At 34.2% G+C, this 72,089-nt stretch overlaps 1 protein-coding gene across 1 annotated transcript; it reads right to left on the bottom strand.

Annotated features, from left to right (window-relative positions):
* Positions 1-34,970: 34,970 nt before the first annotated feature.
* Positions 34,971-55,996, bottom strand: LOC149568526 (uncharacterized). Its single transcript, XM_089817571.1, has 2 exons — positions 55,658-55,996; positions 34,971-37,367 (listed from the first exon to the last, which is right to left on the bottom strand). The coding sequence occupies exons 1-2, from the start codon at positions 55,994-55,996 to the stop codon at positions 35,022-35,024; spliced, it is 2,685 nt and encodes an 894-aa protein (XP_089673697.1). The 3' UTR covers positions 34,971-35,021.
* Between the last annotated feature and the right edge of the window lie 16,093 nt (positions 55,997-72,089).

The following is a 72,089-nucleotide window of genomic DNA, read 5'->3' as shown; positions in this document are numbered from 1 at the left end:
TTCATCTTCATTGTTGATATGATGGGTTAGAATCTCAAAAGTTGAATATTGCTGACTTGTGTTTTTATCTTCTTATATGTGTGTGACATTTGTATAATCCTTTTTATTTTCATCTATGGATCATCTTCCTCAAAATGTAAACTCTCTTATTATTAAATGAGCTCTTTTCCTTGTATCTCTTTTCAATATTGTAGATTTAATTAGTATTGCAATGAGCTAGACATGTCTTATGTATGGAATCTTCTCATAACTTACATATTTCCTACAAAACCATGTGTAAGAGTTTTAGAATGTATCCTCTTTGTTTTTCTTTAAAAAATTAAGGAAAAGCAATCATGATCAAGTATTTGATTTACATAAGTTTTTTAATCCCTGGGATAGTGTTATATCTATTAAGGCATATACAAAACTAGTAACATGACCATAATGGTATAACTATTTCTTATGGTGATTTGACTTGTGGATTTTGTATATATACAAGTATTATGTATTATGGGGCAAGATTGAAGGTTGGTTCCACTTTACTCTCTCCTTACAATGCTCCTCTGAGTCAATTTGTAACAAATTTTAAATAACTAAGAAAAGCTTTTGGCTATGGCCTATTTCTTATAAAAAAACATGCATAATTTTAAAACGATGAAGGGTTTCTTCTTTAGAATCAATTATTTGGGATTTTTTTGTGCATATTTGAAAGTCTTGATTAATATATATTTAATTTATGGAAATTTGAATAGTGGGGAGAAGATTAGGGGTCCTCCTCTCAATATATTTTCTAATGTATTTGTTGTTTCAAAACTTAATTTGTATATGTTATTTTCATTGATGTCTCTTAATTTTTTCCTCAAATTTTGGAAATCTTTTACCATCTGAGACATTTTTCATCTTGCTCACATTATCTTATGTTTAATAATATAAGTTATCATTTCATTGTAGATGATTGAATATGAATCATAACATATATGATTGAAAAATTAAATTAAAAAACCCCTTGTTTGAATTCTGTGACAGTAAAAATAAATTGAATTCACTATCACATGTTTCTTAGGATATGTTTATCTATTATAATCTTGGAAACATTATAAAGGTTTCATTTTAGATCACAATTAGCTCATACTTTCACATCTTATTATTTTTAATTTCTATGTTTTCTTTAACTCAAATATTTACTATGGAAACATAGTGTGGGATCTTGCCTAGTTGGCCCCTAGGGGTGTTTCTCTAGTCGGCCCCTAGGGGTTTTTCCCTAGTCGGCTAATAAGGAGGTTTTTTTTTAAGAAACTTTTTTTTATATAAATATGAGTTTCATTGTTTTTAATTTACATTTATGTGAAATCCAGTTATTGGCTTTTGAATTGGGAAGAAAGAAATATTTGACAAACTTCAACCTATTTTTGAATTTTGGAGGAAGAATTTATGACATGGGCAATAAAGATAAAAGAGCAAGTAAATATGCATGAAGAAGAACTAAGGAACAAGAAGATGAAAATTGTCAAAAAATGCTAGCAAGATACTATCTTAGATCAGGTACACATGCACAATCTTTTTTCCAATGTATTTAATTAGTTTATTTAGTTGGGATTAGGGTTTAAATCCAATTAGGAATATGATATTTATCTTAAATTAGCATACTATTAACTTAATATTAAGAGTTTATTTGAAATTATGTTCATATTTAGCCCATTAGGGTTTATTCAATTATGTCCATATTTAGTCCTTAGGGTAAATATTACATTATGAATAAATTTAAATTATGAATTTATTTAGCATAGGAATTACCTTGTTTATTCAATTATGTTAATAATTTATAGTCCATTAAGGTTTATTAGATTATGATTAAATTTAAGTAAATGAATTTATTTAGGACATAGTCAACTAGTACAACCTACTGACATTGGAGAAGGTTCATCCCAAGTTCAAATAGGTACATGTGCATCTCTTGCAAGTATACAATATAGATCTCTCTAGATTTCTAGGTCTCTATCAAACTTTATATCTTTAATTTTTAAATTTAGTGAGCGATATTTCCCCTTATAAACTTATTTGATTTTATTTGTTATATCATGCATGTGCAACTCTAGTAGATGATGAAAATGTTGGACATGAGGAAATTGAAGATGAAGCAATGGATATTGAAGAAGGGCCATCTGAAGGTTAGATAATTTAATCAAGTACATAATATTTCACTCAAGTTAAACATGTATATATGTATACATATATGTCCCCTAAAGAGATTGTGTCTTAATACTTTGTTTCATTTTTTCTTGTACAGCCCAAGATCAAACAAAAAATGAGAATGTTAATCTAGCTCAAAGATTGAAGAGAAAAATTAATTATAGAAACATAGATCATTTAATTGAAATGGATGTGGAAAAATTGAGAGAATATGCTAATCAACCTACACATACTACAAAGAGGAAATTGAATAAAAAGTCTAAAGACATAATTGCACAATTTGAGAATCTATCAACAGTGGAGAAAACTCAACTATTATCAATTTCAGTTCTTAAAGATGAATTAAAAGAGCCATTGAGACTATTGGGTATAAATACAAGTATAAAAAAGAGGAGGACTTCTAAACTAGAAAAATATATTGTTGAAAGTGTTAAGGAAGGGTTACATTCCATTGGGAAAAAAACTAGATCTACAGATAAATCCATTGCACGAAGAGTGATACTGACATCTATTTTAAATAAGAAAACATCCCAAAATAGACAGATCTCTTCATTGTCATCTCATTTCAGGTATAGTCAAAAGACAGTACTATATTATCTGAAAAGGAGAAACAATTTGAATGATAGTACATTAGAAGGAAATTGGGCACTAATGTGTAGAGCTCCTTGATCTAACAGGATTGGGGAAATAGTTAAGAATTTAGTTATTCAATTTTGGATTGATAATATTTGTCCTTCACCAAATAGAAGAGATATCATCAAGCAGAGGATTGGGCCTAAGAAATATATTCAACACGCAAAACATTGGTTGGATGTCACTCATCATGAATTGTATCTCTCATTTTGTAATTTAAATCCTAACATAAAGATTGGACAAACAATGTTTGAAATATTGAAGCCCTATTTTGTGAAGATAAATAAATCTTTTAAAACATGTTCTTGTTGATATCATGTTGAATTTGATCTATACTATGAAGGGTTTTGAAAGATGATAGAAGAAAGCGGTGGAACTTCTCAAAATACTTTTCCTAAACGATCGAGTCAATTCATAACATCATTCTTATGTGAAAAACCAAATGATTGTGTAATGGGTGAAATAGATTGCATAAGAGAAACTTGTAAAACATGTGGTAACTTGACTAAATTTCCTTTGAGAGAAGAAGACACTAATATAACAAGGATGGTAAAATGTAAGAGATATAAGTACATAAAATCAAAAACAACACTTGGAAAAGAATCAACAAGGTTAGAATATGTAGAGGATGAGATATCAGTTGGAGAATTTATGTCAAATTTTCATAAATTGATTCAACCATATATATGCCATGCATTTTTTGTTAAGTGGCAAGCAGAACAATTTCAAACACTAAGAGAAAATTTCCCACTTGGAACAATTCTATTTGTTGTTGACTTTGCAAAGAATTACTCTTTCGTATCTCAAAAACAACTTCAAGCATAATACTACTATAAAGAGTAGGTTACTATTATGGTTCAAGTGTCTTATTGACATGCACAAATTGATCTGGATGGTGTGGAAAGTACAGATCAAGCACGAGTCATTAAAAAAGAGTATCACTTTTACATTAATGATGACAAAGAACATGACACACATTTTGTGGAACATTGTTTTAAGACATTTTTTGAATATTTGAAAAATAAAAACATTAAAATAGAAAAACACTTTGTATGGTCGGATGGATGTCCAACACAATTTAAATCAGCTAGACCATTTTATGCATTATGTAGATATCATTGATACTTTAATATACCACACATTTGGAGTTTTTTTGAGAGTGGACATGGAAAGGGTGAGCATGATGGTGCAAGAGCTTGTATCAAACATGCTTTAAGAAAGTATCAAATGGACTATAAAGAATATCACATTAATAATGGTCATGATGTGGTTGAGTGGTGCAAAACACATTTTTCGGTGCCAACAAATATAGATAACACATCATCACAAGCGGATCGACTCATACCATTTAGAGTGTTTTGGGAGGTATCAGGTATATATAAATTAATTTGTTCATATTTTCAAATTGAATCTTAAATTTATATTTAATATGTTACCTTAGATGATCTCTAACTAAATTATGGACCTTGTGTATGTTCAGGTGTTGATAGAAGATCAATGCATGCATGCAAGAGGGTAGAGAAGACACAATCTTTGCATTCAGTTATGAGTACAAATAGTAATGTGTGGTCATTGTACACAAGAGAATACTCATGTTTTTATCCTGATTGTATTGATGAAGACTGTGATGGTTGCATTAATCAAGAACGTGGATATGTGGGTGAATGGACTTTGGTGCCACTAGATGTTATTAATACGAATGAATTTGAGGACAAAAACTATGATGATATTCCATTGATTTCTAGTGATTATAACCATAATTCAGGATTGATCAGAGTTGGTATGTATGAACTATATATATACCTGGATCATGTACATGTATAAATTTTTCATAATTTTGGTTAATTTTTATTATATATATGTACTTATGTACATGACATGTATCCAGAATTTTGACATATATAAGTTTGTGTAGGAAATGTTTTTGTAGTCATGGCAGAATTGGAAAATGTAGAAGGTGTTAGCTATTATTTATTACATTGCACCATGGAAAGAGAGAAGCTAACAAAGACTAAAATAAGTGATGAAATTATTTTTCTCATAGGTTAGTATATACTTGAATTATGTACATGTATGTCAAGTATCTATGTTTTTTATGAATTCAAATTATTTGACTTAAATTCAAGATTGATGTATTTTTTAAATGTGTACATGTGCAAGTTCTATTGTTGTAAAGGGAACATATATGAATCAAAGAAAAGTACTTAAAAATGGGATTCATTTCACTGATTATCAACCTAACAATAAGGTATATCAATATAGTAACCATGTTATTGCCATTGGTCTAACTCTTCATCTAGTCAAAGGACCTGGAATACGTAAGTGGAGGCTCCATATTGATGATCATGAGAAAATATTAAATGTTATCCAAGAACGAGCTGATCCACTTGATATGAGATAGAAACAACTCCTAATTTGAAATGTAATTCAAGAAAAATTTGAAATTTGGTTCAAACAATTTGAAATTTGGTTGAACAATCATTTGATCAATTTGAAATTTGGTTCAAACTATTTGAAATTTGGTTGAACAATCATTTGATCAATTTGAAATTTGGTGGAATAACTAATTTTCTAAATTGAACTTTTACTCTTTCATTTTTAACTCAATGTCTTGAATTCAAATTGTCATAAAGTAACTAATTATAGAAATTATGAACTTATATGTATGTGTGTACACTAATTACCTAACATGTGCACCTTGAGGAAAATAAATTCGAACACCACTTGTCTTAAGGGGATGAAATTAGGAGTTTGTAAAATTAATTATATTGAACTTTCTATTTCACTTAAGTTGTCAATTTTAGGACACATGTATGCTTTCAATTTAACTAATTAGGACGCGTGCTTTCAAGTTTAGGACATGTGAGCTTTCGAGTTAACTAATTACCTGACATGTGAGCTTTCAAGTTCAATTTGTGATTTGTTTAACTAAATTTTGAACATGTACATGTTTTAAGTTGGACTTGAATTAGAACATTGGGCTTAAGGGGATAAAATTCTAGGATATGTGTACAAATTAAAATTTCACTATGATTAAAATTTGAAATGTAACTCAAGAACAATTTGAAATTTGGTTGAACAATCATTTGATCAATTTGAAATTTGGTGGAATAACTAATTTTCTAAATTGAACTTTTACTCTTTCATTTTTAACTCGATGTCTTGAATTCATTTAACTTTCTATTATATTGAACTTTCTATTTTAGTTAACTTGCCAATTTTAGAACACATGTACACTTTCAATTTAACTAATTAGGACACATGCTTTCAATTTTAGGACATGTGAGCTTTCAATTTAACTAATTACTTGACATGTGAGCTTTCAAGTTCAAATTGTGATTTATTTAACTAAATTTTGAACATGTACATGTTTTAAGTTGGACTTGAATTAGAACATTGGGCTTAAGGGGATAGAATTCTAGGATATGTGTACAAATAAAAGGGATGAGTTCTATAGATTTACTCAAGCTAGGAATTATGTATAACTAATTACCTGATACTTGAACATTTAATATATATATATATATATACACACACATACATACATATATATATATACATACATATATATATGTATATATGTATATGTGTATATATATGTGTATATATATATGTATATATGTATATATATATGTATGTATATATGTATATGTATATATGTATATATATGTATATTTAATCAATATATTACATGTGTACATATCTAAATAAATTACTTACATATCTTAGATAGAAGCAATTTATAATATACTAGATCTAGATCTATAATGTATTAGATTCCACAACATAATGTAAAATGTATCAATTATCTCAAGAACAAATAACAAAAATGTGTATCTATCTAGAGATCTATCATAAGATAATATCAAATAGAAATAGTGTGCACACATGTAGACATGTAGATCTAGGTACATCTATATCAAATCAAATATAAATATAACATGCATCATGTGTGTGTATAAAATGTCTATCTAATATATGAATGTCTCTCTAGATGAAAGTCTAGAACAAATCATCTAGATAAAAAAAACTATAGATCATCAGGTGCAAGACTATCATCACCATGCCTCCTCACAACACGGTCTGAAGATTGACTATCAATGTGCTCACTAGGATGTGCTAACCCCTACATATAAATTCAAGAGAAAGTGATATCAATATATACATACATTTAATCAAGAGAAAGTGATATTGAAATACATGTACACATAATCAAAACATAAATAAACATTACATATCCACTACTGACATCATCCAATGAGTCTCGACAAGGTACACGATCTAGCATCAAAGCTGGAGTAAAAAGAGACATGTCCCCCTACATTGTACGTGTGCACGTGCAACACATCAAATTAAAATTTCTTTATGATTACAAATCTACGTGCATGATATACATACATGTGCACGCATGCACATGTGCAAATTAAATTAGTTTCAAATGATTAAAATTTTAACATGAACAAAATTTTTTTTACCTATGTAGATGGTGGCATTTGATAATACTCAGACTGCCTAGCATCAATCGTGTCCACTAATGCATCCAAATTTTGTTGCATTGCATCAAGGTCCATCTCTACATCTACGTGAGCCCCATGACTAGTGACTGGCACACGTCCTAATAATGACAAGCGAAGTAGACTATGTAGATGAGATGGCATAGAAGTAGAATCATCACGTGTCAACAAGTCCATCCATCCTGTGGTTGAAAAGCTAAAATCAACATCATGAAGGCCCACATCTGAACTCTGAGCCTACCCTGTAACATTGGCTGAAGGGTCTATTTTATGTATATGTCTCTCTAAAGAAAAAGAGTGGTTAGTAGGTGGATCATCATGAGCACTACCACCATGACCACTACCTAATCGATGAGACGAATATGGTTGAGGATGTGTCCTAGTACTACCATGGACACGATCTCAAACATTTGATATGGGTATGCCAAGATGCTCTGATATAAATCTATATGTATCTAATAGATCCTAAGCCAGACCAATCATAGTATCTTGTGCCAACACTTCAGTGAGACCCTCTAAGTTAGCCACTGAAAGGATGCCTGCTGCACTATACAAGTCTCCTAAAGATGAAGCATAGGATGATGATTTCGAACACTGATGAGACATCAAATACTAACCAACCTCATCACTCAAAATAGATCTGACAACTACTGCAATCTCTCCAACTCCCTGAATGACCCCACGTAACTAAGTGCTATGCATGGCCTCATTAGTCGATGGACCTAACATAGGGGAAATAGTAGGTACCCTCTCTCTAACAATCAATCTATGTGCTAGTGGGGGACGACATGACTACCTATCAGCTAGTCTACCATGCCCTTGTCCTAAATGTCCTAATAAATCTATGTAGTTCATTGCCCTGTGTAAGAAAACCTCTACATAAAGCTGCCGAGAAATATAGAGTGGAATTTGGTTGTTATTTGGATAATGACCATGGGCAACAAGGAAGCATTGGTATATCAATGCAGCCATCTATGGATCTATACACTTAAGGGGAGAATGCCCCTTTACATACTTTTGTGAAAGATAATGAGGGAAACATTCCCTCTTCAGGACATCTTTGGGCACCAAGCCCTACACCTTCTAGAGTGAAAGACCAGAGGAGAGCTGTCATCTCTTACTGTCATGGATAGTTTGTATAGTCTGTGCAGAATATGGGGTAGTGCTATGAATCTCATCTCAAATAAATGTCAAGCTATGTAAGATACTCTAGCATGTACCACTATAGATACTAGAGCATGTGCCACTAGTCAAGGATTCCTGAAGTCTACGAATCTCCTGGTTAGTGTGATCATAGAGCTCCTAAGGTGGGATAGGTAGCTGATCACGAGGGACATGATGCTACTCAAGGGGGATAGGCTACTACTCAAGGCTCAGGATAAGCTGCCCGGGCCCAAGTATAGGCTATTGCTCAGGGCTTGGGATAGGCTGCTCAAGGAGGATAGAAGGTTGTTGATCAACCATGTGTCAATGTATGTAGGTGCATGTATAATGTCTAAACCTAAAAATTTAAATTTAAATGTATGACATTTAATAAACTTGAAATTTATATTAACTTATGTATGTACAATTTGACAAAATTAAAAAACTTGTACCTAAATTATTTTAATAAAATTAAACATGTGTACATGTGTACTTATATATAGAAGTCCCAAAACATAAATGAACATGTACCTTTAAAAAACTAAATTTTAAAACACACATGTTGTTATATATAATGTTTGTAACTCAAGGACCTTTTAAGAACTATGTGTGCAAGTTATATTTCTATCTAAGTTAGATTGAATGTTCAAAGGTTTTAGACATACGTGTGCACATAAACTTGTCAAGTGTAATTTAGGTCCATGAAGTAAATATGCATATATATGTATATATAGATATATGCATATACAAATGATATGTATATTTGCACATATAGATCATGTGTGTGTGTGTGTGTGTGTGTGTGTGTGTGTGTGTGTGTGTGTGCGCATATGCATATATATATACACACACGTGCATGATATGTGAAATACACATATCATGTGTATATGCATATAGATCTACATACATACATACATAAATACATACATACATATACACACACACACACACACATACATACATACATACATATGTATGTATGTATGTATGTATATGCATACTAGGATAAAGTTTAGGTTTAGGGTTTTGCATTGAGGTTATGGTGTGGTTGTTTAAATCATGGTTAGAAAATTAGAATTAAAAGTTGGAATAAAAATATAGTTAGGTTTGGGGTTTGGGGATGGCTAGCATAAGTGTTACTACAAATATTAAGCTTTAGGGTCAAGGTCAGGTTTAACATCATGATTAAGGTTTGGGTTAGGTTAAATTGTATTAGTGATATAGTTAGGTTTAGAATTATTCTTAGGTTAGAGAAATAATTTTCTTAGGATTATTGTTAGAATAACTTTGGTTATGATTAAGATTGTAGTTAAGGTCAAGTTTTATGGTTAAGGCTGTAATAAAGGCTAGTGTTAGGATTCATATAATGCACCATGTAGTGTTAGAGTTATGGCTTTGATTAGGGATAGGGTTATGATTAGTGTTTATATTATCTCTTAGTTAGGGAGAGAATTAGAGTTTGGTTGGGTTGAGGTTTAGATATAGTTTGAAAATATTATTTGAGGTTAAGGTTAGGGTTTACATCATGGTTGGTTATGAATAGGGTTTGGGTTAAAATGACATACCTAGGTTTTATGTTTGGGTTATGGCTAGGGTCAATGATAGGCTTTATGGTTGAGGTTTTACACCACATGGTAAGGGTTTGGATTAGTGATATATAGTTAATTTTAGCATCATCTTAGGTTAGAGAAATAATTAGATTGAGGTTTTAAAAAATTAGGGTTAGTATTTCAATTATTATTAAAATTGGAGTCAAGCTTATAGTTGAAGTTAGAATTAGTGTTAGAGATTTTTTTAAAGGTCATGGTTATGGCTAGTTTTAGAGTTTAGATTAGGTAAAATAGTTAGAGTGTACTTAAATAAACTTTATTAAAAGATAATATTATATATTTAGATAATACGGATTAAAAAATATCTTTAAAATCTAAATAGATCTAAGGATTTAGAAAAATATGAAGAGACAAAAGGTTAAAACTACAACAAGAATACTAGTTGAAGGAGGAGGGAGTCATGTTGCCCAACTTGCCTGAGATTTATCAACAAGACAAAAAATAACATCAAGATCAAGTGAGAATAATAATGAGAGGAGATTATCATATCACTCACTTACTTCATACACCATGGAGTCTAGAGTGAAATTATGGGCCTAAGAAATAACTATAATTGGAGGAGGTGCTTGTATCATCTACTTGCTTTATGCATTAAGAGATCCACAATGACATTAGAGGCCTAAGCAAGAATAGTAATTGAAGGAGGAGAGTTTGGTCATCTACTTTCTCTATACATCATGGAATCTAGAGTGATATAGTGGGCCTTGGAAAGAACAATAATAGAAAGAAGAGGGGATCCTAGATCATCTACTTACTCCATGCATCATTGGACTCATTGTGAGATCAAAGGTCTAAGCAAGAACTATAAGAAAAGTGACAAGTAGTCATCCACCTATCTCACATATAAGTAGAGTGACATAAAAGACTTGAGCAAGGATGGTACTTGGAGGCAAGACCCAATCATTTACTTGTCCCACTATAAGATCTAACATGACACAAGATTTAAAATTCCAACACAAACACAAGTTGCATACAAAGTTGCAAGTCAACAATAAATAAGCACAATTAAGTAAAATCAATAATATACTACATATTCAAATAAGATATGATACATCAATAATAAATAAATAAATCAACCAAGCTATTGAATACAATAGTTAAAAATTTGTTAGAAGATTTTGACTATCTTATTGAATAAATCAATTTTTACAAGTGAAAAATAGACCAAACAAGAGATAAATCGAATCACATTCTACATAAAGAATACTACAAGAGCCTTCAACTAGGCTAACATAAGTATGCATATATACATATTTATAATAGATCAATGGGTTGAATACATTGAAATCAAAATTTATCAAAGAAGACCATCTAGATAGGACCTCTATACACTTGGTTCACTCAACACAATAAGAATGAGAATATTGCCAGACTACATTTACACCCTACCACAAAGAAACTTTATGCTTGAACCCAAAATCTTTCATGATGTAAAAGATCATAGATCATCCAATCTAGTGTGAGGAAGACTGATAAGATAATACATGAAAAGAGTAATGAAATTGGTGTAAAGTGGTATATATACTCTCAAACATTAATTTAATGATATCATTTCATAAATTTGAACTCCTTAATCAATAAGTATCCAAAGAGGCAAGCACATCATTGGCTCATCTAATAAGACATACAAAATGAACAAGATACATATTAAAGAAATAAAAGAAAGTAATATTAATATATTATCTATTATTTCATAGAATTTTATTTCATATCAAATATATTAAAAATATAGTGGTGATGACTGAATCAAGAGGACATCTTAATGTAATCATATTTATTAATGAAGCCAAGGTTCGTAGTACATGCAATGTTTATCATGAAAATGTCTATAGCTATCTATAAATATTTGATAAGTTGAGAAAAGATCAAACATCATGGTAATAAGCTCAAAACTCTCAATCTAACACATCTAAAATTCACAATGTATATGGGCTTATTTATGGTTAAGGTTAGCCTAAGGGTTAGGATAAATATTATAGTGAGGGTCTAGAGTTGAGGTTAGGATTTGTTTCATACTTAATGTTAACATTAGATTTTTGGTTGAAGATATAGTTATATATAGGGTCATCTTTAGGTTAGAGATATAGTTATAGTTACCTAGGTTAGGTTTAGGTTTTAGGATATGGTTAAAATTAATGTTACGAATAGGAAAATGATTTAGTGTTATGGTTGAAATTATGGTGAGTGATAGCATTAGAATACATACATACATACATACATACATACACACACACACACACACACACACACACACACACACACACACACACATATATATATATATATATATGCACATTTATATACACATGATACATGTGTACACACACACACACACACACACACACATATATATATATAAAGTGCATACATCAAAAATAATAAAATATACAAAGAAAAATATATTTAAATACTAAAAACACATAAATTTTAATTGAAACAACATAAGAAGGGAAAAAATAAGTATTTCATACCTTTTCCAGATAGTTGATGGGGCAGATGCCAGTCACTCTCTTTGTTTCGATTAAAATAATGAGTAGACAATAGCCTACACCCCCTTTTATCTTGCACAGCTTAGGGTTTCGATCGAAACTTTATTTTAGTTTCAATCAAAACTAAGAAACCTACACACAGTTCCTTAACCACCTGCAGGTTTTTTATTTTTGATCGAAACCTTTTCCTTACTTTCAATTGAAACTAACAAATTAAGTTAGTTTTGATCGAAACTAAGGTTCGATAGAAATTTTTAATTTTTGTTTCTATCAAAACTCTTCGAACAATTTTTCCCATGTGCACTTTTTTGGAGGAATTTCTTCCTCCAAAAAAGTGTAACCCACTATTGTGGGTTCACCCACACACATATTTGTAATTATCTAAGTTAAAAATTGTCAATTCTTTCTCTCAAAATTTTTTTGATCTCAGATTGTTTTTGAGAAGTGAGTCTCAACACACTTAAACCATTTACTTAGTTCATGCCAAACTAGTAATACATGCCAAGTACAAAATATAAATATTAGACCATGCTGAGTTGGAATGAGTGTCGAGTCACTCATGTGCCGAGTCACTCAAGTTTCAAGTAGATAGACTATGTTGAGTGATTTAGGAGGTGAGTAAATAGTGGGTGCCAAGTAATGTAGGTGCCAAGTTATAGTATAAAGAATAGTGCATGTCAAGCATCAGAGACTTCATATGCTAAGTGACACAATTTTGACATATTTGTTTGTAATGGCACAAACAACTATGTAAACTATTTTTGAGCAGACTTAAGATTAAATTGTGATATTTTTGAGATAAGGACAAATCTTTATTTGGATTCCCTATGCAATTACATGAAGCCAATTAGAAAATGGGAAGAATTAAGTAAAAAAATGGATAAATCTCAAACATAGATTCATACCTAACCTTAAGCCACCAAAGTCTTCTTAACAAGGAAAAATGCCTAAACTCTTTATGATATGGATGAGAATTGAATGAGAAAAGAAGATAGTTCACATGTAGAGCATTGATGGTGACTTAGAAGTTATGAAGAAAGAGTGATTTGTAGAATTAGTTAGAGAAGAAAAAAGGATACAACATTGAGACATCTAATCATGAAGGATAAAGAAGACATTATTTAAAGGTGATTTGTCATTAGCCAAGCAAGTGCCAACTACAAGATCTATATTGAGACATTTTAATAGGTGATCTCAATCAAATCTCTTAACAGATTAGTACTAACATGCTGTATGAAATCCCTTAATAGGGTGCTTACTTAGTTGTAAGTTAAAGTCATCTAACAAGACATACTTCTAACAGGGTGTTGAAATCCTTTAACAAGGTGAGACCTAATAGTCTTTGTAAGCCTTTAACAAGGTAGACCTTTCACAGGGTAGATCATGTTTCATGGTCAAAATATCGTAACCTTCATTAGATACACTTTATTATTGTAGTAGTAAAGATTTGTAGATGTCATCCCCACTCTAGTTTTACCCTCTCACTTGGAGGGTTTTTGGGTAATCATATCTGGTGTTAGGTGTGGGAATGCTTACAAGGTTATATGCTTTAGATATATTTATTTTCCATGTTATTTTAGTTTATTCATTGAATGCATGTGATGGATGTGTGGTGAAATTTTTATGGATCCAAGTTCAAACTACTAATTCACCCCCCTCCTCTCAGAAGTCTACCTTTCCTATTGTAATTTCAATAATTGGTATCAGAGCTTTGTTCTCTAAATGAGAAGCTTTGTAGCTTTGAGGAAAGATCCTGAAATGGAAGTCTACAAGTTGGAAAAGACTATTGAGAACTAGGAGATTGAAATACATCTCATACTACATCAACTGAATGAGGCAAGAGAGGAACTAAAGAAATCCTTGAAGAGAAGGAAGGAAATTGCTATTGTAGAGAATGACACTCAATACAAAGAGATAGACACTACTAAGTTATTTATAGATGGAGATTCCAATGAGTTTGATGTAGCAATTACAAATATAATGGAAAAGAATAGAGTCCAAGCTAAGGAAATTAGAAATCTAAAGTTAGAGCAAGAATCACAAGCTTAACTACTATGTGAGGTAACTAAACAAAAGAAGAAAGCTATGGAAGATAAAGCCATGATTGAAGAAGACAAAACAATTCTGGCCAATAGATTGGAAGAGAAGTCAACAAAGCTAACCAAGATTTCCAACATGCAATTGGATACTCTAAGTCAAATGATGAATGCCAACTATGAATTGAATGTCAAGGACATTGAGATAACCACATTGAAGTTGCAGAATGAACAATTATGGAGTGATCCAAAGAGAGAAAAAGATTTTTTTGAAACTTTCAACAAACCAAATGAAGCCATCAAATATTTTGAGCAATTATTTAGATCCCCTAGATCCAACAATGATAGATTAGGATTGGGCTACACAAGTACTGAAGAAGGAGAATTATTGAAAGATGTAGAAGAAAGGAACAACAAAGTTAAGAAATCCAAACATACTTGTCATAATTGTGGTAAGAAAGGACATATTGCTAATGCATGTAGGAGGAAGTCTAAAAATTAGAATGTCAAGCCTAAAAGCATGACTTATTTTCATAAGTGAAATAAGAAAGGTCATCAGGTACATGAATGCAGAACCACGACTATGGATACACAAAGATTTGAAGGATATTGCTACAATTGTTAGAAGTATGGACACAAAGCTTTTGAATGCAGATCCAAATCCGTGTGGTCATCAAATAGGCAAACAAAGGTAAGAAATGATGGCAACTCTTATAATTGGGATTATAATACAAGATATAGCTGTCACTATTGTCAAGAATATGGACATGTTCCTGAGAATTGTATTAGGAAACACTTCAGAGGTAACTACCAAAGATGGTTAAGTCAAACTACATATTTTAGTTGTTTGAAGACTAGTCACATTAGTAAATATTGTCCAACTAGGTCAAAGGCACCAAGTTGTGAATTTGATAAAGGTAAAGGCAAGGTAGATATTGAACACATCAGAGATGAGATGAACAAGACATGGAAAAAGAAAGATGTGTGCAACACATCAAATGGAGATGGGATCACTTCACCCAATGGGTCAGGTGATCACACCTCAAAAAAGAGGTATGTGGGACTAATATTTAAAGGCTCTATCATACATTAGTTCCAAAAGCAGATAGTACTAAAGAGACTACATTAGCATGAATAAAGATGCAAGATGTTGCTGAGTATGAAAAGTTTCCTATATGTGCCAAGTGGAATGCTAGAAGATGTTGAGCTATCAAACTAGGTAGTTGATGCCAAGATCATAGTAACTGCTGAGTGATGGAAATATCAATGGATGTTAAGTGAGCCCAAAATTGGTTATTACCAAGCTTATAGTTGTGTAAGAACTCAACATTAAATGCAAGATTTTCAAAGGGTATATGATCATTTTTAGCTCATTTTTCATCATTTGAAAATTGTGAAAAAGTAACAAGAGTTGGAGGCAATCTGGAAATTCTTTAGAAGTGATTGCAAAAAATTTGTGTAGTGATTCATCACCATTTTGTTTGATCTCACAAGGTATTTATCAAGAGCTGAGCTACACAGTTTAAATTTTCATAAACACTAGTTTGACACAATGGCATTGAGTTCAAAATTTTTTGAAGGGAAGTAAGTTTTAAATATTCAATTAGTGAGTAATGAAGTTAAACAACCCATATTTAAAGCCATTTCAGACATTACTTATAAACAAGACCCTTCTAGCACATTGTCTATAATCTCGTGAAATGTGATAACTGTACAAGATGTGAGAAAATGTTACAATTTTATGATAGGAAGCATTGGTGACATGGAAATAAGAGGTACATACAACATGTTACGTGAAAATGGTGTTTTGAAAGAGGAATTCAAAATTGTTGAGAAAAAGGGTTTAACATAAGCCCTAGATCTTCCTAATGTATTCAAAATAGAGTGGATAAGAGTTGTACTAAGAAAAATTCATGATGGTTCCTTGTGGCTAGAGAGTGGACCAATCAAGATTAATAAGAGAACAATTCATAGGGTTACTGGCTATCCAACACTAGATTGGCCTAAGACACTCAAAAGTGATTGTAAAGAAATGATTTAAAAGAATATTGGAGTAGTCTAGAATAAAAGAGGTATGACTATAGATACAATCATAGATCCTCTTATCAACTTTTCTATAAGGGTAATCTCACACAAATTCTATCAATCCAATAGATTGAATAGTGTACCCTACATAGTTGTGGATGTTGGCTATAAGATTGTTAAGAAAGATCATACATATGATCTAGCAGAACTTCAATTGCAACAACTAATGGAGAACCTTGGAGAAATTAGGAAAACCAAGAGTGCAAAATACAATTTTGGTTCAATATTAATCTGCATATTTTTTTTATGTACAAAATACTTACCCCTCATTTGGAACAATAAGATAGAAGACTAATAGATTAGTTGTAGTACAGATTGGTGAATACATTGAGCAGCTAGGAGAAAATTTTGAATCCATAATGACTAGCTACTTTGAAGACTTCAAGAAGTCAATGAAGTAGAGACTAAGGATACCACTTTCTTTAGTTGAGAAGCATTATAATGGTGTATATTTTCTTATTGATGTTGATTACATATTTGTGCAAGCTGCTACACCTAGGGTAAGATGGTTGAGACCCTTAGCATATGAGGTAAATGTACCTCAAGCCTCAGCAACCATAACATCTTTACTAGTAGAAGAGGTAGAAAAAACTACAAAAGCTTTTGGAAACTATGAGATGGTAAAATCTAAGATTACCATGGATTTGAAGGTTGCTTTTTCCATGAAGAAAAAGGAAAAGATAATAAGGAAATTGAAAGAAAAATTTGGAGAAGGTGCCAACGAGAAAGAGGACAAAGTAAAAGAGGATGAGGAAGAAGAAACTCAAGCTCAAGAACCTCTAGCATTAACATAGGGTATGGGAGAAGATAAAGAAGAGGATGAGACTGAAGGTGCCAAGGGAGAAGAAGTCGAGGAAGCAACTACTTCTGTCAAGCAAAAGAAAAGGAAGGCCAAGGCACAACCTATAGAAAGGATAAAGAAACTTATTAAACCAAGTTAGCCAAAGCACATTGCACCTAAAACTAGAGCTAGCATGTGCTACAACACAAAAGGCCAAAGAAAAGACAAAGAAAATAGAGCAAGGAGGTCGGGAGCGAAAAAGATAGAGAAGGAAGTATATGGCTCAACTAGATTCTAATGAAGAGAAGAAATAATTAGATGAAAACAACCAATTCAAGGTGGTGAGTCACAAGCCTTTCTCAGATCTCAAGAATCTATGTGGAAATGTTAAGAACAATGTAGATCTTTCAGGTTTTAGTCATGTTGATTTTGACAAATTGGATAAAGTGGAGAAAAACCAAGTGGAAGAGGCGTTATATCCCATGATTTCAAATTTCAAGATAACACCACTAGAATTTTCCAATTTAGTACCTAAAAGTCTATATGACATTGTTGAGCCAAAATGACATTATTGTCTAAATTTGGAAAGAAAAATCAGGGAGACAACACTAGCCCATGTAATGCCTAAGTTACCTAAGGGACAAATTGCTAAGGTAGTAAAGAAATATGTAGTTAGGTTCACACCTAAATATAGAGCCTTTAGCATTCTCCAAAATAATATTGAAGATGTTGTTAAGAAATCAACACAAGTATGGAAACTCATTTATGGGTTGACCATAGTGAAGAAAGGAAAAGCTAACCCTTCAGAGGTTAAAGATGATGATAAAGAAGAAGATAAAATAGTTGAAGGAGAGATAGAAGTGCAAGAAGGTGGCAAGACAACAACTGAGCTTGAGCAACAAGAAGAACAAAGTGTGCATGACACACAATTGCCGAGTATTAGTCCTCCCCATGACACAACCAAGATAACTGAAACTATAACTATCAAATATGTCTCTGATCCATCAACTTGTAACATCAATCCTCTTATTGTAGAAGAATTAAAGAATATATTTGATCAATCTAAAATTTTAGGCCAAACTATGTGGCAATCCAGTTTTGGTTAGTGTAGAAGAACTACAAAAGGCGGTAAATTATATCACAATGGAAAAGGTGAATCCACAAGAACTACCTTCCATTATCCCTTTAGTTACTAATATACAATCTTTGATCCAAATGATAGTAGATACATCTACAATGATTGATACATTTGAGAAGAAAACAACAAAAGAAAAAGACACCACTACAAGACAACAAAATAAAATAGGACAAATAGATTCATTTGTATCTACAACACAAAAACAAGGTGCAAGCCAACTCATAGTGATAGACCCAGGCAAGACTAAAGAGATAGAACCATAGGTGAGGGAACAAGTGGCCATCGAAGCAATGGTAGCCTTACTAACATCTGGCACTCCTTCCACACAAACTCTTCTGAAGCTAAGTGCAAGTGCTACTCTGTTGCAGATCTTAGTGCCAAGCCCAAGCTCATCAAAAGTTGAAAATGCAATACATTATGGAGATATAAGCCTTGATGAAGAAATTGTTATACCAATGTATGATTATGATACTATGATATTGGAACAAATAACCATACTACAACAAGCCTTAGAAAGGAAAATGCATCAAGAAATGCATATGAGAGAACATAGGTAGAAGCAAGCACTTCAAGATATTAAGGACATCTTTCTAGATACATTTAGTCTACCAATCCTGAAGAGACCAAGCCACTAATAGAACAACTGACAAACATAGTGGAGAAGGTCAGTAATGAAGACCTTGATACAAATGCAAAACTATTAGAATGGTTAGAAAAGAAGTTTCAAAATAAAGTAAATGAGAAAATATCTGGTGATATAACACTTACTCAAGTCGCATTGGCAACTAAGGTTGAGGATGTGAAGAAGGTACTTGAGAATATATTGTAAAAAAAAACTATGCAATCCTACACTCTTCACCCGAGAGACCAGAAGTCACATTCTGAGTCTGGAAAGAAAAATATCTACAATAGGTGCAAGATTACCATCAAATCTAGCTCAGAGTGAGAAGCATTTTAGGACATTGCTTCAAACACAAAGTCAGCTAGCTATCTTAATAGTAGACAAGGCTAACATTAGAGCCAAACTAACAAGTATAGAAGCTACCCTCACCCCACACGTGGAGATATTACACAAGGAGCTAGGCTATGCTAAAACTCTATTGAAGAAATACCCCAGTCTTTCTACTCTAGATGGTCTAGTCCACCTTGTTTTTGAGCTTGCAATCAAAATCAAGTCATTGGATGTTGCATGTGACAATTGGGATGCAACCCTCAAGATCATAATGGATGTCCATAAATCTTTTCTTGATAGACATACACTAAGTGTATAGCCCATTTGAAATAAGTGTCAAAAGGGGGGAGAATAAAAGAAAGGGGGAGAAATAAAGCAAAAAATAGTGCATTCAAGTCAAAGTATATCAACAGAGACACATTTACTCATAAAGGAGTAAAAAAAATTGGATACAAAAAAAACATATTAGCTCAAGGGGAGTTATCAAATTTTGAGGTATCTAAGTTATTGCAAAATTTTGAAAATTTGAAGTTTTAATATAAGCTGAGTTATGGATATGCTACATATGCTCAAGAGATTAAGGATGATAATGTATATTCAAGTGTTTTTGGCATTCATGTCAAAGGGGGAGATTGTTGATCTTGGATTGGTTTTGGCAAGTGAGTATCAACACACTTAATCCATTTACTTAGTTCATGTCGAACTAGTAATACATGTCAAGCACAACATGTAAATATTAGACCATGCCAAGTTGCAATGAGTGCAAAGTCTGTCATGTGCTGAGTCACTCAAGTTCCAAGTAGATAGAACATGCCAAGTGATTTAGGAGCTGAGTAAATAGTGGATGTTGAGTAATGTAGGTGTCGAGTTATAGTATAGAGAACAATGCATGTTGAGCATCAGAGACTTCATATGAAGAGTGACACAATTTTAACATATTTGTTTGTAATGGCACAAACAACTATGTAAACTATTTTTGAGCCAACTTAAGATTAAATTGTGATATTTTTGAGATAAAGATGAATCTCTATTTGGATTCCTGATGAAATTACATGTAGCCAATCAAAAAATGGGAAGGATTAAGTGGTAAAATGGATGAATCTCAGCTATAGATTCATACCTGACCCTAAGCCACCAAAGTCTTCTGAAGGAGGACAAAGTCCTAAACTATTTATAGTATGGATGAGAATTGAATGGGCAAAGAATATAGTTCACATGTAGAGCATTCATGGTGACATAGAAGTTATGAAGAAAGAGTGAATTACAGAATTAGTTAGAGAAGAAACAATGATAGAGAAAAGGATACAAAATTGAGACATATGATCGTGAAGGATAAAGAAGACATTGTTTAGAGGTGATCTATCATCAAGTAAGCAAGTGTCAACCGTAGGATCTATGCTGAGAGATTGTAGTAGGTGATTTCAATCAAATCTATTAATAGAGTAGTCCTAATAGGCTGTATGAAATCCTTTTTAATAGGGTGCTTACTTAGTTGTAAGTTGAAGTCCTCTAACAAGGCACACTTCTAAGAGGGTTTTGAAATCCTCTAACAAGGTGAGACCTAATAGTCTTTATAAGCCTTTAACAGGGAAGACCTTTCATAGGGTAGATCATGTTTCATGGTCAAAAAATTGTAACCGTCATTGGATACAATTTATTACTATAGTAATGAAGATTTGTGGGTGTCATCCTCATCCCAGTTTTACCTTCTCACTTGGAGGGTCTTTGGGTAATCATATTTGGTGTTATGTGTGTGAATGCTTACATGGTTATATGATCTAGATGTATATGTTTTACATGTTATTTCAATTTATTCATTGAATTCATGTGATGGATGTGTGGTGAAATTTTTATGGGTCCAAGTTTAAACTATTCATTCACCCCCCACTAAGAAGTTTACCTTTCCTATTGTAATTCCAACAAAAATATCATCCAATTAGCTAATGGCGGAAACTAATTATTTGAATTCTTTTAAACCTTTTTGACAACTATTTAAGTTTAGATTGGTATTTTTTTAAAAAATAAACTTTTCCTTACATCCATTTTTGTATAAATTATACTTAATTAAGGACATTTCAAAAGCCACCCTGAATATCGTCCTTTTGAAGCTATTGATATTTTTTACCTCTCCTTTCCACTATTTTGTTCAAAACATATTAATACTCTCATATCTACTATTTTTTAAGTTGTATTAGAACATTTATTTACTTCACTATAAATGATGAGGGGTTCCACACTAATATTTCTCACTACCATTCAAATCAACTCAATTCATGAGTTATGCTTTTCCAAATTTATTGAAATATATATATATATATATATATATATATATATATATATATATATATATATATATATATATATATATATATATATATATATATATATATATATATATATATATTATTGTAATGAATTACACTACGAATGTGGAATTAAATACACAAATTTTTAATTTATATTTTTTATAAATCCATACACTCTATTATTATTATTGTTGTTGTTGTTAAATATGATATTTTCTCATCATCTTATGATTTAAAAAAATAAGTATTCGATTATGTTGAGAAATATTAGAATGGATTATAAAAACAAAACAATATGAATTTTGGAAACTAAACACTTTGTTTATGTAAAAATATAATTTAAATTAAAAAATGTTAAGAAAAAGAGATAATTCAATTGCTTCAATCGCCTATATAAGAGGAAGGCACCCCAAAAATAATAGCCATTTGTAAATTTTGTAAAATACTTGTTTAGATGTATAGATCAATTGAATACAATTTTAGTTATCTTGCAAGAATATTAGATATGAACTTCACTTAATTTTATAAATAATAAAAAATTATGCCTCTTTAAAATATTAACTTAAGTATTTATCTATCGGCTATCCTCTAGAAAAATTGTACCATGAAAACACAACAAATTTTTATAAAATAATTGGCATGTATTCATATTGATTTCAATGATTAAAAGAAGATAACAATGCCAAATATAAAAAAATTAGTGTGTTTTGTAGAAGTGAAATTTTTTTACGAAATATTTTACTTTTGAGGTGCAGTGAGGAGAATTGTGAAGTTCGCTAAAAGTGCAAATTGAGAAAGAATATAACAACAAGAAAGAGGAAAAACACAAATAGATGATTTGATCGTGGTTCACCACAAATTATGATTATGTCCACACTACAGGGAAGATCTCTTATTAATGTTCTAAAAAGTTTGAACTTTACATCACAACTATAGCTTCAGCTCTTTGAATAGAATATGAAATAATGAACCACCAATACATATATATAGAGTCTCAAGAGAAATGAAGAGACAAGCAATTGGAGGGAAACAATAATAAATGTAAATAATAAATGAAAGAATGTTGGGTTTCACATATACACCCAACAAACCTCCACTTGAAGTCCAAATGCTATAATGTATGGGTCTCCTCTGAATCCCTTACTGTTATTTATTTATAATGTTGAGAGAAGCTCTATAGAACTCGAACTTCTCTCATGGAACAACCTTTGTGAGTGCATCATCCAGATTCTCCTTGGTGTTAATCTTCAAGACCTAAATTTTTCCCTCCTCAAGTTTACTTCGAATTAAATGATAATGTACTTCAATATCCTTAGTCCTACTATGAAAAACTACATTTTTGGCTAAGTCAATGACACTTTTACTATCACAATACAAGGTTGATCCTTGTTGAGGATAATCAAAATCACTAAACAGACGTTGAAACCAAATTAAATCTTTTGCTCCTTCAATGAGAGCAATGTATTTAGCCTCAGTAGTAGAAAGTGAGACCACTTGTTGCAACTTTGATGCCCAAGTGATCAATGCTCCAACAAAGGTAAATACATAATCAGTAGTAGATATTCTATTATCTAAATTTTTAGCCATAGTTGAATCAGTATGACCTCTCAGTAAAGTATCTTTGCCACCAAAACATAATAAAAAATTAGGAGTGCCCTTAAGATATCTTAAGATCCACTTAACCGCATCCTAATGTTGTTTACCCAGTTTAACCATATATCTATTGATGACCCCCATAGCTTGGGCAATATCCAGACAAGTGCAAATCATTGCATACATAAGAATACCCACTACTAAAGAATATGGGATGTTCTCCATGTAGTTTTGTTCTTCTTATGTATTGGGACACATGGCTAAAGATAATCTAAAATGATTAGCAAGAGGAGTGTTGACCGATTTGGCATCTTCCATGCCAAATATTTCTAATACTTTGAGAACAAAGTGTTCTCGAGAAAGCTTTATTTCCCTCTTGCATCCATCACAAATAATATCCATGCCAAGTATCCATTTTTTTCCCCCTAACTCCTTCATGACAAACCTTTGTGATAACTATTCTTTCAATTCTAAAATCAACTTCACAAATGAATGGGTAACAAGCATGTCATCAACATAGAGCAACAAAAGAACAAATGAACCATCAAGTAACTTCTTGTAGTAGGTACATGGATCAGATGCACATTGAATGAAGTTATTTTCAGTCATGAATTGATTGAACTTGAGGTACCACTATCTCAGAGCTTGCTTGAGACCATACAAGCTCTTCCTCAATTTGCAATATAATTTTTCTTTACTACGTTTAATGAATCCCTCAAGCTGCATCATGTAGATTTCTTCATTTGGATCACCATGGAGAAATTTCATTTTGACATCCATCTGTTCAAGTTCAAGATCATAAGAAACAACTAAACCAAGAATAACCTAGATTGTTGTCATCTTGATCATGTGTGAGAAGATTTCATTGAAATCTATGCCCTTTTGCTGATCAAAACCTTTAACAACTAGCCTAGCTTTGTAATGCTTTTGATTTTTGCCTTCATCTTTTAACTAATAAATCCGTCAATTTTTTAATGATTTCCAATTTGGTGACAAAGGAGCCAAATCCCAAGTTTTATTTTGTAATAGAGATTCCATCTCTTCCTGCATCGTTGCCTCACATTTGTGAGAATCTGATACTTTGCAAGCTTCTTTGAAGCTTGCTAGTTCAACTTGATCTGAAAGAAAACATTATGGCTCTGCTTCTTCAGAATATAATAGTTCTAATCAGAGAATTTGATAGGAAGCCTTTGCTTTCTAGTGGATTTCCTCTATCCCAAGCATTCTCATTATGATCAGAATGTCCCTTTTCTTTATCTAGGGAGTTTTGTATTTGGAGTTCAAAGTCACTGCCTTTAGAAGATGTGAAATGACTCTTCTTAGAATCAGAGTGATTAATATTGGTTTGCATCATTCCCATACTTGAATGACTATTGTGTGATTGACTTTTCTCATATGTAGATTGAGCCCTTCCTTCAACATAACCTATCAGAGGTAAATCAGATGTATAAGTGGTTATATAATGCATGGAATATGTTTTTGGGCAATTTAAATGAATTCCATTAGTCACCAAATGTGACATGCTCTAGTGATCCTATGGTAGAGGTTGCAAAACATCCTTGTGATTATGCCAATGTTTTCCAACTTATTGTTTATTACGAAAATCTATTATACCTATATAGGGACCATGCTAATAGTGGTGACAATGAACCTATGGTTGGGTAGATTCAGGTTATTCATATAAATCATCCAGGTGTCATTAATTTCCTCCCTATCAATATGGTAGGTCTTTTTACAATGGCTAAGCCATGTGTCTCCATCTGTAGGAAGGCTCAACTCAATTCTTTGAACATGTTGATGACCAAATTCAATGATATGTTGTTGTCCTACATGACTAGTTTGATGACTAGATTTAATGTGTTGAGTGGTGTCCTCAATTGTAAACTCCTCATGGGATGGTCTAACAGAATGTGAAGGTGGAGATAGTTCAACATTGTGTGCACCATGGTGAAAGATGGAACCATGCCCACGGTCCTCTACAGTCTCTTGATGCTAAGTGGGTTGAGTCTATCATGGTCTTTGGAGTATTGACAAGATGTTCTCATAGTGCTTGTGTAGGGATCCTTGGAAATAATATTCCTGTGACCAAGTGCATCGGTAGGGGATGTGCCTTTCTCAACATATTTTTCAATTTCTATGTATCCAAATAGAGGATTATCATCTATGTTTTAATTAAAATTGGAAACTAGAGTTTCATCATTTTGACTTCTTGATTCATCAATAATCTGATCACTAGTAGTATCAAAATGACTCCACATGCTAGTGGATGAAGTGGAGAGGGGCAAGAGCTAGAACCAAATTGGGAGATAGAATACTTGAAGAAACATTGTTTTGATTTCTATTAGCAGTAGTGTTATTATAAAAAATAGAGAAAGGGGCATATTCACATACTATATTTTCTTCCTTATGTAATGTTGGAAATACCTTCTCATTGAAGACAACATCTCTACTTCTAATAATTTTCTTCCCAACTAGATCCCAAATTCTAAAACTGAACTAGTCTTCACCATAGCCCATAAATATACTAGTATGTGATTTTGGATCAAGCTTCCTTATTTTCTCCTTTGGAACATGTACATTAGCTTTGCATCCAAACACCCAGATGTGAGAATATGAGATTTTCTTTTCCAGCCACTCTTCCTCTGGTATGCCAAAATCCAATTGAGAAGAGGGACTTTGGTTGATTAAGTAGACTAACGTATTACATGCCTCTACCCAAAACTCCTTGCCTAAACTAACATTAGAAAGCATATAGTGAGCTTTCTTAAGGATTTTATATTCATCCTATCCACTGCTCCATTTTCTTGCGAGGTGAATGAAATAATCTCAATTGAAAGGATGTCATTATCCACACAAAATGAATCAAACTCCTATGAGCAAAATTCTATGTCATTATCCATTTGCAAACACTTTATTTTGTGTCCAATCTTATTCTGAACTAAAGCTTTAAAAACTTTAAACTTGCTAAAAACATCAAATTTCTTATGCAATATGTAAATCCATACCTTTCTCAAATACAATCATCAAGGAAAGTGAGGAATAAATTTTCTCCTCCAATATAGCTTTCCTTGATGGGTCCAAACACATTAGAATAAACAAGTGCCAAAGGAGTGCCTTTCTTTTCATGTTCGGTCCTTAAGAAGCTGACCCACTTCTATTTTCCATAGAGATAATGTTCAAAAATTGTAAGTCAACTGTTTTTAGCCCTGGTAATTGCTCCCTTTAATGCATAACAACAAGGCCCTTTTTACTCATGTGATTGAGCCTTTGATGCCACAATTCTAAATTGCTATCTTAAATTGTGTAGCCCCCACTTCACTGATATTTTCTATAATATATAAACTCCCAATCTTGTCTCCCTTTGTAACTAACATGGATCCTTTTGTGACATTCCATGTATTAGTTAAAGAAAACCAAAACCTTGTGTATATAGCTAACTTAAGGAAATTAAATTTCTCTTTAATTTTGGAACATGACTCACATCTTTTAAAGCCATTTAACACCTCCTTTCAAAGATAATAAAATATCTCCTTTGCCTACTATTTCACATGTTTTATTATCACCCAAGTATACTTCATTGAACTTACCTTCTTGATGATTTCAGAAGTATTATGTAAATGAAGAGGTGTGAAATGATGCATCAAAATCCAAAACCCATGAGGCCAAAGTAGTCTCAGTTGTAGATAAAATTAGTACACTATCATCTTTGTCATAGATGGTGTTCACTTGACTTTCCTGCACTCATTCTTGTGCTCTTTTATAACCTCCATAATCCTTTTTCACATGACCACTTTTTCCACAAAACCAATAGTCTCCTCCTTTCCTTTCCTTTGACTTCAAGTGTCTAGATGATTTTGATCTTCTATGATGATTGTTTCTACCCTATTTTGGCTTCTTCCTCTATTTTAGATGTTTATTGTCGTCAAGGCTTCACTGGATGAGGATTCCTTGTTGCTTATCTACATATCCTCACTAAGTAGAGTGGAAGTTATTTTATCATAGACCATCTTGTTCTTTGAGGAGTTAGAAGTACTAATTGGTGTAACAACAGGATCCCAACTATTAGGTAAGGGACACAACAAGATGATTATTTTAGATTCATCATCTTTTGTCATGCCAACTGAGGTTGCTTGACATAATAAAGTGTTCAAATCTTTTATATGATTTGGCATCACAGTCCCATCCATAATTTTCAGCTTGTAGAGCTTCTTCATAATGAATATTTTATCTGCAATTGAGGTTGTTTTGTACATACTTTGAATTTTATCCCAAACTTCCTTGGTCATAGATTCATTATGTACATTGAATAAAACATTCTATAATAAAGAAAGAAATATTGCCACCTTTGCCTTCTCATCAATTTTATCCCAATCTTCATCCTTCATTGTAGCCGGTTTCTTTTCATTTCCATAAATTGCTACTGCCAAGTCTTGCTTGACTAGCAATGAATGCATCTGAACTTTTCACAAATTGAAATTCTATCCTGACAATTTTCGCACTCGCAAATCTTCCATGACTCAAGATTTTCAAACACCAAAATTGATTCTAGCAACTATGTCAAGCTCTAATACCAATTGTGAAGTTTGTTGAAAGTGCAAACTAAGAAAGAACATAACAACAAGAAAGCAAAAAAATACAAACACACAATTTTATCATGGTCAATCAAAAATTGTGGCTACATCCACACTGCAGGGAAGATCTCTTATTAATATTAAAGTTTGAGCTTTACATCACAATTGTGCTTTAGCTCTTCAAATATAATTTGAAATAATGAACCTCCAATACATATATATAGAGTCTCAAAAGAAATGAAGAGACAAGAAATTGGAGGGAAACAATAATAAATGAAAGACTATTGGGCTTCACATATACACCCAACAAGAATAGCTAGCATCATATCTGTTACTATAGCGATTTGGGCATAGACATAGCCAGGAGATTCTTCAAGTCGATAGAGGGTGTTGGCCCCATTTCACCCAACAAAAGAAACCATTCTAACATAGGAGCTCATGAACAAACTGGTGTTAGTAGATATATAGGCCAAAAAGTTAGGGGGTGAAATGCTTGATATGTAGCATGCCACTGCTTTTCTCCCTTGCACGAAGATCGTGGCCGACATTGACTACACCATTTTCACTAGATTAGACCTTTGTATAATCATAGTGGGGGCTTGCTAGAGCAATGGGAGTCTAGGCTAGCACTTGTTGAGCGCAATCTCCACATTGTAAACTAGGGTAGTGGCTTTGTAGCCAATTATTTAGTAAATGATCATAGAAGTAGACAACTTTTTGAAATAAAAAACTAAGTGTCTCCTAGGTAAGATTTATTAAATAACTGGTTTCATAGCTATTGTCGTAAAACATAGCCCCAATTTCATACTCCTGGTGGTGTTAAATCAGGTGGATTTTTTGAGGTGCATTACATGGAAGCTTTCCGAAAGAGTAATATGTCACACCACATTTTACTTTGTCATTAGTCAAATTAATAATAATAGAATACTAACTCATAAAATTTTGATTCATTTTGTCCTTACAACATTATCTTTTAAAAGAATTAAAAGTAATAAAAACTAAATAATGAAACAAAGAATTTTTAAAAATAAAAACTAAATAATTATAAAATGGTAGTTATTGTATGTACAATTATGTTTATGTATTTAAAATTTAAAATATCTAATATCATTTTTAGGTGTCAAGTTGTTGGTTAAATATTTTTTATAAATAAAAATAGTGTATAAAGATGATAATTAATTACATAATTTTTTAAAAAAAAGACTTATTTAATGTTAAATATTTGTAAAAATTTATTTTTGTGTAAAAATTTTCAATTTCTCTAGTTTTTTAATCATATAATTCTTTCTTTTAAGATAAACAATTGGTTTCTAATTTCTTAATTGTAAAGATGCTGAAAATAAAATAAAATATATTGTACTGGAGACTTTGAGATACAAAAGAATAATCAATTTAAATTGTGGATATCTTTTCCATATGTAGAATTTGGTTATAATATGCTTATGCTTTTGTTAGGGTTTTGGTTGGTATTGTTTAACCTTGCACAAGATCTCAATGATCCATTTGTTCGTGCAACACATTACAAAACATTTATGATAACTTTACAAACATTGTGATTGCATTGAAACTAATATTGTAGCATTTTTATTTATTATCTCAAGACTACTCATGGAAAAACCAATGATGCAAAAAGTGTGTTGCCTTGTAATGTATGCTTGATTTTTTTAGTGAAATTGAACAACATTTCTTAAGGGCTTATGAAGATGCTTTCTAGTCTCAAAACTCTTCAAGTCAAAGAATTCCATTTTGTTTTAAAATTCTTATACACTTTTGAGTTTTCTACAATAGAGTTTGGATTTACCTATTTTTAAAATTAAATCGTGTCATTAGACATTTATAATGCTCTAAATTTCTTCTCTTCATATATGTATAGAGTATAGTAGCTTATTTTTAGAAACCACTATTGGTTGTGATGAATTTCAAAGTAGACCAAAAGTATGACCCATTTTTCTTATTTTATAATATTAAAAAATTTTTTTTGTTGTTTAGTTAATCTACAAAGCATTCCTAACACCAAAATCATTAAAATATGAAAACTAAACCTTTTATTATGTTGAGCACTCTGTTCATGGGGAAAGTAAAAGAGGAATTTCTTATTTTAGAGTTGGTCTTACTAGAGCCCACTACTCCTTACATGGTATTATTTTCTTATAATGGGTTTTTCCTTCATATGTATAATTATACAATATCATTTATTATCTACTCCTCTTAACCAATTTAGAGATTGTTGTAACTTTTTTGTAAAGGCATTGATATTAAAATTCTAATGACACAAAGAAGCAAAGGAATTACAATTTTGCACTTGGTAAGAGCTATAAGTTATCTACTAGGGTTCAACTACAAACATTAATACAAAATGTAATTGTCTCTATTTCTCCATTGTCTTTAGTTCTTTAGTTCCATGCATAATTACAATTAATTTAAATATGGTTTAAAGATAGTTCAACCTCAAAAGGGATCAAAGGATATTAAGAATGTTGTTCTAATGCATTTTGCATTCCCTCAAATTAAAAAGTTTATTCCTCCATCTTAATTTTTATTACCACACTTTACAATACAACAATCATGACACATATGGCAAGAACTACAACGCTTTACATCTCTTTTTCTTTTGAGTATTTGACAATGAAATGATTAATAATAATAAAAAATTGGGTCTTGTTTAAAATCTATATATGTCAACTATATGGAATACCAATTTTTTCCTCCTATCTAAATTTATTTTTACTTTGGTAGAAGATGATCTTGGTAGAATGAATACTAAATTTTGTAGATTTGTGTAATGCATAATTTTATTAGGATTTATAGTATGATTTAAATGAACTCTTCACTCAATTTTAAACTTTAATGCTTCTAAGAAATATCTACCATTATTACCATACTAAATGATCATATCTCAATGGATTGTTTTCCATTACCATACTAAATAATCATATCTCAATGGATTATCTATTCTATCAAGATGGATGATCTTGGACATATCAACTTGCCTATTATAGAGCACTATGAGGGCTCATACAATTTTACGGACCTATGCAGAGTGGGTGGGAACATGAAAGTATTTTGTGGCTTAATTTCTTTTGAAAGTATATATATTTTAATCACATTGAAAATTCTCATGAAGTGGTGTGCGGCCTCACACATAGTTTGGCATTGAGATATGAATGCTTGGTTTCTAATTAGATTTTCATTATAGTTACATTGCACTGGCAAATTTCTCTAGTTATTCTTATAAAATCTTATATACTAAGATGAAATTGAAAATTCTATTTAGTTTAATTCTAATATCAATAGTAATCTAGAATGAACAATTGTTTTTAATGAGTTATTTATGATGAATGAAATAAATGAAAATGTGTTTTACATGAATATTATAAATTTGTTTTTCTAGTGGTATGATGATATCTTGTACTAATAACTATACTAAGTGCGGTCCTAGCCAAGACTTTAAGGGATCACATGGTGGAAATAAAACCTTGTAGTGATCGGGAAAGTAATTATATTAATTTTTCTTGTTTCAACTTGTTCAATAAAATATCAAATGTAGGAGTCAAGAACTATCTCCATTTGACTACAATCTATTAAAGAATGTGTTAGAATGTCTTTTTCTCTATGTTACAAGTGCATTGAGATAAACTAAACTATTTTTGTTAGGAAAAAGAAAATAATTTCATTAGTATACACAAGTCCATGTCCTATTAGTATTATGTCTTCCATAACTTCATATGTAGTTTCTCTAGATCTAGTTGAATGAATATATATAGTTCTCTCAATTATATAGAAGGCATCAAAGCATATCATTTTGACAATTATAAAATTAGATACATTTGAAAATAAGAATAATTGAAAATGTTTAGCAAATGCGAATATTTTTTCTGATTAGATAAAGTGGGGTTTGGCTCGAACCCTTAGAAAAAAGAAAACATCAAGTCCAACAGATAGAAAGATAGGGGTTCACAAGAATTGAGACCCCATAAAATAGAACCATAAAATAAAACTACTAACTAGCAACCAAAAAGGATCCACAAAAAAAAAAAACACCAACAACCTACATGAACATTGAGACTAACAACCATACACCAACAAGAACACCCAACTCATCAACCTAGCACAAGACTACTGCTTTCTCAATTCTTTGAGCTTATCTAGGAGGGAGGGATGCTTAGAAGGCCTAGATGACATTGTTTGGTTATTAAACTTGTTTTAACGATTTAATTGGAAACTTAAATTGAAAAGTGTCATAGATTTTAGTAAGAAACTGAAGAAATGTATTTGAATGCATGTAAATCAAATTATAATATCAAATGCATTTTAGAATACAAATAAAGAAGGATTAGTAAACCACAAGATTTGTTTTAATGTACTAGCTAACCCTTGAATAATGAAAATATAATTAGTAAAAAGTAATCTAATCAAATACTAAAAACAATTAACAATGAGACTTGATTAATGCTTGATAAACATCTTAACCACTCTCCTCTGTAATTTTTATTACTAAGAGTATAATATAAGATAGATTTAAAATAATGACTGTGCCAATAGTGGGTTTAACAAGTAAGCACCCATTTAGGAATTAACCACAAAAATATATCTATTATGTTTTGTGGGATAACACTATATACATTTTATTTTAAAATGGATTTTCAAAGAATGATAAGAACACTAACTAGAAATACTATTCACATGTGTTGAATACACTCCCTTAACTGGTATTTAAAGATAGTTTAGCAACCCTAAAAAGTAACCATTAGCATTAGTTGGTAACTATTAAATACAAACCAAACCAAGTATGGTTTTACAATGCTTGAGTAGCCTCGAAACATGTTCGAAGGCCATTAAAGAACAAAAATGGCATTGGCTATAGGGCCAAATATTGCATCAGCCGCATCTACCTCTTTGCATGGCAATGGAAAAATCTAACTATTCTCGGACTACCTTCATGCACTGACACATGTAAACTGATAATGTACCAACACATAATTGCACAATAATTGATTTTATGAATTTGTAAAAAATTAAAACTCAACCATGTATCCTCATTAATTTTAAATATTAATTTGTAAAAAATATAACTCAATTCATATGTTTCTATATTCTAATTTTAATAAAAGATATTTCTTGAAATATTTTCTATAACAGTAAATAATTTTTGTAAATAAATAGATATTATAGAATAATTGATTTTTTTAATAACCCTAGAAAAATTGAAACTGGGATGGAAGAAAAATTCAAAGCAATAAAGTAGTGGAGGTATGGTAATCTAATCTCTACTTTTCAATTTCATTTTATCAATGAAGTTGTTTTATGGGCTAATGGCTACCGCTCTATGTGCATGTGATTGGAGTTGGAAAACATGTTGTTAATGGCCTATGGATGTGGGCTGGATGATATGGTGATTTACCCGCCTTTTGTAAATATTACGCTGAATCTTTGGTTTTTTCGTGGCAATCCATCATCGACATTTGCAATTGGTTCTTCATTTGGTTTGTGGAATTGAATATAAGTCATTTCCTTCTGTGGTTCTATCTACCAAACTATTTGAAGCTTTGACAAATGGGTAATTTAGTTTCTAAGTAAAACCATCGTTAAGTGTAGCTTGGGCTTGTTAATTTCACACACTTTTCCTTTCACCATCTATCGAATTGGGTTCCTCTTTTTTGGGCTTCTATAACACCCAATTAATTTCTTGTGTGTTATTTTAATTCCTTTTAAAAAAAAAAAATTCTTGAGCATCTAACTTCCTAGTGCTCTCTTTCTAAATTGTAAATTGTTCTTTTTTTTCTTTCACACATATGCCTAAGGTATTGCTCAGTTTGAAAATATTATCAAATCACAAGAATAAGCTTGATGAAAAGAGAGGAGCACACAATCACGTAAAGTTGAAAAGAATCTTTTAACATAAAATAGTATTCAAGGTTTCAATAGATTATTTAATCTAGTTTGTTTGAAAGGTTATTTTAAATTTTTTTAATTCTCTTTTCTAGATAAAAGAAGAATTTTGATACTTATATATGATTCCAACTAATATTTATATTATTTTAAATTTTAAATTTCTTTAATATGTGTGTGTGCACGTGTCTCATGCTGATTGGTGTTAATAAGGGTGACTTTCCAAGTCCACGTAGGGACACGACTGTGTGTATTCGCTGTGAGAGAACATCATCAATATACGACATAATTAGTATTTACAGCATCGAAATACATAATAAATATAATCTGCATTTGTACCACGTTATATACCTTGAATTATATCACAATATTGTCTGAAGATTATCATATCAATTTTGATATAAGTTTTGAGTTTTTGGTATAGTTCAAAACAGTCACAGTGCATAGCAGCTGGATACATATAAATTATTTATCAGAACCTCAGTCAAAGAACATTGCATTACTCTTCTGTTACTCTGTCAAAGATCCTACTTTCCTTAACAGTTAATAGATTTCTAATGCTTTTAAAAGCTTCTGATAATAAATATTTAGAAGCCATAATTGGCACCTTTTCACTCTGGATCCTCATAATGCTGTTTCATTCTTTGCCAATCACACAGATTGCCTGAGTATGCAGCGATAGATTACAATACCTTCCCATTAAAATCTTCATGGTATCTAGCAGTGCAAGAAAGTAAAACATATACCAAAGAGCTGAAGGAAATGGAAACATCTTAAGGAATGTCTTGCTTCTCTTATAAGGTAGGCATATACTCAAGAGGAAAACACTTATCACAGCTTAACGCTGGGAATTGTGGTCTGTCATGGTCGTACCTATCATAATATCTTCAATGTGTTTGTTGCAGATTTCTTAGGAAGCACAAATGCTTCATTTGGCCTTTCATTTGGACCAACGTGGATTACATATCTGCATTTTTACTGGCCAAAGAGGATTACATGCTACACATATCTACAATTCCAGCAGGCATTTTTACCAATACTCTCTGGGGAAGCCTCCGACTTAATAAGAATTAACAATTGTACATTAATTTCTATAAAGATCTTTGATGCTATTCCCAGTATTTAGCCACTCGACACCACAATGCCAAACCAACTCCACAAAACGCCACCACAAATCCGACCCCTGTTCCCATCTTCAACTCTCTGCTTTTCCACAACGAAGTCTCTTCATCTTCTTTTTCTTGTGAAGCGGGAGGAAATGATGTTGGTGAAGAACAAGTCTTATTCAGTGGAAATCCACACAAATTCTGGTTACCCAAAAACGACGATGCTCCAAATGTGTCAAAGTGGCGTTGTTGAGGAATCCTTCGTGACAGATTATTATTTGACAAATTCAAATATCCCAGAAAATCGAGACCCTGGATCGAAACAGGAATCGGCCCATTCAACTGATTGCCCGACAAATCCAAAGATTCTAAACTGTGGATGTCTCCCAAGCTATCTGGAACGCTCCCACTTAAATGATTGTGACTCAAGTGTAGACTAATCAGTCCTTTCAGCTTCCCAATTTCCCCTGGAATTTCTCCTCTGAGATTGTTTGCAGAGAGGTCAATAACAGTAAAAGCCGCAGGAATCGAAGAGTAGTCCAGCTCGTTTCCCTTGTTGGTAATGTTAACCCCTTTCTGATAATACATTTCATAAGCAATAAAGTACCTTCCATACCTTTCGCCATTGTTTTGAGCAGTAGCCATGGCGAGTAATTCTGTGATTTCAGGGGGGATGACACCTGAGAAGCCATTAGAGGCGAGGCCGATGATCTGAAGAATGGGTAAATGAAATATATCTGAAGGAATCATACCCAATAGATTATTCGATCTCAGAACAACAACTCGCAGATTTTTTAAGTTTGCAATCCAATTGGGCAATTCCCCAGTGAAGTTGTTCTTGCTGAGGTCCAGGAACTCTAGTAGCTTACAGTTGAGAAGCCCTGATGGAAATTCCCCTGAAAATCTATTACCTCTCAGATCTAATGACTTGAGCTGTTGTAGATCAACCACTTCATCTGGTATTTCTCCCTCCAGTTCATTGCTATACAATGTCACCACTTCCAGAGAGGTGCAATTTCCCAGGGTTGAGGGCAGAGCATGGCTGAGCTTATTATTTGACAGATCCAGATTTTCTAACCTCTGCAACAAAGAGATTGATGAAGGAATGGCACCTCTGAATTTGTTGTTAGACAGCGACAAAAACTCCAGAGAAGGGGGAAGATTTGTACCAATATAATCTGCAATGTTTCCTTCAAAATTGTTCTTGGACAATTCAAGAACAGTCAATTGATGGTGAAGGGCAAAAGAGGGAAGAGGACCATGGAGATGATTGCCTGAGAGGTTCAGGGTCTTTAGATTATGCAATTTAGTCCATAACAATGAGGGTATGCTTCCCACCAGACTGTTACTGGAAAGATCTAAATGCTCAAGTCTGGTCTGGTAGGACAACCATTTTGGAATGCTCCCACCCATGTTACACCCTCTAAGAAATAGCATTAACGGATTAAAAGAAGGAATCCAATCTCTGCTTATGTTGAGAGTCGATCCACTATCAGTTAACCAAAGGTACTGCAATTTGGTTAGGTTTTGAAGCAGAGATTCTGTCACTATTCCCTCCAACTGATTGCCCCATATTGAAAGGGTTTCAAGGGAGGACAATTGACCTAATGAGTATGGAACACTACCATTCAATTTATTTACACTAAGATCAAGATATGTCAAGGATGACAATTTGGACAACCACTGGGGAATGGTGCCTTGCAGTCCATTATCACAAAGGCGGAGGAAATTGAGTGAAGAGAGATAGCTCAAGGATGAGGGAATTGTTCCATAGAGTTTATTGACACCCAAATCTAGATATGTCAAGAAGCTTAGATTCCCAATGAAAGATGGGATTGTACCTGATAACTGATTCACTGAGAGGTCCATGTGAGTGAGGCTTAAAGCTGCAATTCGGGCTGGCAGAGTCCCATTCAGGAGATTCATCCTCAAATTGAGTGAAACCAAGCTGTTTATGGTGAATAACCAATTGGGTATTTCAGAAGAAAGTGAATTGTTCTCCATATGCAGATATGCAAGGGAAGTCAGATTTCTGAGAAGAGGAGGAATTTGACCTACCAGACTACAATTACTCATCTCCAAATGTTGAATCCTCTTAAGATCGCCAATCGACTCACCCAATTCTGTCATAGGAAGGCCGCTGAGATTGACCCCACGGAGTGAAATATACTCCAGTTGAGTAAAATTCCTAAGCCATTTCAAACAGGGGATTTTCAGATTCTCTAGATCAGAAAAATCCAAGTAAAGCAGCTTTGAAATCTTTCCCATTTGTGTAGGCAGGAATCCAGAGAAGCCTGTGTTCGAGAGGTTGAGATAAGTGAGGTCTATCAACAAGGACATGTTTGTAGGTGTATATGTGAAAATGCGGCCTATGCTAACACACACACACTTCAACACGGTCATTGCATGCGGATTCATCTCGGAATGAACATTGGATTGTTCATCCAAAATTTGTCCTGCAAAGCGACCTGTTGCCTTCTATCTAAAGGGATTTTGCCTATTAATATCCTCAGAATCAAGGTGCAAGCAACCAGACCCTATAAGAACGAAGGATTTGACAATGAAATTAAGCTAAGAACGAGTATGTAGATTAATCTAAAATGAAAGATGCAATGTAATCTAAGAACAAATAAAGCAAACTAGATTAAGCATATGCATGATTAAACTAAAATGAGATTAAACTAAGAATGAGAATGTATGCAAGAAATGTAAGTAAATATGAGCATGAATTTCAATGGCGATTTGATGCAAATTCTCCAAATTCATCTTCCTAAAATGAGGAGATGAGGGTCTCTTAAATAGACTTTCCTAGAATCCATCAACGGTTGAGATCGATTTAGATCAACGACCAAGATTGAAGATGAGGTTCAGTCATAAAGGGAGATTCCCAAATTAAAGGGAGTTAACAGACTTAATTTGAGTAAAATAAGGAGTTAACTGTTTTAATTTGAGTAGAAAAAGGAGTTAACTGATTTAATTCATTTTTGATCAATAGTGAACTGGAAATTTCCCTTTTTGAACTGAAGAGAGATTTTGTTGAGATATTTAATTTAATAAAATGAGATATGCTCTCATAATTACTTTTTCTATTTAATTAAATAATCTTTAATTAATTAGAGACACTTTTGTTTAATTAAATAACTTCATTTAATTAATTAGGAATGGCTTCCCATTTAATTAAATAACTTTGTTTAATTATTTAGAAGTAAGTACTCCATTTAATTAAATAATTTCTTTTAATTAATTAGATATATCTTTCTCATTTAATTAAATAATTACATTTAATTAATTAAAATAGGTGTATTTATTAAATTAAATAAATTTAATTCCATAGTACATTAGCCTTAAGATATAATTTAATTTAATTAAAGTATAAATACTTAATAATTAAATTAAATATTAATCAATAGGTTTAATGTGACTAATATGAGTAAATACTATAGGAATTAAATAATAAGCATGATGAATGTAGATTTAGGTTTTCTGCATCTGACAATTAAGTCAAGTAGCGAATAGCAGAATGAGAATTGCCTATTAGAATAGGACTTTAAGATTGATCAGAAATAGACCAGAATTGGTTGAGATGGCAATGAGCCAATTTTGGGGTATTACATTTTGCCCCTCTTTGAATGAATGTGCAAGCAACACGTTCAATTCAAAGAAAATCAGAAAGCATGATGCAAAGATGAGATTGGTTTCGAAGGTGATGATATGAAGACCAATTGATAAGCTTTTTAAGGACCATCTCTAGGACAGAGCTTAATCCTAAGGGATCCGAGTAGAACACTTAGATACCTAATAGTGATAGCATTTAAAAGGCTACCTCCAGAACGAAGCGTAATCTTTAAGGATCCAGACAAAATGTCTAGATACCTGAAATTGATAGCATTTAGAAGATTATCTCCAGAATAGAGCGTAATCTTCAAGGATCCAGATAGAACACCTAGATACCCGAGAATAATAGCATTTAGAAGATTATCTCCAGAATAGAGCGTAATCTTCAAAGATCTAGATAGAACACCTAGATACCTGAGATTGAAAGCATTTAGAAAACTATCTCCAAAACGAAGCTTAACCTTCAAGGATCCAGATAGAACACCTAGATACCCAAAATTGATAAAAGAAAGATAACAAGGTTCAATCATGAGTCGTAGAATCATCCTCAGAACAAGGCTTGATCCTCAGGAGAAGGGGTTTAGATTGTCCCAATACCTGTCTATCAAACTCTGAGAAGAGTTGTTATAAGGTTGATCAGTTGATGAAAAGATAAGATAGATGGCAGAGATGCCAGATGGAAGGGAACAAAAACCCGCAAGTGATGAGATGCCCCAAGTGACTAGGACATAAGATGGGAACTAGATGCCCCAAGCAATAAGTATTTAATGATGTAATCATCTTACCCCCTCGGGAGCGAAATCAAAAGATGACACACCAGAAATATGATTGAAGCAGTACATCATGAGATATAGAAAAAATTTGAGATTCAGTAGAAGCTAGAAGAGATCAGAATGATCTAAAAAAAATTCAGGGTTGATTTGAAATGATTGCGAAGTTGCAAAAACCAAGTTTGACCAAAAGTTGACCAGATTCAGCCATAGTTGACTTAAGTTTGACAATTTTCAAAATGAGTTTTGAAAATATGGAGAATGTAAAGTTGAAAGGATTCCAAGAATCATAAAGTATCAGAAAGATTTGGGCTGCACAAGCGTTCGATCACGTTGGTCCCCAAAATTTTAAAATGCATTTTTAAGGCTCTTAGGTGTGTCAGATTTTGAATTTGATCTCGAAAATGGATCCAGAATGGTCCAATTAGCCAGGGGTGCGATTTTTGCGCAAATCCGAGCACTTTGAAAAATTTGGTCAACACCTATATAAGGGCTTGAAGGGTCATTTTCAATTCATTTTTGCTTTTGTCTTGTAGTGATTTTGAGCTCTGATAGAGACATGGCAGTGAACATGAGATATCATTGATTTGAGCGCTCTAGACGACACAGCTAGCCAACAGACTATGGACCACTGGTGAGTCATCGATTTCCCATCTTCGTACTTTTGTTTTCACGCATTTCGAGTTCATTTATGCATGTTTTTTGAAATCTTGCTTCGCGCGAGATCGATCTCTTCTCGCGTGAAGATATTCTTTCTTTGCGCGAAGAAACAGGATGCGCTGTTTCTTCGCGCGAGGCCAAAGGATCTTAGCGCGGGGTAATTTTGGTTTCGCGCGAAAGTGGAGATTCTTCGCGTGAGGCAATTCGTGTTTTGCATGAGAACCTCTTTTCTCGTGCGAGAAGATCTATCTTCGTGCGAGGAGATCTTTTTTTGCGTGAAGGATAGATTCTTCGCGCGAATAAAGAACTATTTCGCGCGAAACTATATGTCTTTGCGCGAGATTTCACGAATCTCGCACAAAATTTTGTGCCAGTTTTGTGATTTTCGCATTTAGAAATTACATTTTATTTCATTTTGATGCGTCATTTCGACTTGATACTGAGCATTTGTTTGTCATTTTTTTTTGTTGTGCGTGCAGGAGGTTTTTGGAGATGTGTCATTCAGATCTCATTATCTGCCGTATGGAGAGTTATTGCGGAGTTTGGATGACGCAGATCGGGCACACATTGCCCGATTGGGTTTGTCTTCACTATGCCAGATTCTAGCCATGATGGTGAATCATGGCCTTCTCACTGCATTGGTAGCGCATTTCCATTTGGAGACGAACATATTCCATTTACCAATGGGTGAGATGACGATTACCCCAGAGGATATATGGAGGATACTGAGGATCCCATTTCACGGTGCCCGAGTCATCTATGATACAGTGCCTCGATTAGGGACAAAGGCACTTCCCATTGTATTCGGGAGAGAGCTACCGAGAGGTAGAGCCATCAGCTGGGATGAGCTGATGCATACTTATGGACCCACACAGAGGTTGGCATCTGTGCTGGGTATTTTCTTGAGCTTCTTCCTATGTCCTGACAAGGGATAGCATGGATTGGAGTGTGGATGGGGTGTCATGCTCTGTAGGATGGTTGAGGCACTCGAGATCTTTGGGTGGGGTCAGTGCATGTTGGCCCATCTTTTTCATGAGATGCATGAGGTCATCTTCCATGAGAAGAAGACCATGGTAGCGGGTGTTTATGTTCTATAGATCTGGTTCTGGGAGCATCTCCTTATATGTAGGCCAATTTTTGAGGATTCTTGGGAGCCCATGGAGCCCTACATCTGCAGATATCGAGGGCATATTACCCAGGCCCACCTGGGTAAGACTGAGCACTGGCGAACTCATCTTGATGACCTGGTGTCTGTTATATGGCGACCCTGGAGAGAGACAGAGGACTAGGATGATGCCCCGAGAGAGTTACCCTGGATGTTTAGTTCTCGACCGCTGGCTGGCAGGACGACATTGGTTATAGAGAGATTCATGATCTCATGAGTGTGGCGGCAGTACGGCCGACCACAGGACATTTCAGTTGAGTATTGTGCCTATGCCAGGGTGCAGAGGGATATTGTTCGGGGATGGCCACCACGGATGGATCCAAGATGATCGATGATAGAAATCCGCAATTTGGCTGCTGTTCAGTGGGACTACCTACCAGAGGTAGTAAATGCAGGGATGACACTTGCATATTAGGCATTTTTGATGAGCCATCCATTCCCATGCTTCACAGATCCACTAGGGATGGCAGGGCAGGTACAGGGGTAGGGACAGGTGCCTCAACAGTAGCAAGCAAAGCCATAGGTGCCACCACAAGTCCAGCACCGGGTATAGCAGATACCTATTCCTCCACGTCAGATGGGATCAAACCCAGGTGCTGGGGGTAGTGGGGCAGGACATAGTCGGTGGAGGAGGCAGAGGATAGAGGAGCAGGTCCCTTAGCAAGAGGTCCCACAGCAACAGGTGCCCCCATAGCCACAGGTACCTCCACCAGAGATGGTTGATGAGGATATGCTGGATCAGCCAGCAAGTGGGGTATAGGATGCGGTATGGCGATATCGAGAGCGGGTTCTTGCGGCCTCCCGACAGTTGGGAGAGTTGCAGATTGCATTGGTAGTCAAGGATGCACAGCTGGTAGAGCAACAGTGAGAGACAGACCGTCAGAGAGAGTGCGCAGAGACTGCAGAGCGTAGGCTGGAGCTGGCACAGGATGAGATCCGCTTCCAGTCTGCTCAGGCTGCATATTATTATGCTGCATATACCAACGCCGTGCCAGATGAGACATTGCAGGTGCAGCAATTTTTGCAGTATGCATGAGAGTCCAGAGGTGCACGACCTCCTGTCAGGCCAGATATGCCACCATCGCCTCTGCCACCTACTGTTCCTGCTCCTCCTAGAGGCGAGAGTTCGGGATAGAGTTTGGCGCTCTGTGCTTGATTTTTGATTTTGAGCCCTGGCTATGTATCGATTGGTGTGCTAGCACCACATGTATCATTTTTTGATCGATTGCGCTCGAGTAGCGCCCATTTTTGTACTGACCCATTCTTTGATATATATATATATATATATATATATATATATATATATACAAGATTTTGAGCCGAGTATTTCTATGTACATGTCATTGTATTTTTTGTTTTGTTTTGATGTATATGAGATGTATGTTGTATTTAGATAGAAAGCATATGTATGAACTGACATCTGACATAGTGTTGTGTGTTTTTTTTTGATAGTCACAGGTATTCCATTGAGGAGCAAGAATCGATGAAGCAAACGCTTGTGCAGCCGTGGAGGAATCTGATGCATGTGGAGTATGAACAGGATTACCATCGAATCGCGTGCTAATGCAAATGAAGTATGCAAGACTATGTTAAATGCAACCCTAGGTCTAGTTACCAAGCCTCGATGATTTATCATCATTGGATATAAAATAAAGCTCATATGTTATACAATTTCCACTGACATTGCAATCATGAAAATATGAATATAACATATGTTATTGGGATGTTGGGATTAAATGTAAGCATTCGAGGCACAAGAAGCCAGAATGACCAGAACATTTGTCCCTTTTAATGTAGCAAGTTAACATAAGCATCAGAGCATAAACGATAGGATGACCCAAATGTTGCTTGCATAACAGGCACACTAAACACACAGAAGATCCCTCTTATGCTAAGTATTTAGTATTCATTCTGTCTGCAATGACCCTTGTGTTCGTAACCTGAGATAGAAGTGTGCTAGATATACTCGCAGTGACCCGTACTTTCACTTAGCAGGACGAGTATCAATATTTACTGTAGCATGAAGAGTTCACTCCAACAAACAAGAAGAAGAACCAATGTCATTGACGTATCTATATAAAAGGAGTCGAGGTACACATGGCCATCCAATACAAGATGGAGGCTCTTATAGTGGACACCCCTCTTACAGGAATAGATCAACTTATAGAAGTAAACTGCAAACAGAAAGCAAAGAAAAAGATCATGCCCCCAGTCATTACTTCTCTAGTGGAAGATGACATCATCGAGTTGCTCGAGGAGATATGATAAAGCAAAAGAAAGCAAACAAAGAAAATGCTCAGCATATCCAAACAAGTATATCATTATTTTTTTGAGTTCAATGTTTTCGAGATTGATGTCAAGTGTCAATGTCCAGAACATATAAGAAAGAAATCTCTTTAGTAGGGTGACAACAGTAGGCAGACACAGTCAGAATGACTAGTGACTGAGGTCAAATAGGAATCTTCATGATGAAGAACCTATGAAGGACTAAGCGATAGTAGACAGACATAGCCAGGACGACTGGTGACTGACGCAAAAGAGATCTTCCATAAAGGAATCTTGAGACATGACCCAAGCAACGGTAGGCAAACATAGCTATAACAACTAGTGACCGTTGCGAAAGAGATTCTATGAGGAGAATCTCGAAAAGAGTGACACTAGCGACAGTAGGCAGATGCAGTTAGAACGACTAGTGACTGTCACGAAGGAGGTTCTATGAGGAGAATCTTGAGATGAGTGACACTAGAGGGGAATGCCCCCGAGCTGAAACAAGACTCAATCCATGGATTCATGAGCTGAAAGCAGGAAAAACAAAAGCATGAAAGTGACAGTATAGAATAACCAGAAGATGCGCTGCAAGATGGAGCATTGGGAACAAGAGGCACCTGTTTACCAAGTTTTCACCTTCTTGGCAAGTTTTCCTTTTTTTGCTACCATGATGCCTGTTTCCAGGTTCTCACCAATGGCACTTTTCTTATTTTTCAATTTTTTTGTATTTTTTTCATTTTTTCATTTTTACTTTTTTTGGTGTTATGAAGGCACCTATTGCTAGGTTTTCACCAGGGTAACAATTTTTTCAGGACTTTTTTTGATTTTTAGGATTTTTTTTAGGACATTTAGATATGTACAGAGAGCTTGCTAAGATTGAATCAACTGTAAAACCGCTTTAGGTGGAGAGTGTTCATAGGCTCTTTAAGCACTTCTCTTTTGGTTGTGGAAAGTTGATAGGCACTAGATCCATATACTGCAGTAATGATGTAAGGACCTAGCCAGTTTGGTTCAAACTTTCCCTTTTGCATTCGTTATTGTTGATTCTTAGGATTCTCTCTCAGGATGAGATCACCCAGCTAGAAGTCACGTGGCCTAATTCTCCTATTATAGCTTCATGCCATTCTTTGTTGATATGCTCGTAGATGATCACAGGCCACTTGTCGTCGTTCATCCAGCAACACAAGCTCTTGAAGTCAGGCTATCCTATAGTCATCATCAGTGATACGACATTTCATAGAGATTCTCAAGGTAGGAATCTCGACCTCTATCGGAAGCACAACATCTGCCCCATATACCAACACAAAAGGAGTCATGCCCGTTGGAGTTCTAATGCTTGTTCTATATGCCCACACGGCTGGATTGATCTGGAGATGCCAATCTCTCCCTAATTTACTGACTGTGCGATGAAGAATTTTGAGGATCGCTTTATTGGATGCCTCAACTTGGCCATTACCCTGGGGGTAATAAATGGAAGACCAATGTTGTGCGATCTTGAATTTCTTGCATAGTTCCTTAAGGTCTTTATTTTTGAACTATCCTCCATTATCAGTAATGATTGAGGATGGTATACCATATCTACAAATGATGTAGTTTGTGATAAAAAGCACTACAGTTTTGCCATTAGAAATTGTGAGAGGGACTGCCTCTACCCATTTCGTGAAATAATCTGTAGCGGTGATAATGAACTTATGTCCATTAGAAGAGGTTGGGTGAATTTGTCCCACCAAGTCAAAGGCCCATTGTTGAAATGGCCATGTTGTAGTAGAGGGAATCAACTCTGTAGCTAGAGTGTGAATGAGATTCTCGTGTAGCTGACACTGTTTGCAGGACTTAGCATATTTAATAGCTTCTTGCTCCATTTTAGGCCAGTAGTAACCAACACAAAGGAGTTTGCGAGCTAGTGTTAGGCCATTGGAATGAGATCCACAAATGCCTTTGTGAACGTCAATTAGTGCGTGTTTGGACTCGTCGAGTTCTAAACACCTAAGGAGTGTTCCGTCGAGACCTCTCCTATACAGATCGTCATCAATAATGACATAATGTGAAGTGTTACAGATTAGGTAATGTTTCTCATTCCAGGTCAGACCTTCTGGAATTGTTTGATTAGGAAGGTAGGAATAGATGTGATGGTAGCGGGATGATTCTTGTCCTATAATAGAATAGATCATCTTGGAATCAGGTGTGTCATAGGCTGGGTAGTGTAACGCTTCCACCAAGAACTCGTGTCGTAGATCATTTTCTCGCATTTGTAGAAGGGAGGCCAGAGTGGCCATGGCGTTAGCCACTTTATTATCTCCGCATGGAACTTGTTGGAAGGTGATGTGTGCAAAATATTTTGTCAAGTCATCAACCATGCATTTGTAAGGAATGAGTTTTTCATCCTTTGTTTGATACACATCATTTACTTGGTTGATGACAAGCTAAGAGTCACCGAAAATATCCAACTGATCTACTCTCCATTCAACTGCAATTTTCATACCATTGATCAAAGCTTCATATTCAGCAATGTTATTTGTACAAGGAAACATAATCTTGTATGCTTTGGGCAATGAGTATTTCTATGGTGTGATGAAAAGTAATCCAGCACCTGATCCTTGTTGTGTGAAGGATCCATCGAAGAACATAACCCATGTATGGTGAGTGAGTGTTAGAATTGACTCATCTAAAAAATCAATGTTTATTGGTAGAAGACTCTGTATGGGTGCCTCAACCAACTGGTCTGCAATTGCCTGTCCCTTTATAGCTTTGCATTCAACATATTGGATGTCAAACTCACTTAGTATCATGACCCATTTAGCCAATCTTCCTATGAGAGCTACCTTATTGAGCAAGTACTTTAATGGATCTATTTTAGCCACAAGCCATGTAGTGTGGGCAAGCATGTAGTGTCTCAACTTTTGGAAAGCAAAGACCACTGCCAAGCAAGCTTTCTCAGTAATACTGTAATTTTTCTCATAAGAGACCAATGTTCGGCTCAAGTAATAAATAGCTCTTTCTTTTTTGTCATTGTCTTCCTGAGCCAACAGGATTCCCAAAGATGTTTCAGTGGCTAAAATTTATAAAAGCAAAGGCTTCCCATGCATAGGAGGCATCAGGATTGGTGGATTGACAAGATATGTTTAATCTGTGTTAAGCTTTGCTCACAATCCTCGCTCCATTTGAATTTCACACCCTTATGTAAGGTCTTTGTGAAAGGTTGTGATTTATCTGCCAATTGTGAAATAAACCTACGAATAGATTAAAGCCTTCCCTGTAGTCCTCTCATCTGACTGATGTTTTGAGGTGGAGGCATGTCCATTATTGCTTGTACTTTTTCTAGATCTACTTCAATTCCCTTTGCAGAAACAATATATCCTAATAGTTTTCCTGATGTGACACCAAATGCGCACTTCTTAGGATTGAGCCGAAGACTAAACTTTTCCATACAATCTAGGATTGGTCCCAAATCGTGCAAATGAGTATAGCGTTTAGTGCTTTTGACCAGAGTATCATCAACATAGTCCTCCATAGTTCTATGCATCATGTCATGAAAAATTGTAGTAATAGCCTGCTGATATGTAGCTCCAACATTCTTTAAACCAAATGGCATCACATTCCAACAAAAGGTTCCCCATGCACATGTGACAACTATTTTCTGTTGATCTTCTGGTGCAATTTTTATCTGATTGTATCCAGAAAAACCATCCATAAGTGAGTGCATCTCATAGCCAGCCGTCATGTCCATAATCATATCAATATTAGGGAGCAAAAAGTCATCTTTAGGACATGCCAAGTTAAGATCACGAAAATCTGTACAAACTCTGATAGACTTATCGTGCTTGGACACAGGGACAATATTGGATATCTATTCAGCATAATCAATTGCACGAATGAAACCAACCTTCAGAAGTTTCTCCAATTTGGCTTTGACTAGTAATGCAACATTAGGATGCATTTTCCGAAGCTTCTATTTAACTGGTTTTATGCCTGGTGTTATGGACAAGTGATGCATAATAAGATCAGGATCCAATCCTGGCATGTCAGAATATGTCCAGACAAAATTTATTTTCTTTCCCTTGAAAAAGGCAATGAATTGTTCCTTCTCTTCAAGTGACAATGATTGCGCCAGATGTATCACATGAGGATGTTCTTCTGTGCCCAGGTTAATTGGCTGTGTTGGCTCTATTAACACTGATGATCTCTCCTGAAAGTGACTGGGAAGGACATCAAATATCTCATCCATGGGTGCCTCAGAGAGGTTTTCACCCTTGGATACGTCTTTTGTTTTTACTTTTTTTTGGATCCGACACTGCCACAATGTGGTTTTCACCATCAGACCTCTTGCATTTTTTCTTTTTAATCTTGTGATTGAGATATTTGATGTCGGCCTCAATCATGTTGACGCTCTGCTCATTGGTGGAAGACATTACAGGTTTGATAGCGTTTAGGTAACAGGAAAGAGTATAGTCATTCTGGAACATGGGGACTTCATTAGATGCATTGGGGGTCCAGTCTATAAGCTCGAGATGTGCGAGTGAGAGAGTAGTGGCTGGTTCAATTGCGTTCACAGTATAGTTATTAAATGCGTGGACCAGCAATTCGAGACCTACGGCGACGTCACCCACAGGTGTATTCAAATGTCTCAGAGTACGAACATTAGTAATTGATGACTCTAGGACACTAGTTGGATCAGACCCCTATGACCTATCCCTAGACGTTTTAATCACTTTGATTTGATTTTCATAGACATGCACTTGGTCAATGTCTTTATCAGTAGTCGCTTCTGAAAGATTGTCAAATTCATATTCATGAGAATCGGTGCTACATGGTGAGAGACTATAGAACTCCCCAACAGTGATAGGGACATACTCTCCTTCAGCCTCTGGATTCTTACACAAATACTCAATATGGCATGACTGACTAGATTCTCCCTTTTCTAGATGATATTTGAGTTGCTCAGCATTGTCCTCAGAAGAATCACTAGTATCATCCACAGTGCTAACACGTGGCACAAAGTCATCTAGCTCAGCAAAGAATTTAGCAAGATCATAAGGAATAGGATGAGGGTAAGAATCCTCATCATCAGATTCTTCCTCTCGAGTACCTAACCCAGATTGTGACTCATTTTCAGATGAATTCTTAGGTACGGGTATGAATTTATTGGATCCCAAATGGAAAGGGACCTTCTTGAACCCTAGGCTAGTTGTGTCACTATTGCTTTGAGCTGTTGCTTTGATAGGATCTATTAAACCATTATTATTGCACCCAATATGGCCGGTTCCCTTGTAGCCAAAATGCTTCATAAGCTTAAGACCAGGTCCATACTTTTTAGGAGTGATATCTCGAGCTTGTTCTGTTAGGTCTACTAGAGACTCTTCTTTGTAAAACCATGCAACAATGGCTTTGTTTTCACTTTCATCTTCAAAGGGAACTGTAGCTTTAACAAAAGAGCCATTAAACTTGGTCTGAGGTGTCAACACGAATGGTTTCTTTGCTACTAAAGGTCTCCCAAAATGTCGAGGGGACTCTGGAATAGATGTTAATGACAACACTTGTTCCATGTGGTACTCTCCCATACCAGTTTCTTTCAATTGAAATGACTTCTCAATTTGTTCTCAATTTGTTTCAGCTTATTGTTGTGAAAATCAGTAGACTCACGGTTAGCAGGGACAAAAGAATCAGCAGCTTTGAGCATATTGCAAGTGTAGCTAGTAGTGGCAAGAATAGTAACTTTGGAGCCATGAAATGGAAATTTAATGCATTGGTGGTATGTGGATGGCACAGTGCGCATCTCATGTATCCATGGTCGTCCCAACAGAATGTTGTAGGCTAAGGGAACGTCAAGCACCTAACAGGTGACATCCCTTTCAACAAGACTGACGCGAATTGGTAAAGTCACAAGACCTAGTGACTTTCGTTCTACTTCATCGTACACTTTAATAGTGATCTTTCGTCGAGGATCAACAGAGTCCTCAGAATAATCCAATTGTCTAAGCAGAGCAACAGAAACAATGTTTAGGCCAGTGTCATTGTCAATGAGTACCCGACGAACACGTGTCTGGTGGATCATAGCCTCAATGTGTAGAGGCTGATTGTGTGGGTGATTCAGTGAGTTTTCATCCTCCTCAGAGAAGGTCATAAGATGAGGTGAGGTCAAGTGACCTACCATGGATTGAAATCGCTCAAGATCAAGATCTTGAGGAACATTTGCCTCAGTGAGGGCTTTGTCCAGAATTTTCCTATGAGCAGGTGAGATTTTAAGTAGCTCAAATATGGAAATGTGAGCATTGGTTCATTTCAATTAATCTAGAACACTATAACTAGTTGCAGTCAAGTTCGTCATGTGTTTTGCACCTTTACTGGATGGACCAGCAAGGGCTTCGTCCTTGTGTTGTTCAAGATTTGAAGTAGGAGGTGTAGGGCCTTTGAGAACCAATTTTGCATGAGAGCGAGTAATAGCGTTAGCACAATGCTGTGAAGACACATTATCCATGTTATTGGAAGTAGGGCCTCTCAAGACAAATGGTGTCTTCGGTTTATCATTATCTTTCTTTCCCTTTATGGTAATAACGTTGCAGTATTTAGAATCTATAGGTTCAACCATGTGAATGACATTGTCATCATTGGAATACATATAGTTGACCTTATTGTAGGGTTCTAGTTTTGAAGTATCTCCTTTTTCATAAGCTAGGAAAGGCTCTTTGAACGCCTTGTGGTCCGAGTTTTTGTTATCTCCATCTACCACAAGTTCACCAGCATCAATCATGTCTTGGACTTTATGACGTAAGTTTATACAGTTGCTGGTTTTGTGTCCCTTGTTTTGGTGATACTCACAGAATGAGGTCTCATTCCACCATGGTGGACGTGGTTGTGGATCATAGGGACGAGGGTTATCCATTGGTGAGATAAGCTTATGTTGTAGCAATGTTTTGTAAACCACATCCAAAGGTTCTCCTAAAGGCGTATACTCTCGCTTGGGTCGTGCTGCCCATGAGTTTCTTGTTTTGTTCCCAGATGCCTTATTGTCAGGAGGAGGCTTCTCAGCACTTTTGGCCGCTTTGAAGTAGTCTGTAAGATTAAATGCTGCTTTAGCAAGTTTTGGTGTCACATTATCAACAACCCCATCATGTACAATTTCTCGGTTCTTGTTGACATGTTTGGTTTTATCACTGTTGGAAATGGAACCTTGTTTTGAGTCTCTCTGAAGAGTGAGCTCACCTTTCTTAACCATAAATTCTTCGATACGGATAGCCTGTGTAATCATGTCTTCGAAGGTACGTGGACCTTGTAGTTGGACTCTATACCCAAAATTAGGTAAGAGGTTATTAGTGAAAATGTCGAGCTTCTCCGTTTTTGGGATTTTACCGGAGTACTTAGTATAAAGTTGTCTCCACCGTTGAAGGAAAGTGAGAAAAGGCTCACCAACCTTCTGTTTAAGGTTGCATAGATCTCAGATATTTACAGGATGTTGAATGTTATGAGAATATTTCTGAACAAATGAATTAGCAATTTCATCAAACGTCTTGATACCAGGAGGTAAATGTGAGAACCACTCCAAAGCTTGACCACCTAAGCTTCTAGGGAATAAACGCATGAGGTACGTTTGATTATGTATAAACTCCATAGACAAAGTACCAAATTGCCACAAGTGATCTTGGGGATTAGTACTACCAAAGTACTTGTCATATTTGGGTAGTTCTACGCCTCTTGGAAAAGGTGGCATGTTTATACTTTTGTCAAATGGAAATGAACAAAGAGCGTCCAATGTGTATGTCTTTTTGGGTTTCTCTTTCTCATGCATCATCTGAGCCAATTGGTCTTGCATAATTTTCAGTTGTTTTTGGAGTTTAGTGGTCTCAATTTTTTCTTCACATGTGATAATGGTCTCCACATTGAAATGTGTGGGTAGTTTAGCTCCCTCTTGGGCGAGTTTGAGAAAGTACTTTTCTTTCTCTTCGTTGAGTAGGATTCCCATAACCTTCTGAAAGTTTTTGTCTCTTTAACATCTTGCTATGTGTTCAGGAAGGATTTCCACCTCTTCTTGTTCTTCATCAGTGTCATCTTCTTTCTCTTTCTCCTTGTCATCCCTAGGTTGTTCTTGATATCAACTATGACTACCCCATTCAGGTTCACAATTAGTCATTATAGGAACTTGTTCAATTTCCGTATGTTGTGTTTCAAAAGGGTCCGTAGAGAAAGGATCATACATTGTGTTTGAGGATGCAGGACTCCTACCTGTCTCAGTATCCTTTTGGTAAAAATGATTCCTAATTTGTTGCAAATTGGAAAATGTTCGTTGAACTTGAGATGACCTTGCAGGTGAGGAAGATCGTAAAGATGCCTCACTAGCCAAACTAGATATAGATTGCGTAGCGAAAGGTAAGCTACCTCTGCACGATTACAACCCCTAGCACGACCACGTCTATTGTTATCAGGATAAAACACGTTGCCGCTTCTGGTTGTGACAGGCATAGGCAAGGACAAGAAGCTAGAACCTAGACAAGGACTATACTAAGATTGAGTCTCAAAAAGGACAAGATAGTAGCAAGAATGTTGTTTAGTAAGGCACAAATGGTCTGATTTAAAGGCTAGAATAGCTAGAGATTATGACCACTGCGGCACAAAGTATGACAAGCATTAAGATGAGGACCAAGATTATGTATGAGACGAGACTAGTCAAGGTATAAGACATAAGTTTTTAGTTAAGCGAAGTGTCGCTGTTTTAGGACTGTTTGCAAACAAAGAGCGATAAATGGATGCAAAAAAGGACAATGTGCAGGCCGCAGATTAGCTAGAATAGACCCAAATTGTAAATGTTGATACAAAGTCTCGCGTGAAAAACCTTTACAGGCTGCATGAAAAGGTTTTATGGGCCGCGCGAAGATGTTTCTGTCTCACGCTTAGGTCAGTAACAATTTTTAATTTTGTGCGAGAATGTTTTTTGGATCGCGCAAAGATGCGCAACAAAATTTTAATTTCGCGCGAGGACAAAATGGCTTCGTGCGAGAGCCAAATGATTTCACACAAGAACAAAATGATTTCGCGCGAAAGGACAGAACAATTTCACAACAACGACTAATTTTGAAAAAAAATTTGACGTTCCAATAACCAGGCAGATAAACAAGCACGTAGAACAGCAAGCAAGTGATTTCAAGCACGTCTGAAAATAATGAGCAAGAGAAAAAGCAACCTTGCGCATGAACAATCAAGTGACTTAGTTTGTGCTAATCCCTAAGAGAGCTATTTGTGTACATTTTCAAAGAGTTTTGCAATCATTGCACACATTCCTAGAAAATAAAAGTTGGCTTCTCTAAGGTATTTAGTAATGGTTTGACTCTGCAACTTTTATGACTCACAGGGGTGACCTCCAATCTCGGTGCACCGAGGTTTTGACACAGTCTGAGAAATTAATCTTCAAGAGCTGCTAGGGAGATCTGACAACCCACAATGAACCACACCTGTGGAGATTTCTTCCACAAGGACATTTATATAGTGGTTGTCACTACCATGGAGAAAATGGCTATTACCGCTTGAGGTTCGGTCAACGCAATTTTCCCTATAGAGGGATTGTCTGCTACGGTTAACCCTCTCTAAAGGTGACTGACTCACAATAGTGTACCACAAGGGGACTTAGCTTCCAGATTCAAGGTTTTGACACCTTTTCACCTTTAGCCCAATCAAAACAAATAGATTAATTCGGCATGCTAAACTAAGATTATCTCTTAAAGATCTATGATATCATCTTCTTGTGATCTATCAACCTCTTCAGAGAAAGGATGCCTTAATCAACAAGTAGAAAATTCATCTATCTACAAGATGCTCAAAGTATCCTCCCCACCCATAAGGAATCCGTCTTAGAGAGGAGTTTCACTAGGAACCCACTCCCTCAAGATCCATGAATAGTGTTGATGGGGGCTTAATTACTATGTGTCTACAGATGTTAATTCCTAAAAACAAATCTATCTAAAAGTAATCAAAAAGCACAAGGTGATACACTTAATGCTTTAACTAATGTGAGGTGAGTCCAAAGATGTGGAGCATTTAACCCCTCACACAAGCCAAAACGAGTCCACAACTCAAAAATTAGTGAGTTCTAGAAAGCACAAAAGGGTTGCCTTGTGGAGCCTTTAACGCTTATGTCCTGTAGAACCCTCCCCTATTTAACGTGGTGCCGATCTTGCAACCACAGAGTGGAATGAGGGGTCGACGGATTAGCGAGTCAAATAACCTAAGATAGCTAATCAGATCTATCACTAAAGACTAAGCCTGCTAAATGAATACTAACAGAGATCACACCCTAGTATCAATTTATGCATGTGTTGTAAAATGAAAATACAAAAGGAAACACACAAGCTCAACACGAAAGATGTTTGTTTTAGATCCAAATGAAGTGTTATTAGCTGAGGAAGATTACCTAGTGATCCTTGCAACGCGCTTAGTAGATTTTTACCTATTTCTGGCAACTTTAGCACGTTTTTCCCATTGTCCCACAAACCACTGCTATGCTGTTCAAAAAAATCAGAAAACACAGAAACACTAGAAACTGCGAACAGTCAGCAGAAAAATCAAAAAATACGCAAATTAATGCAAAAAGAATGCCTCTGTCAGCAGAGTTTCACGCAAAATTCTTGGTAGTCCGCACGAAGAAGTTTTACGGCCTGTGCGAAATAAAATTCTGCTCGCACAAAGAAACAGGTCTTGCGCAAAGTTTCGTGTGCCAAAGAACTTTCTAGTGCGATGCGGAAAGAATCTTCACGCGAAGATTCTAGATCCTTGCGCAAAAATGAACAGTTTCGCGCGAAGATTTCAAATCTGTACCGGACAGTACAGACAAAGAGAAAAAAAAGAATTAAAAAAATACAGAAAGAGGCCAGAAAAATTGATTTTCGAGCCCCACGGTGGGCGCCAGAAATGTCTATGTAAAAATGTAGCCTATGCTAACACACACACTTCAACACAGTCATTGCATGCAGATTCATCTCGGAATGAACATTGGATTGTTTATCCGAAATTTGCCCTGCAAAGTGACCTGTTGCCTTCTATCTAAAGGGATTTTGCTTGTTAATATCTTCAGAATCAAGGTGCAGGCAACCAGACCCTCTAAGAACGAAGGATTTGACAATGAAATTAAGCTAAGAACGAGTATGTAGATTAATCTAAAATGAAAGATGCAATGTAATTTAAGAACAAATAAAGCAAACTAGATTAAGCATATGCATGATTAAACTAAAATGAGATTAAACTAAGAATGAGAATGTATGCAAGAAATGTAAGTAAATATGAGCATGAATTTCAGCAGCGATTCGATGCAAATTCTCCAAATTCATCCTCCTAAAATGAGTAGATGAGGGTCTCTTAAATAGACTTTCCTAAAATCCATCAATGGTTGAGATCGATTCAGATCAACGATCAGGATTGAAGATGAGGTTCAGTCATAAAGGGAGATTCTCAAATTAAAGGGAGTTAACAAACTTAATTTGAGTAAAATAAGGAGTTAACTATTTTAATTTGAGTAGAAAAAGGAGTTAACTCATTTAACTCATTTTTGATCAATAGTGAACTGGAAATTTTCCTTTTTGAACTGAAGAGAGATTTTGTTGAAATATTTAATTTAATAAAATGACATATGCTCTCATAATTACTTTTTCTATTTAATTAAATAATCTTTAATTAATTAGAGACACTTTTGTTTAATTAAATAACTTCATTTAATTAATTAGGAATGGCTTCCCATTTAATTAAATAACTTTGTTTAATTATTTAGAAGTAAGTACTCCATTTAATTAAATATTTTTTTTTAATTAATTAGAAATACCTTTCTCATTTAATTAAATAATTATATTTAATTAATTAAAATAGGTGTATTTATTAAATTAAATAAATTTAATTCCATAGTACATTAGCCTTAGGATATAATTTAATTTAATTAAAGTATAAATACTTAATAATTAAATTAAATATTAATCAATAGGTTTAATGTGACTAATATGAGTAAATACTATAGGAATTAAATAATAAGCATGATGAATGTAGATTTAGGTTTTCTGCATCTGACAATTAAGTCAAGTAGCGAATAGCAGAATGAGAATTGCCTATTAGAATAGGACTTTAAGATTGATCAGAAATAGACCAGAATTGGTTGAGATGGCAATGAGCCAATTTTAAGGTATTACAGTAGGCATCTCAACTCCATGGAAGGAATTCATGCTCAAATCCAGGTATTCCAGTTGGCTCAATGTGAAGAGCTTGAAGTTCTCACTCATGGAGTGAAGAGAAAGGTTGAAACCTCTGAAATCAAGAGAATCCACTTGTCCTGAGTGAGAGTAGCAGTGGAGGGCTGTCCATTGGTAGCAATTAGAAGAGCCGTTCCAAGACTCCAAGAGGCCATTCAGATCTTTCACGTTATCTCTTAATTTCAACAGAGCATCCTTCTCTATTTCGAGGCATTCATGTGTTTGTAGGCAAATAAAATAGACTAGTACACATATTTTGAGAATAACTCTAATTTTCTGCGCCATTGTTTGCTCGTGCTCTGTATATTGTATAAAAGGTCACAATACACAATTTTTTGTGTCTCGTTCATTTTACACATGCTTGACTTTTCCTCTTGTTTTTTTGTTTAAACTTTGTGACGGGTAACTACTCCATATCTGTGATGCTGCCAATAACTTGTGATCATACGATTTTTCAATCGGTTTTATGTAAGCTGGTGGGAAATGGAAGTGGTTTCCACAAGAGAGGAAGGGAAGAAAAAGCCAAATTTGAGAAACTTGTGGACACGGCATCCGTACATAATAAATAAGCAAGACGATTGAACGGATTTATATCATCGATGATCATTGGTCTGCTTGTTTATTCTGTCCAAGACTCCAGAAATATCTGAAGCTACAGTCATTCCCAGATCAAGCCTCTACTCCATTTCCATGTCAACGTCTTAATCCCACTGACAAAGGGCTGTAAAGATCATTCGAAGAAAGTAACGGTCTAAAAAAGAGGTTGAATATAAGAAAAATCCGTTCATGAAATAAATGTCCAGGAGGAATGGATGAGGAAATACCAAAATATGTAGGAACGATCAAATGACTATTTTTCAAATGTGATAGGGGCTACTGACGTTTAACTAGGTTGAAGGATACCTCTTAGGTTGTGGGAAAATAGTTTGTACTGGTAGATAAGTTGTCTTTGTTTTTGTATGGATCTTAAATTTGGCTTTCTTTCGAGCACGAGGTTGAGGTGCAGTGCATGAGGTTGAGGTGCGGTACCACTAAAATGCACCAATTTACAATGAAAATATAACTTATTTAAAACTATTTAACATTGGATGGGGTGAATATAAGTTGTGAGGTAGCCATTGGCCATGAGGTTGTGGGTTTGTTTCTATAAACATGTTGGATGACATTCTTTTGGAGAGGAAGGACTCTTCATGGACATTTAGAAATTAAGTTTGGATTTATTGGTTAAGTCTACTAGATGTTCCATATTGTTTCCAATCTTAAGTTTCATACACCATCTAGTATCATTAAAAAATTACTTTCATTTAATTTTATTCAAACATAATAACTTACTAAATTATTAAATTATACATTACCATTTGAAACCCTTATATTAAAAATGACACATCATTTAGTATCACTTCATAAATATTACCCTCAATTATAGAGGTCTATAACATAGATAAATAGATCAATTGGCTCACTTGACCTTGTTCGAATATGAGCTCTAATTACATAGTGAAGGATAATTATATAGAAGTTTATATAGAAGTTTAAAATTTAAAATATACCTAGATGTTTTAATTTTATAAATGAGTACTTTCTTGTATGTGAGTTTTATATATACTTTAATTATGTAACTAATATTTATGTTTTGTATACATTGAAAATTTTAGTTCTATAATTAAGTTGGTAGGCTTATGTAGAGCAAGACTCCCACTAGAATGTTTGGACTTTCTAGCAGTATTTTACACTATAGAATCTAAATAGTGTTAGGAATCTATTTTAGAAATATCATTTCCCAGTTCTGTAGGGAGTAGGTGACAATTAGAGAAGTGCCCATTACTATGAAAGCAAATACGTCTATATCTATTGTTAGATGTTCTTCAAGACCTTAGTAGAGGGAGAACTCTTTTTTATCACAACCATTAGCCTAGAAAGATAGTGGTATCCTTGTTCATCTTTCAATAAAAAAGGTAAGGTAATCCAGCAGGTTCCACAGATGAGACTTTGTGCAATTGTACCAATGTTAATCAAATGGAGTTGCTCTTCAAAGTGGTGTTCTGGTTCTTTCAAGGTGATTGTGTATTTGGTCTTTAATGGCATTTGCAATCTAAGCTCCAAATGATACTGGCAATTCATTTAGAGCCCATTGGGCTGTTGAAATTAGGAAATACAAATGTCAAAATATCCAAATTCACAATTTTTTTTTTTTCCAAATTCTAATGTTTGCCCAAAATGAACATATGATTCTTCTTTCTACAAAGATGGAAATGGAAAACCAATTCCAACTGCACTTTTTATAAATCAAATTTTATAAAGTTTTTGGGTCTGTTTGCTCGTGTTTACCCTTGTGCATATGTACACATCATATTATCCCAAATATAGAAGTTTTTTTGTACAATTACTGGAGATTTTGAAAGTTTTATTCATTGAAGTGCTTTAGATTGGTTTGTCAGAGTTGGATCTACAGACTCCTAGAGATTATATGTTGTAAGTTGTATAATTGGGTTTGATTTTTTGAGGTTGTCAAGCATTTATTTGTAGGTATGTTCATTGTAGAATATCCTCTCTTTAGTTGTATTAATCTCCAAAAAAAAAGATCACATAGTCTACCTTGAAAATGTCATGTTGTAATGTGTTTTAATCTCATCTGCTCTAATACCATAGTCTTACTCAAACACATTCAATAGAATCACAAGTTAAACTATTCTCACATGTCTTTGAGAATGGATCAATGTTGTAAGACTAAACTTAAGGACTATTTTTATTTATTGATTACCCCAAACAAAGATAGGTAGCTTCAAATACACATGCACATAGAAAGATAACTCCCAAGCATCTCTTAATACACAGTAACCCAAGAAACTTTTGGTCATGGACAAAAGACATAAACACTAACCATGTTAAGAGATGATAAGGATGAGAAGAAAAAGAATGGATGAGGATGCGAGTTGCTCAAGATGGATCTTTTATTACAGTTATTTAAAATTGCCTCCACATAATTAACAAAAGATGACACCAACACATAGAGGTGTTATTGAAATGAATTAAACTAGTTGTCACATGTGAGACGCAAATATGTCAAGTCAGATAAATGCCATATCATTGAATCCTAATAATTTATAAATTTCCAATCACCACAAGGAGAATACATGATATAGTAATGATGACACTTGTGGAATTCTTCTAAAATGTACAATCAACACTAGGAAAGTTGTCTCTCACATGTCAAGGAGGATCATAAGAAATAAGAAACAAAAGACTAAATGGAAAATAATAGGTTCATCATTACAAATAAATCTAAGGCATCTCAAATCAGGTATGAAGATTCTATCACAACTACTATTTAAACAAGTTTGGGGGGAATGATGAAAGCCAATATGTCCTATTTTACATATATTATATGTTTCAATATGTCTTCACATCCGTTTGTATAGACCATTTCTCTATGATTTCATATTGTACAAATATTCTAGCTTTAAGGGTGCAAATATTCTTGTCATGGAGAACACATCCTTGTCACTTTTTTATTAGGTACTATTATATATTACTTTGTGGCTAGCAACTTATTTCCACATGAACAATGTAAAAATTATGTTAGCTTCCAAACTCTACCGACTCACTATCTTATATTTTGTTGTCTATCCTCACCTCACCATTTTCTATGATGATTTCTATGTGTGAATTTTACACATTCTTAAGTGAGGAGAGCTTGTGGTACATATGACTTGCCCAAAAACTTGTGATAGTAAAAACCTTGTGGTCAGAATATGTTACTATGTTACTAAATTATTGTGAGAAATTTTCCATAATATGCCCATTTCTTATTTTTATATGTAGTTATAACAAAATTGTTTTTAACCTATGTATTCAACAATTCGTTCAAGCCTCAATTTATTGGCAATGGGTCAAAATAGTTTAACTATTTTATATTTAATTTTTATTGTTAATGTGCACATGACCTCTATATATATGATCAAATGTAACAACAATGAGAGCACATTTTATGTATGTAAACTGGAATATCTAGGAATTTTTTAATAGCAAAACTACATGTCCAAAACTTGTAATATTTTTGGATGAATAAAATGATGCTTATTATGATTGAAGCAGTGTTGAAAGGTGCTCATTCTCTCACTAGTTATATTGAGGAGGCATGATCCACTTCCCAGGATGATTATATTAATCTCAATTATATGCTTTGATTTCTTCATTTTTCAGCTTCCTATTGCATGTAGGTTTTCAATTATTGTTTATCCCTATGTGACAACAATTCTAGGAAACTTAATCAACTAATTTAATCACCTATTGAAGATATGGTCCCTAAACCTTTTCTTTTGTTGGTCACTTTCTTAAGACCCATAAAAATTATTCTAAAACTTGTTATTCTTAGGTTTGGGGACCCAATGAATATTTTGGTAAAAGTTCACCATAAAATAAATTAAGTACCCTATACATATCGAGTACTTGATACATAAAGTTATTATATTATAAATATAAAGTTATTATATTATATAGTATTATATAATATATAAAGTTAGAATTATATATATATATATATATATATATATATATATATCTAAACTTATAATATAGTTACTATTATATACTTAATATAGTATATAAATGCCCTACTCAATACTAGTTTGGAATAATGCCCTATTCAGAAATACAACAATCAATATGACATAAAATTGTCACTTTAGCATGTGTTATATTTCAGGAAACACAGTAGCATTGATTATTATATTGCATCTAAATCAACTCTCTTACCATCATTCAGGTTTGTTGGTTATTGTGACTAATTTTTTTGCTGACTGTAAGGTAAGAAAAATTAAATTGGTGTTCGAAAATAAATATGAGTTGTTTGTAGTTTGTATGGATCAAAGGAAAAAATAATTTAGTTGAGCATAAAGAGATGCATATGTTTGATAGGGGTACTCACTTCTTCAAAGTCATGATTAGAGAGTTATCTTAAAGATTGGTAACAATGTTCAATGACCCATTTGATCAAATTATGTGTGCTAAGGGGTCCTAGGACCCCTAAGGACATAAATAATTTGACTGAATGGCTCAAAGATTTGTAACAATAGATAATTATGTGTGCTAAGGTACCCTATAAGCCCCTTTTGACCCATTCAATCAAGTTATGTGTGCTAATGGGTCCTATGACCCCAAATGATAGATAATTTTACCAAATCAGAAGGGGTCAAGGGTATTCTATGACCTCTTTTGATCCAGTGGATATAATTATGTGTGTTTAGGGGGGTCTAGGATCCCTAATGACATAGACAATTAGATTAAATGGGTCAAAAGGAGTCACAAGGTACCCAATGCCCCCTTTTGACCCATTTGATCACACCTATAACAACATAGAGAATGTGATCGATTGGGTCAACATGGATCATAGAGTACCCTATGACTCGTATTGACCCATTCAATTGAACTATATGTTCTAAGAGGTCCTAGGACCCCTAATAACATAAACACTTTTATTGAATAGGTCAAAAGGGGTCATAGGGTACCCTATAACTCCTATTGACCCATTCGATCAAATTATATACATCAGGACCCATAATGACATATATAATTTGATCAAATGGGTCAAAATAAGTTATAGCATACCCTATGCTCGAGTCACTCACATTATGTGTGCTTAGGGGTCCTAGGAGTGCTAACGACATAGATAATTTGATTAAATGGGTCACAGGGTCCCTTATGACCTCTTTTGACCTATTCAATCAAACTATGTGTGCTAAGGGGTCCTACAAGCCCTAATAACATAGATAATTTGATCAAATGGGTCAAAAGGGGTCATAAGGGACACTATGACCCATTTGCCCCTTCAATCAAATTGTGTGTGCTTGGGGACCCTAAGACCTCTGATGACATAGATAATTTGATTGAATGGGTGAAAAAGGGTCATAGGGTACTCTATGACCTATTTTGACCCATTCAATTACAATATAAGTGTCCTTAGGTCTCTTTCCCATTAAATGATGAAGAAATTAAAAAATATAAAACATTTAAGAAAAACTTGAGGATGAAAGGCCTTTCCACAAATTGTGAAAGCCTTCATTAATGAAAAGAATATAGCCAATAATTGACATAGCTTGTTGAATCTAATAAATCCTTCAAATTTGGATGATAGTAAATGAAAATAATGTCATGTAAAATAAGATATTGATTGGTAAATGGTAATAACTTTAAATAGAGCCATTCAGAGTAATGGGAATATAAGTCAAATCATTTTTTTAAAGATTAGTTTACATTTATTATCCTATCAAAGTTTTAATTTAAAGATAGGAGAGTGTATTGTACAATATCTTTTAAAAGGCGAGTATGTGCATGATCATGGTTGACCAAACTATGGCTTTAAGTGGCAGTGAAAAATCAACAAATCAGGGTTATGTCAACTTGACACATAATTTTAAAGTAGTTATGGACTTTATATCAAAAAGTTGTAAAAAAAGAATATATAGGAAATTGAATCTAGTTTCTAAACTACTAGGCTTTATCTAGAGAAAATATTATTTGGTTGATCAAAATCTTGGATTTTAATGTAGTACTACAAAAATCATAGGGAAAAAATGAAAAGTAGGTCTATGTCTGACCACCTTAATCAAAATCAAATGATAATATTTTTTAATATAATTATAGATATACAAATCAGACTCATGCCTGGATGTGATATATATTTTTGGGTATTTTTATTCCAAATAAATAATTAAATATGAATTTTCTACTATAATTTATTTATAATTAAAGACTCCCATGTCTGACCACCTTAACTAATTGAAAACTTTACAAAATTATTATTATTATTTTATTTTTCTTATACTAGGAAAATGCAATGTCCCTTTTTCTAATTTTATATGATATTTTAAGCCTCTAATCAGATTTTTAAAATAAAACAACCAATATTTCAAAGATCCACCAATTTCTCAATAAACCCCAAATCGAGTATGCACGAAATAGTGCCAAAAACTTCACAGCTTCACATATTATTAATAAATTTGAAAGTGGACATTTTTATAGAAATTTTAGCAGCATAACAGCCTACAAAATGAAATTTCTAGATCTGTATAACATATACACAACAACTCCCAAATGGAGGACAAAAACAATGCTCATCGGGCTCTCGAAAATAACACAAAATAGCTCGGAAACACCACAAAAATACTAATAATCTATCACAAAAGTTTAACCACGACCCAATACATATATTCAACTCTATTTTAACATCTAAATTTGTAAATTATAGCAGCAACCCAAACTAATATGAAATACTCAACCGGAAACACCAAACTCTTACAAAAAACACACCCGAAAACTCACAAATTTGCACTCTTCAGCACAAGGGAAAACTTTGCATGAGTTTGCACATGGAATGGCTTTAAAATCCCATCCTTAGCCTTCTTGGAAACCTACAAACTCCCATCCTTGGGTCTCCTTCTCCACAGGTTTGACAGCCTCTGAAGAACAACAAAGCAATGAGCAAAAATCAAGTTCTGAAATGAGCCCAAAATGCCTCCAAATCCCTTAAAAGAGGACATAACCCTAACTCACATCCAAGAGGGGTTAATAAAACATATAATAATAATAATTTTCATTTATTAGTCCATTGGTTTCCAAAGATTAGCCCCTTTTGCCGAAACTTCTTTTTGGGCCCGCCTGCCTTAGCAAGATTATTATTTTTAATTATTTGAAAAGGGGACATGACAAGTCCTCCCCTCCCAAATATTGCTTGTCCTCAAGCAATGAAGGTTGGAATGCTCTAGAATATGTGCTCCTTCCCAAGTTGCATTCTCCAGTGGTAATCCTTTCCATTTGACTAAATGCTCTATGATCCTCCTATTTCTCAATCTTTTCTCTCTTGTATCCAAAATCTCTTCTGGTATTAAAACTAATTTCCCTTCATCATCAAGAGGTGGTAGTTTTGTAGATACTATGGTTTTCTGGCCTAGAACCTTCTTTAGGCAAGATACATGGAAAACATTATGTATTTTTCTATTTGGTGGGAGCTCCAATTCATAAGCTACCTCTCCTACCTTCTTGGTGATCTTATAAGGCCCATAGAACCTTGGCTTGAGTTCTCTGCCCCACTCCTCTTCAAGGTGCTTTGCTTATATGGCTGCAACCCGAAAAATACCAAATCTCCCACCTCAAAAGATCTTTTGGTCCTTTTCCTATCAGCATACAACTTCTATTGGTTCTGTGCATGTTGTAGATTATCCTTGAGGGACCTTATTATGTCTTGGTTTTACTTGACAAAATCACTTGCTGCAGGTACTCTGCTATCTAAAAGTACTAGATCAACAAAGGAAAGGGCATTATAACCATAAAGAGCATGAAAAAGAGGCATACCAATAGACATGTGATGAGATGTATTGTAACAATACTCCCCTAGGTGCAACCATTTTACCCAAGCATGTTGTTGATTTGAAACATAGTTCCTCAAATATCCCTCTATCCATTTATTAACTATCTCTGTTTGTCCATCTGTTTGAGGGTGATAGCTAGTACTAGGAGTGAGTTCAGTTCCTACCAAATGAAAGAGCTCCTTCCAAAAAGAGCTGAGGAATCTACTGTCCTAGTCACTGCCAATGTTTCTAGGCAAGCCATGTAATCTAAAAATTTCCTTGAAGAATAATTCGGCCACTTGTGATGCCTTGAAATTAGATGTGATAGGAAAGAAATGTGCATACTTAGTTAGTCTGTCTACCACCACATATATGCAATCCTTACCTTGAACCTTGGGCAACCCAGTGATGCAGTCCATGGAAATACTTTCCCATTTTTGTTCAAGAATAGGAAGTGGCTGCAACAACCCTGTAGAAAAATTTTGCTCACTCTTGCTTTGTTGGCATACCATAAATTCCTTAATGTGTTTAAGGACATCCTCCTTCATACCCTTCCATGAAAACCACTCTCAAATTTTCTTGTATGTCTTGAAGTATCCCTGATGACCAGCAAAAGGTGTGTCATGAAAGACCCTCAATATCCTCTCCTTAGTTTTTTTATCTTGGCACTAAGAAGATCATGTTCTTGTAATAAATCAATTCTTCAACAACCTTGTACCTGTTATCATCCACTAACTTATCCAAAATCTTGGTGGCCAAGGAATCTTTAGCATACTCTAAAATTATGGAGACTTTCCAATCAGAAGAGATAGATGTTAAGGAACACAGAGTGGGCTTTCTTGAAAGAGTATCAACAACCACATTATTCTTTCCTTTCATGTATTCAATATCAAAATCATAAGCTTGCAATTTTCTTACCCATTTTTGTTGACAATTATTCAAATCCCTTTGGTTGAAGAAGAACCTAAGGCTATTATGGTCTGTCTTTACAATGAATCTCCCACATACCAAATATTGTCTAAACTTATGAAGTGCATGCATGATTGCCAACATTTTCTTATCATAGATGGAGTAAATTTTCTCTAATTGATTTAGTTTTCTACTCTCAAATGCTATTGGATGTCCCCTTTGAGTTAAGATAGCCTCTATACCTTCTCCAGAAGCATCACATTCAACAACAAAGGGTAAAGAGAAATCTAGAATTACAAGCACAAGGCATGAACTCATTACCTCCTTAAGCTTATCAAATGTTTTTTGTGCTTCTTCTATCCAAACAAAAGCTCCTTTCTTTGTCAAATTAGTCAAGGGGGTAGAAAGCTGAGAAAATCCCTTGGTAAATCTCCTATAGTAGCTACACAACCCAAAGAACCCTCTCAACTATGTAAGATTAGTGGGTGGAGGCCAATCCAAAATTGCTTGAATTTTTTGTTGATCAACCTGTACTCCTTTACAACTTATAATATGTCCCAAATATAGGATCTTTGTCAAACCAAACTCACATTTAGATAGCTTAGCATAGAAGGATTGCTGCTCCAAGATTTCCAAAATAGTGTCTATGTGCTTTAGATGCTCTTCCCATGTTTTACGGTAAACCAAGATATCATCAAAAAATTACCAAAACAAATTTTTGAAGATGCTAGCTGAATACCTTATTCATACAAGATTGGAATTTTGCAAGTGCATTAGTGAGGCCAAATGGCATAACAAGAAATTCAAAGTGCCCATAGTGACATCTGAAAGCAGTCTTTTCCACATCTTCACTCCTCACTTGGATTTGATGGTACCCTGATCTTAAGTCAATTTTTGAGAAGTATACAACACCATGTAACTCATCAATAAGTTCATCTATGCATGGTATGGGATACCTATTTTTTATGATCTTCCTGTTTAGAGCCCTGTAGTCTATATGCATTCTCATTGTACCATCCTTTTTCTTGACAAGTACCACAGATGATGCAAATTGACTAGAGCTAGGCCTTATGAATCCCATGTCCAGGAGTTCCTTAATAGTTTTTTTAATTTCTTCCTTATAACCTCTTGGATGGCAATATGGGGTTGTTATAACTGGTTTGGCACCCTGTTCTAACTCTATAACATGGTCAAAACCTCTATCTGGTGGTAATCCTGGAGGCAAGTCATTGAAAACTATACTATGCTTATCAAGAATATTTTGAATTTCAAAATGGAAATTACCTTGATTCTTTGGAGAGCTTGTTGGATGGATTATGACTCATGTTTCCCATGCTACTAGTCCTCTTCAAAAAGTCCTCTCCATCCTCTTTGCAGAGACCGCCTTAGGTGCTCCATTCGATAAGCCTCTCAATAAGACTTCTTTCCCATTGAAATAAAATTTAAACTCCATAGTTTGATGGTTCATGTAATAGCCTCCAATAGAGTGCAACTATTGAACACCCAATACAAGATCTGTCTCCCCAATGCCAACAACATAGAAGTCATCACATAACTCATAATCTCCTAAGGTCATTTTGAGTTGTTTCACCACCCGTGTGCAAGGCATTGTGAATCCATCAGCTACAGTAACATTGAATCCCTCAAAATCTTCTGCTTTAAGCCCTCTTTTCATGAAAAATCCCTCATCAATAAAATTGTGAGTTGCCCCACTATCAAGAAGAACTGTCAACCTTTTCCCTACTAGTACCCCTCAAATTCGAAAGGCATGGTATCTTGGGATTCCTGATAATGCTGCTAAAGTGTCATCCTTGCTGATTTCTTTTTCTTTCTCTTCTTCTTCCTCCTCCTTACTCTCATGAAATTTCTCATGCTCATCTAAATTAGATTCTGAAGTAACTTCAATATAGTGCACTTGACCTTTCCCCAAACATCTGTGTCCTGGAACCCACGGTTCTCTACAAGTGAAACAAAGCTTTTTCCTTCGTAATTCACTCCTAGTCTCTTCATCTACCTTCTTTTTTGCCACATTTATCACATCTTTTGGTGGTAGTGTTGGAAAAGTCTTTTTCTAAAAATTCCCCTTATGTTGCCAAGGATTTGGGAGTTTTTGATTAGTGACTGGTCTCATAGGCACACAAGTTTCAAGTTGCAAGCTTCTTTTGATAGCTTCCTATAAGGTTGAGGGTGAGAAAGCCTTAACCAAACCCTTAACAAAATATTCCAAACCATCAAGAAAAAGATAAACAATCCTCTTTTCACTCATATCAGGTACCATAATAGCCACTTTTTGAAACTCTTCTATATACTCATTAACTGATTTGGTTTGCTTCATCTTTGACAATTCTTTAAAATACTCTTCATCATCCTTGAGGTCAAATCTATCTATCACTCTTTGACTGAAATCATCAAATGTAGTAACTTGATCATGACCTTGAGTAGTCATTCCATGATACCACCAATCATAGGCTATATCTTCCAAGTGTAGACTTGCAAATTGAACAGCATCACTCTCCTTCATGGGGTTAAGTGTGAAGAAGGTCTTTAATTTTTGTAGCCATGCTCTAGCTGAAATTTTATTTGTTCCATCAAAAGTATGTGCTGTAAACTTGCTTATTTTATTTTTGAGCTCTCTTCCACTTATGTCATGCTCCCTCCTATACTCTTTCTTGGGCATCAAAGTGTTCATCATATCCACATATTCTTTAAAAGGAACCGAACTGCGAAAGTCATCATCTAAGCCATTATAAGTAGCTCTTAATGACATCAAGTTACCTGTAACCTCTTCCATAGGATTAAGGGTTGGATTTGGCACTGGTGGCTCATCCGCTAGCAGAAAAATAGTTATTGTTGATTTAGAGGGTGTGAGTTTTAGATTTATTGGCTCCTCTGAAGTGCTCCCTTTCTCATTAATAGATGCAACTCCTTGCAATTTTTCTATCAATATTCGTAAAGCCTCTCTAGTTTCTGCCAAACTATCCACTATTTGCTTCTGAGTATTTTGGATGTCTTGGAAGAATTTCTTTGCCATCTCATATGGATCAGCCATACTTTTTCCTTCCTTGGATTTTGTACTTTTACTTTTAGCTGGAGGTTTGATCAAAATTTCTTTATTCTTTTCTCGCTGCAAATATCTCTTTTCTCTTTCACTTAGTTGCATGCAAACTTCTACAAACCCTTAGGCTAGCAATATCATAGCTCTGATACCACTGCAATGTCCCTTTTTTTGATTTTATATGATATTTCAAGCCTCTAATCATATTTTTAAAATCAAACAACCAATATTTCAAAGATCCACCAATTTCTCAATAAACCCCAAATCGGGTATGCCCGAAATAGTGCCAAAAACTTCACAGCTTCACATATTATTAATAAATCTGAAAGTAGAAATTTTTATAGAAATTTTAGCATCATAATAGCCTAAAAAATGACATTTCTAGATCTGTATAACATTTACACAATGGCTCCCAAACGGAGGACAAAAATAATGCTCATCGAGCTCTCAAAAATAACACAAAATAGCTCGAAAACACCACAAAAACACTAATAATCTATCACAAAAGTTTAACCATGACCCAATACATATATTCAGCTCTATTTTAACATATAAATGTCTAAATTATAGCAGAAACCCAAACTGATATGAAATACTCAACCGGAAACACCAAACTCTTACAAAAAACACACTCGAAAACCCACAAATTTGCACTCTTTAGCACAAGGGAAAACTCTGCATGAGCTTGCACATGAAATGGCTTTAAACTCCAATCCTTAGCCTTCCTAAAAATCTGCAAACTCGCATCCTTGGGTCTCCTTCTCCACAGGTTTGGCAGCCTATGAAGAACAACAAAGCAATGAGCAAAAATCAAGTTATGGAATGAGCCCAAAATGCCTCCAAATCCCTTAAAAGAGGGCATAACCCTAACTCGCATCTAAGAGGGGTTAATAGAACATATAATAATAAATTTTCATTTATTATTCCATTGGTTTCCAAAGATTAGCCCCTTTTGCCAAAACTTCACCTTTTTGGGCCTGCCTGCCTTAGCAAGATTATTATTTTTAATTATTTGAAAATGGGACATGACAGCAAAGTGTAGAATGTGACACAACTTTTGGATTTGAAAAAAAAAATACCATTTGAAAGTTATAACTATTTTTCAATCAGCAAATCAATTAGCAGTTTACAACCATCTTCATTAGAAATTAACTAATAAATACTTATTAAACTCATAACTTGATAACACTTATATCGATGGAATCTTGAGAGTGTTCTCAAAAATCCCTTTTCATTTCATTGAATTTGGATGAAAAAAATATTGGCAGATGGTGAGTTGAAGTCTGAATGTTAGGAAAATATGTTTTTTGAGTTGACCAAAGAAGTTTGGTAAATAGGAAGCCTAATTGGGTACCTAATCCAAAATTGAGTACCTGAAATGTGGTGACAAAACACAAAATTTTAAATTTGAGATAGTGGGAGGCAATTGTACATTTTAAGCCAAAAGGCTTAGAGACATATTTAAATATGTTTTTACATTTAAGTTATAATGATATTTGAATATTATTATTGTCTATTTTATTATTATATATTATATAATAAATTTTATTATTATACTATTATATATGTTATTGAATATGATTAGATTGTATATTAGGATCATATTACTATTTATTATTATATAGTATTCTATATCATCTATAATATTATAAATATTATCTATATATTATTATTATTTTGATCAGTAATCAACTAAAGTCTTTTGATTATAATAATTTAATGAGATACATTGGAATTTCTCTATTCAAATAGGCACTAGTAGGAAAGAACAAAGAAGAAAACCTCCAGTTTTGCCAAGGACCATAGTCTTTTATTATTACATTATTAAAAGGGGCATAACCCAATTACCAATTTATAATTCTTGTTATTAAATACATTATAAATACTTTGCTTCTTTCTCTACATTTTGCAGATTGCAATGATTTCTATAACATCCATAATTTGCAATTCAATGGACAAATGCCTCCCCGTCTTTAATTAACAAAGGACAATTCTTCTATAATTCTAGATAAAAAGTTTACACCTTTCTTACCTATTGATCAATATTGCAGCTTAAAAAATATCTTTAGAATTGTTAGTTAATAATATCAAATTTGATAATTCTAAATTTCATAACCCTAATATCCTTTTTTTTTTTACTTAACTTCATGGATATGATTATAGTTTTTAGTATTAATTTATATGTATAGTCTTGTTATACCACCTATGCTTTAAACTTAAACTTAACAATCTCTATAGAAGTCTAACAGCTATGTTATTATTCTAATTCCCCTTTAAGATAGTTTTAGTTTAGTAACCTTGTTCTCAAAACTAAGGCTTGTTGAAGCTATGACTATGCTTGAATTAAACAATAACCCAATCTGAGTATAAGATCGTAGCCTGAATTTGCCACATATTAATTGTAGTTCAATTTGAACATTAATAATGCATTAATTCTTTTTATACTTGAGTTAGTTAATCCTCTACTTAACATGATATGCTTCAACTTGTTTCTGATTCCCACTGAGCCCCTAACTAAGAGATTAATTCAGTAGTTAGTGCTTAATGAAGAACCCAACATAAAATAATATAGATTACTCTCAAACAAACTAGAAAATGGGACCCAAATTAACTAGAGTACATTTAAAATTATAAATAAACCAAAATAGTTACACCTATAAAAAAAAGTCACAAACCATTGAGAATATAACATATAGTTGTATTAATATTGTAAATATTTATAGACAAAGCTTCTACAAGGAAAGAGCTCGAGCATCTAAAATCCTAAAACAGAGCTATAAAACTGAACTATGAGTTATAGATGATAGAAAAATCCATATAAACCCAGAGCATAATAGATCATTTAGCAAAACATTGACCTCAAAATTTAAAACTAGACATCAGTAAAAGCTTTAACAAGAGCCCTCTACACCATGAAACTTAAAACTAGAAGCCAAAGATACAAAGAAATTACATATCAAAACACCATAACACAAAAACTAGACCTCTTCCTTCTTAATTCAAACTATGATGATTTTTGAGGCTTCCTTGGTATTAGACACTGGGCACCTAAGAGGAAAAACATATGCCATCTTCTCCTTACTCAATTTGATCAAATTGGGGAGAATGAATTCCACATTTTCCAAATTGTTCAAATCAACCTCCAATTCTATGTAATCTGAGTAAAGATTTAAGTAGCTCTAGAGCCATTCCACATTCTATCCCCCTCAATTCCTCTCTAATGTAGAAGAAAGCTAATGTTGGCCTTCATATTCACCCAAGCTTGGTAAAACATGGAATTATCTCTGATTGACAGAATTGGATGCCTACATACCTTGGCTAAAGCCAAACTTCCTAGAAAATGACTCATTTAGACCTTTGGTAATGGGATCCTCTAATGTTGATTGATTTTTAAAACCTCATGCTCTAACCCCATCAACCAAGTATGATCAAAGAGATTGTGGCATAGATTGATGATCTCTACCTGCCCTATGTTTGTCCTAGCTAAGTAGGCTATAAATGCCCCAATAATGGAGCTATTCAAGCACCTAGTGTAGTCATAATTGAATATTTTCTCACCTAAGACTATACTCACTACAACCTTGGATAAATCATCCATTGGGTTCAAAATCCTATTCCACCTCTCTGGTTTGACATTTCCCTTGAATACCATAGTCCTAGTTTCTAGGGCATTGAAAAACAATTAAAGCTAACTCCATTCTAGCTAAATTATCTAACACCAAACAATGAAAAGAAATCAATAGATAGAGAAGTGAGAAAAAGATGCAAATTTATAGAAATTAGAGCCAAAAGATCTAGAAGGTCTCAACACAAAAATGATAGAGAATACAGATAGATTTTAGGTCCCTTCAATTTATTGATTAATAATGATATTTTTAATCATTATTCATTGATCTCCCATTATTTTTTCTTCACTAAGTGCAAACATATTATAATTTTCTTCCAAAGGTTTTATTCTAATATACCGGTCTCTAGCTTAGAGATAGTTATACTTCTATTTTGAGTCTTTCTTTAAAAAAAATTATGTTGATATTCTTGATAATTTAAAAATGTAGTTGATATATATTAT

The sequence above is a fragment of the Cupressus sempervirens genome, chromosome 3 (genome assembly GCF_028749045.1).
Source record: "Cupressus sempervirens isolate cs-2001-9-10 chromosome 3, ASM2874904v1, whole genome shotgun sequence".
NCBI classification, from domain to species: domain Eukaryota; kingdom Viridiplantae; phylum Streptophyta; class Pinopsida; order Cupressales; family Cupressaceae; genus Cupressus; species Cupressus sempervirens.
This window is presented reverse-complemented; position numbering and strand designations above follow the sequence as displayed.

Coding starts and splice junctions, on each gene's coding strand:
- LOC149568526 (XM_089817571.1), bottom strand. CDS start 55,996: ATGGCGCAGAAAATTAGAGTTATTCTCAAAATATGTGTACTAGTCTAT. Junction 37,368..55,657: donor CCTTCCATGGAGTTGAGATG/CCTACTGTAATA, acceptor TTCACATATACA/CCTACAAACATGTCCTTGTT.